Below are 72089 nucleotides of genomic sequence, written 5' to 3' on the forward strand. Positions count from 1 at the left end.
GTAAGATGTTAAAAAGATTATAAAACTTTTAATTATCCGGTCAATTAAATACCAACAGAATTTAATTAAGCCTTTAATCTGCACTAAGGCTAAGGATAATTAATGAAAAACCATAACTTGAATATCTAAGCGATAATTACGAACTAAGTTTGTATATGGTCTCCATCGATTGGTCCACAACTTATGAAGCTAATTTCTGAATCTTATCGCCACCCATGCTGTGGGGACAATAATCCTAAGAAATAGCGAGTTCATATAGGTGGACTTCTCAATTGTAAATAGTATGAACTAGAAAGTAGTTTCCAATATTATCGCCACACATGCTGTGGGGACAATAATCCTAAGAAATTACGAGTTTTAGAAGTTCAAACAGAATTTACGAGATAGCTTGATCTTGTTATCAACGCATGAGCATTGTTATGGGAGTGTGTTGTAGAAACGAGATTCTGTAATGCTAAATCTGATGGTCGTGCTTAGGCAACATTTGGCGGCCATGCCGTGCTGCGGTCTCTGGACTATTCGTTGGTGTTGTGACCAGTAAAAATTTTAATGCGTATTGACCTCTGCTTGAGGGTACAAAATTTTAATTTTACAGTTGTGAGAATTTGAAAAGTTTTATGGTTAATCTAATCAATTTCATCACATAAGTTTATGACAAATAGTAAATATTTTGTTTTGCAGTGCAAACTAAATCGTCAACATGTCACTCAATCCTCTATCTGCAATTCTTAAAGAAAACAAACTCGAGGGCCAAAATTACATAGAATGGAAACAAAATTTGGACATCCTTCTCACGGCTGATGAGTACAAGTTTGTGCTCACGACTCCGCGACCACCTGTGCCGGCGGCTAACGCCGCGCAGGCAGTGCGAGATAACCATAGATGGTGGCATAAGGCGAATGAGATGGCTAAGTGTTATATGTTGGCCTCCGTGTCAACAGTGCTTAGACATCAGCATGCCGCCATGGCGACTGCCACCGAGATTATGGAGAATCTCACAAATCTCTTTGGTACTCAGAATCGAACGGCTAAGTCTCAATCCTTTCGGAGTATCATGTGCAAGACTATGAAGGAAGGCTCGTCTGTGCGGGACCATGTCCTCGAGAGGACCTCAATCAAATTGAGGTTTTGGGAGGTGTCATTGATGCCGAGTCCCAAGTTACTATCATCCTTCAGAGTCTGCCCCCTAGCTTTCAGCAGTTCAAGCTCAATTTTGAGATGAACAAGAGAAGTTACACCTTGGCTGAGTTGTTGACTGAAATTCAGTCGGCAGAGGATCTCATGAACCAAGCTAAGGCTGCGATGGTTAGTTCGTCACATCGTTTCTCTGGCCTTAGGCATGGCGCAAGAAAGAAGAAAGTGACGAAAGCTAAGGGAAAGAAAAAGAGGAGGTCGGGAAAGAAGCAAGCAGGAAAGTGTTTCAAGTGTAGAGAGAAGGGGCATTGGAAGCCAGACTGCCCTAAGAAGGACAAGGCTACAGGTATGCACCAAGCTCTAGTTGTCGAGTCATGTTTGGCTTCGACTTCATCTCATACTTGGGTTATAGACACTGGAGCTACTGATCATATTTGTTTTGATCCGGACTTAATGCAGGTGACAAGACGGCTATATGATGAAGAGATCGAAGTCCAGCTGGGCGACGCTACTAAAGTGGCGGCCGTTGTAGTGGGAGATGTTTATTTGCGTTTTAGTAGTGATAGATTTTTTATTATGAAGAATGTTTTGTTGATACCTTCTTTTAGAAGAAATTTAATTTCAGTTTCTAAATTGGTTTATGATGGATATTCGAGTTCTTTTAATGACAGTTGTGTTATTAAGAAAGATGGTTCTTATATCTGTCGTGGTATCATGGAAAACAATCTGTACACAATTGTATCTACACAATTTAATAATCGCAAATTAGAACTCAATAATGCATCAAAAATTTCTAAGAAAAGAAAAGAACCTTCAAGTTCAATGAACGAAACGTACTTATGGCACCTAAAACTTGGTCATGCCAACCAAAAGAGGATTCAAGCTCTCGTGGATCAAGACCTTATTAAAGGACTTGATACAGAATCTTTCTCCACGTGTGAGTCCTGCTTGGAAGGCAAGATGACTAAGAGACCTTTTTGGGTGAAAGGAAATAGGGCCAAGGAAGTACTAGAACTCGTTCATACTGATGTGTGTGGACCAATGTCAACCGAAGCAAGAGGTGGTTTTCGATATTTCATTACTTTTATTGATGATTACTCGAAAATCGGATGCGTTTATTTGATGCGCTTTAAGTCTGAATCTTTTGACAAGTTCAAAGAGTTTAAGGCTTATGCTGAGACGCGTCATGGAAAACGTATCAAAAGCCTGCGATCTGATCGCGGAGGCGAATACCTTAGTGCCGAGTTTTTGGACTACTTATCGGTAGAGGGAATTGAATCCCAACTGACTGCGTCGGGCACACCCCAGCAGAATGGCGTAGCTGAAAGAAGGAATAGGACCTTGTTAAACATGGTTCGATCGATGATGAGTTATGCACAACTGTCTGTTTCGTTTTGGGGACATGCCTTGCTTTCCGCAAGCCATATATTAGACAACTTACCATCTAAATTTGTTCCTGCCACTCCATATGAGTTGTGGACTGGGCGCAAGCCCAATCTAGAACATCTCAAAGTATGGGGGTGTCCAGCTCATGTTTTGGAAAAGGATCCGACTAAGCTGGACTCAAGGACAGAGGTATGTTTGTTTATAGAATACCCCAAATGATCGAAAGCTTATGAATTCTATAGTCTCCGAGACAAGAAAGTCATTGTGAGTACTCACGCGACATTCTTAGAGGAAGACTTTGTTATGAATCATAAACCCAGCAGTGAGGTGGCTCTTGAAGAGCTCACTTCAGTCACAAGTTCCATTAACAAAGAACAAGTACCAAATGTACAACCAATTCCCGTACCTTCAACTTCTACACCTAATATTGTAGTGCCGCGCCGCAGTGGGAGGGTCTCTCATGAGCCCGAAAGGTATATTGGTCTAGGAGAATCTATGGATCACTCCTCGGACAGCAATGTACTAGATCCCTGGAATTTTGCAGAGGCGCAGGCGGATGTCGATCATCGCGAATGGGTAAAGGCGATGGATTCGGAACTACAATCTATAATAGACAAAGACGTCTACGATTTATATGTCCTACTCGAAGGCTGTACTGCCATTGGGAGCAAGTGGATATACAAATGTAAACGTGGACCCGATGGACGAGTTAAAGTCTTTAAAGCAAGACTAGTGGCTAAGGGGTACACCCAAAAGGAAGTGTCGATTACGGCGAGACCTTCTCCCCAGTAGCCATGCTCAAATCGATCCAGATACTATTGTCTACAGTAGCTTACATGAATTGGGATGTGTGGCAGATGGACGTTAAGACTGCGTTCTTGAACGGTAGTCTTAAGGAGACCATCTACATGGAACAACCCGAGGGTTATGCCGTCAAGGGCAAAGAGCACATGGTTTGGAAGCTTAAGAAGGCCATTTATGGCCTCAAGCAAGCATCTAGATCATGGAATCAGTGTTTCGATCAGATTGTTCACAAGTTTGGATTCGAAAAATGCCCTAACGAGAGCTGTGTGTACAAGAAGGTAGAGAAAGGGAATGTGGTGTTCTTAGTTTTATATGTAGATGACATTCTTCTAATTGGAAACAATAAAAAGATGTTGTCATTAGTACAAACATGGTTGTCAAACCAGTTCGAGATGAAGGATATGGGAGACGCGGGACACATTCTAGGCATCAAGGTCCTTCGAGACCGTGAGAAGAGAATGTTGTGCTTATCTCAAGAACCCTACATCGACACTGTACTTAGCCATTTTAGCATGCAAGATGCCAAGAAAGGTTTCTTACCTTTTAGACATGGCATCCATTTATCTCAAGAGATGTGTCCTAAGACAACATCTGAGATAGCTGAGATGAGAAGGATATCATACGCTTCGGCAGTTGGTAGTCTCATGTATGCTATGCTTTGTACTAGGCCTGATATTTGCTTTGTTGTTGGCATGGTAGCAAGATATCAATCCAATCCGGGCCAAGGACATTGGACTGCAGTAAAGAACATACTCAAGTACCTTAAACGGATTAAGGACTATGTTCTAGTTTACAAAGCAGGCGAGCTCTGTCCTTTGGGATATACTGATTCAGACTTTCAAGCTGATCAAGTGTTGGGGTTTGTATACTAAATGATGCTTCGAGCGTACATGCCTTTGTACAGTCAGCTTGTGCATGTATACGAGAAACGCCACGTCCACTTGTTTACCTAATCATGAGAATAAATAATATAATATAATGGTTTATTATTTAAATATAATAAACAAGTCTAAGGCTTTTTACTAAGAAGGTCAAGTAGGGAAATTCGATGAATCTCCTCATGAGTTTTCCAGTAGGGGACTTGGCCAGATCAACTAAGAAGAAAAACGTATTCACAACCTAGATAGGCTTTGGCTACCTATTGGTACGGTTGCGGTGTTTGTGATAATTCTCTCTTACCTAAGAAGAGATTAGTAACACCGGTGTGGTAAAGCACTGAAAGGATCTAATCCGAAATGTATTCTTTATTGCTATCTACTGAAAGAATATATTTCAGAAATTTTAGTATTTTCTAGTCTATGATATTAATATCAATATTGTTTATTCAATCAAACGCCACTTTGACTTATCAATATGTGAGAGTTTGTACGTAACTCAAGTTCATGATATCTTGGGTGGTAGTAATTGAATAACATGAAGGTATTGGAATATTATTTCATAGAATTCGCGTGCCCAATGTGGTATGATTAAATCCCTAAGGGGTGATCCCCAAGAGGTGTTTGAAAAAGGAATTTATTATTCAGAAAACTACGCAGTTGGAATTTATTCCACGAATAATAAATAAAGTTTCAAACTAGAAAAACTCTTTGGAGAATTAATTTAATTCTAGTCACATAGCACACAAAAGAATTAAATTGACGTGATGTGGATCCATGTATTTTGTGATCCATTTCCCAAGGATTTACCCAATTTGTAGGTGATTGATCTAATATTTTTGTGAAGTAGATTTTCTATTGTATCAATAATGGCAACCCAACAAGAATTTAGGAAACTAAGATGATCAAAGAAGGAAATAACATTGGATAGAGTGGAAATTGTGATACATAGTCATTGACACTTACAACATACTAACATGCATCCATGGCTAGATCTTCAAGGGAACCTCAAACCTCAAAGCATACCTCTACTTGATCCATGCTTGAACTAGAAATTGATGGAAATCCCATGCTTGAACTAGCAATTGATGGATTCAAGCAACCTAAATCTAGGAATTGGATAGAAACCCTCTCCAAGAGGAAACAAAGCTCTCAAGCATATAATTCAGCAAAAACCTCTGAAGAAAATGAGACCAAATTCTAGTTGAAGACCAAATTCCAAGAAAAAGGCCCAAAAATTCTAGTCTCTACGTGGGCCACCCGCCCGGGTGGATTTTGGTGTCCGAAAGCCACCCGTTCGGGTGGAACTTGCTGTTTCCGCCATGCCTTCGGGTAACCACCCGCCCGGGTGGAATTTGGTGGCCAAAAGCCACCCGCCCGGGTGGAACTTGCTGTTTCCGCCACGCCTTCGGGTAGCCACCCGCCCGGGTGGAATTTGGTGGCCAAAAGCCACCCGCCCGGGTGGGGCATTCTGCACTGCGCGGCTTCAGTAAAACAGCCATAACTCCCTCCTCCGGGCTCCGATTGAGGCGTGTAAGATACTCACGCGAAGCTCTCTCGAAGACGAAGACAATGAGGGCAGTTTGAAGGCTTTCGGACGTCATCTCGATGGGCAGAATACCGAATAACGCCAGCTGCGGGTACGCGGCTTCCATGGTCGTATCATCCTCCTCTTCTTGGAAAGGATTTGTCCTCAAATCCGAGCCTTCTCTATTCCTCACATCCTCGGAAATCCCTTTAGATTTTTTGGATTCTTGGCATGTCATCTTCCTCATCCTTGGGCCCCAATCAACCCATGGCTCATGCCGAAGTGAAGACCCTTGACGTCTAGCACTCGTGGTTATATCATCCTCCCCTTCTTGGAAAGGATTTGCCCTCAAATCCGGGTTCCGCACACCTATAAAATGGAACGAGAGCAAATCAAATATCAAAGTATGGTGACAAGGATTAAAACCACTAACGACTCTAATAGAAGTCACCATACCACGATGGTGCACACGCTCAAACAAGCTCAAAACTAATACATAAGCTATGTGGAAACAAATACCTAGGCAATCTTTCACATTGAATCCCAAACAAAACCATGTGATGCATAATCTTTGACAAAATGACAATAAAATATGCCAACTCCATTGAACGGCTTAATTGTATTGCAATGACAACAAGTATTATGCCACATCACACAAGCATCACACAATTTGACCATTTTTGTCTCAAGCATTCTCACACTACCTACTCCCATGTTCTTCAACATCTTCCCAAAAGATTTGGCATTCTTAACAAGACTAGGCATACACAAGAAAGGATCCTCATATGGTGCAAAATAGAAAGTTATCAAGAGAGACCTAAGCACAAAATTCTTATTCTCACACTCATGCAACAAATATTCATTCTCAATCATAAACACATCATTCTTGCTCAAACAAGGAATACCCTTCCACAAATTGACAAACTCAAGTTCAACATATAGGGTAGGTTCATCATAATTCACATCAAGTTTGCAAGAAAGTGTCTCAACCAACAATCCAAGTTTATTACAAGGGATCTCACTCAATTGTGTCAACAATTTCAAGAAATGATAAAAAATATATGAGCAATGCATCCATATACCTTCATGCACAACATGTAGAGTAAGATTAAGACCATGCATAGGAAACTTGTGTGAAGCAACATCAAGTATCAAGAGAAATGTTTCCAAATTACCCCCACACAATTGCTCCAACAATTTTAAAATGATACCACAAACATGAGAACGATGCAATTTTATGCCATTAATCACAACACCATCCACAAGAGACATATGAGCGGAAAATTCCTTCACAAAACGGCCATAGAACACTCCAATCCCATTGAAGGATTTAACCACTCTGCAATGAAGACATATCAAACACCAAGTTCTAAAGTCACTATCTATGTTACTCCTCTTGGTCCTACTATTCTCATCCACATACTCATGAAGCTCAAAATTGCTAACAAAAGAAATATTAGGCATCTTAGCATAAGAAGAAGTTACTCCAACATTCAATGTAGATTTCACAAGAGAAATTTCATGTCTATCAATGCTTGGATTTATCAAGAAAGGATTCACATATGATGCAAAGATAGATTTAGCATTCAAAGATTCAAGCTCATGAGACCATTTTTTACACAAATCATCAATAACAAATCTATCAACACAAATGGACTTCTCTAGTGTAATCCTATGCAAGGGAGCATCATAAGGAGACAAGGATAATGCACTTGAACCTTGGGCAAGGAGTTCATCCACTTGCCCTTGTTCCTCTTGGTCCTTCTCCGGGGGCATAATTTCCAAGCCATGTGCAATTTGATGCTTCACTTCTATGTCTTCAATTAAATTTCCTACAAATTCATCAACAAAAAAAGACATAGAAGAAGTGTTTGTGGCTAAGGGCTTATTTTCCTCACCAAGGGAAAGAGGCAAAGGGTCATTTGGTGCCCACCCAAGGTTGGCCTTAGAATCTAACAAGCACCCTTTACTCACTTGTGCTTGTGGATTTTCTCTCATTTGGTATTTTTCTTTTCTCTCACCCCCACCACTCTCTCTTGACTTTTGCACCTCACACTCTTGTCTTTTATCACGCTCTCTTGGCTTTTTAAACTCACGTTCACTCTCAAGCCTTTTCTCTCTTTCTCGTTCTTTTTCTCTACTAATTTAGTTTAAGCTCATCGGAGATGAGACATTTCCATATACATCAAGAGGCTTATGTGAGAAATGGAAAGAAGAGGATGTAGTCAAATGACTTGATGAGTTATTTGTAATTTGGTGATTTAAGTGGGAGTGCAATATTATTCTTTAGTGGAACAAAATAATATTCCATTGATAATATATTAAATCATGGGTCATTTGATTTAATTAGTAATTTATCTAATGGGTGAGCCCAACACTTAAGTCATTCCATGGATCCCCTTTCTAGCCCAATAAGGTCCACTATAAATAATGAATGAAAGGGAAACCCTAGCATACAATCCAAGACGACACAAAACCCTAACCCTTGCCTAGAAATCGGCGCCTCCTTCCTTCTCTCTCTTGGTCTCGATTTTCGTGCCTAGCACGAGAGAGAATTAGGGTTTTGATTATTGTTCTTGATCTATCCTAATTCATAGGATTAGATCTAGACAATTTCATGTTTGTATTGGTTTTTCCTAGATCCATTCAAAGTTATTTGTTGATTATCCAAGACCCGCCCACACGGATGGAGAATCAAGGACAAGGGAATAGTAAGGAAGATTCGTGGTCGATAAACCAAGGATCTCCGGATGGTGCAGCTAGCAACGTCAATCCAATGATGGATTATGAGGTAACAATCGAATCTACATCGAATATGCATAATTATGTGTTTATTTGATGTTATATCTATAGATCTATGTTTATTGCATGAAATTGTAGTTGAATGCATTATCACCTAAATAGATCCGTTAAGGACCTGTTTGTTTTCCGTGTCTTCCGCTGCGGTAGTTCCAACAATTGGTATCAGAGCCAATTTTTAGGCTCTGATTATGTATTTGATTAATTGAATTTTTTGAAAATTGTAGTGTAAAAACTTGGGATTTTCGAAAATAATGCAATATGTGTTGGATCTATGTTTTTCTTGATTTTATTTTCGGATCTATGATATGATGTTCTAGATCGATGATTGAATATTGAGATTATTGGATTTAAATCCTAAGATCTACAAAAATATTCTAGATCTATGATGAACATCATTAGATCTATATATTCTAAGTAATATGTACTAGATTATATGTTTGTTGATTACATATATGTATGTGTTTAAGTGAATATATGTTTTTGAATCAAGAAATAAAGTGGTCCATGATTGAATACTTGGATCGATGAAAGAATATTATGAATCTTGAATTTTGTTCGAGTTTTTTCACAAGAATATTCTAGATCTAAGCAAGTATTCATAGATCTATAGTTTTATGTTCTTAATATGCAAGAATAATTTAAATTGCTAAAATGCTAGATGTTTAAATATGCATATTTGATATGAACATAAAAGATTGTTACAAATTAAGAAACGATTAATTAAGATTTAAGATCGCGGTCAAGCGAAGCGACCGCGACAAATCAAGTTAATTAAAAATCAAAAAACAAAAAAAAAAAAATTTCTTTTTTGAAACTAGGGTTTCGGAAAACCCTAGCTTCTCGCCAACCGGAAAGATCGACGAAGAAGGAGCTCGGGGTGGCGGCCGGCGAGGGTCGTCGACCAGTGGGAGCTCCAGCCCAGTGGGAGCAGCGGCGGGCGAGCGGTAGAGCTGTCGGAGGCGCGTCGGATCAATCTTGATCAGACGGCGTGGGTCTCCGGTGGCGGCTGCAGCGGCTGACCGACGTCGACCGGTGCAGGCGATGGCTCGGCGAGGCAGCGGCAATGGAGGCGCGTCGGGTCTGCCTCAGCAGATCCGGCGACGTGGGCCTCCTACATCGCTGCAGTGGCTGATCGATGCTCGCAGCGGCCAAGCTCGGCGTTTCCAGACGATGGCGGCGGTGGCGTGCGGTGGCTCCAGATGCCGGTCGACGATGGAGCAATGCCCGGCATCCAGAGGCGGCGGCGGGTCAGGTGCGGCAGCAGCGGCTGCTGCAAGGCCCAATAGCGGCCTAAACCCTAATTAGGGTTTTGGTCGCGTCGTCTCGTTTTATTTTTCGTGTTTTCGTTTCGTTTCTTAACACACAAGTAATTTATAATTGTGGTTTAAAATCCTAAACCTAGAATAATTAAATATCTTGTGTAAATTAGAATGATTTTGCAATTAAATCAAGATTCTAATTTAAAAGAGAATAATTGCCTTCTTTAAGTTTTGCCAATTGGAATAATTAGGTCAAATAAATTGATTTAATTTGTTAATTAGTTGATTTTGATGGATTCGTTCCATCTAGATAATATCATGGTAATTAACATAAGGAAATTCAATATTTGATTGATCTAATTTTTGGCTTTTCCATAATCGGATGTAATTTTAAAGAATATTCTCACTATATGCTTTCATGTTTTATTTTAAGGTTTAATTGAAATTGTCTTTATTTTATTTGGTGTGTTGTGGAATTATTTCCTAGATATATACCTAAGTAAAAGATATAAGTTTTTCAATTGTTTAAAACCTTAAGATTTTCGAAAATTACATGTATAATAATTGGATGGATTTTAATTGGAATCTAATTCCTAGTTTGAATTTTGTCTTTAATATGATGTAGGTGAATTTTATTTCATCTAGATAACATCGGATTAATTAAAGAAGTGAAAAAATTCATTTGGCATTAACATGCTACTAAAATCCTAAATTATTAAAGTGTTAAATGATTAATTGGATTTTAATTGGAATTCAATTCCTAGTTTAATTTGAATTTTATCTTTAATTTTGATGAAGGTGAATTTGTTTCATCTAGATAACATCAAATGTGATTTAAAGGTATGAAAATTCATAAAGCATTAATTTTGCTATTAAAATCCTTAATTATTTATTTAAGTTGAATTTTGTCTTTAATTTTGATGAAGGTGGATTTTATTTCATCTAGAAAACATCATTTTGAATTAAAGATGTAATAATATTCTTCTTGTCATGTGATTTTATGAAAGCTATGAGAAATTTAGTTCTCAAATTTAATTGGTGTGTTTTAAATGGATTTAGTCTTAATTGGATAAATGCGGATTTATATATCCAAGTGGGCATTTTAAATTATGACTTAGCTAATCTTTTATGATGTACACCTAGACATTAATTTTAGGATAAGGATGGATTAATTCTATCCAAGTAAATCCTAATAGTATTAAAAGGTAGTTCTAATAATCAAGATACGTTATTTTAACTAATAATGTATGATTGTTTAAGATTGGACTTAATGTCTAGATAATCGTGTTTATGTGAAGATAGAAATTTAATTTCTATCTATTTATTTTAGATGCTTTATTAAATGATCAAGTTTCGTCATTATGTTTATGTGAACCTTTTGTAAATGCGTTTACATGTTTTGTTGATGAAAGATGGATATTTATTTTGAATTATGATTTTATTTGTTAAAATCTAGTTTAACTCATGCATCGACTATGTACTTATTGCCTTGCATGCATAGCTAGTACATGTTTAATTATTCTTTGAATGTGGATACCTGCCTTATCTGCTTAAGTTATAATTAAACTATTAAAACCACCAACAAGAAAATATGAAGCGATAATTACAACACGTTTATATATGGCCTCCATAAAATTAGTCTTAGTGCGAAGTAGTGACCGGCCTGTCTTTACGGGAGGAACATTACCAGTTCGTAAGTTTGGACTTCTCTAGATAAAAGGTTATTAAAATCGTAAAATTAGTTTTTCAGTAATATCGCGACTGGTCTTTACCGGAGCAATATTGCTGCGAAATTATAAGGATTGTATTTTAATAATGCTTAGAGGGAGCTATAGGAGGAGGTGCTTGTCCGGTTCGACCTTTCTTTAGAGGAGTTCACGCACAAGTAAAGAATCCTTAGTGCTCAATTTTATGGTTATACGCTTTAGCATTGTTAGTCAGCCATGCCATTCTTATGGTCTCTGGACTATCTGTCGACATTGTGGCAAGTAAAAATAATGAATTTCTTGCATGAATAAGACACGACTTCCTAGTAGAAGAATGTTTGTGCTTGATTTTTGTGGATGTAAAATTGATGAATTGTTTTGTGGTTATTTGCAATTCTTTGAAATTTTACATGTTTATATTATTGGTGTTTTGTTCTCAGCTTGAACAAAAGATGATTGATACTTGGGATATTTACTATGCCATACTTAGTTCGAAGAAGCGTGACTCTGAATTGTTTAAGGAATGGAAAAGTAAACTTGATGTTGATCGTTTGATCAATGACTTGAAATTGATTCTAAGCAAGAATCGTCCGCCCACATACCATCTACAAGGAGAGGACAAGGAGTTTCGTGATCAGTGGTATACCGCGGAATGTCATCTCAAGGGCTTCGTTTTGGCCAGTGTTGGCAATGCCCTTGAGAGGTTTGACAAACCCAAGAGGCCGTTGGTCAACAAGCCCACGTGGTTTGAAGAAAAGTCCTCTAAGGTAAGAGCTGGTATCGCTGTGAAGCATTTAAGGCATGATGTGTTTGAAGAGGGCCAAGACGTGGGGGTATATGCCCTAGTCATGCTTGGCTACTTCAATAAACTTCACTTGTCGGGGGGAAAAGTTGACCCAGAAACCCAACAGATAATGATCCTTGATGGGCTTCCAGATAGCTTTAATGAAGTCAGAAATGAAATTTTGTTTAGCGACAAAAAGCTTTCGTTTTTGGATCTTTATAACAAACTTCAAACAAAGATGAAAAGAAGGGGTGGACTTTTGAGATGACCATGTTCAAGTCAGAAGAGTTTATTTTTGCTTTATTTACATTGTTGAATTTTTGAGGATTTTTTTGATACTTGTACATTGTTTGGTTTTGATATCATATGGATTATTGATGTGGAATTTTATTCCTAAACTATCAATTGTGGTTTTGGATTATCGATGTCATTTTATAATGCTTGCATTATTAGATAAATGAATTCTTGATTATCCAATTATTTATGACATCAAATGTAACATGGTTAATATCAAAATGTTTAATTGTAATTAACTTTGTTGATTCAATTATTATGAAGTATTCTTCTAGAAATATTGATTATTAAGTTTCTTTAATCCTTAAGTCTTTTGAACCATTATTTTGTTGATGAGTCAATAGAACATTTATGTTCGACATGGATTCAATACAAAATAAAATGATCTTATGATCGCATTTGTTCAAATAAAGGTGTAAGAAAAATAATCACATTAATTGATTACAAGACAAGTAAATTAAATTCAACTAGAAACAAGATAAGTATTTGTTATAAATACTAGAAGTTCTTGTATAGTAAATATAGTATGCACATTAAATTTGTTTTAATGTTCCAAGCCTAGAGTTGACTATTTGATTAGTTATTGTTTTATTTATTTTGTTGTGAAAGTGATAATTAAAATAGTGGGAGTTTTTCTTAAATGAAAAATTAAATTCTAAGTGTTTAATAAGAACGTCATGGCTTGTTTTATTAAACTAGGATGAATTTAACTCCAGACACTGTTTAAATTGTTTTAATAGCCTTAAAGAATATTGAGACTAGTATTTTTCTACTTTAAAAGTGGGAGCTAAATTTTGTCTCATAGAATATTCATAGATGGAATTAAGGTAATGTTTGATAGAGTTAAAGGGGTTCACACCCTAGATTGAAAGAAGTGATGAATTGCACACTTTCTAAGACTCTAATAACATTAAAAGACATTTCCAAGTTAGCTATTAAAATTAGAATTACTTTTGGATTTCCAAAGAAAGTATTTCTAAGGATCACAACAAATGGTTAAATAAATGAACTCTTGGAATTTATGACTATAAAACAAAGAATGCAATCATTCGGTTTTATTTTGTCATAAGGACTAATTTCCAATTAGTCATTGTGATGAGGAATTATGTTCATACATAAATTTACATCACAAATAGTATAGCAAGGATAATACCAAGTTAGATTGGTATTATATAATTAAAGTTTTTGGGAATCATATTCGACATGATTAAAACTTTATATATTGCTATAAGTATTCTACTTTAATTAATAGAAATTCAGAAGGATCAAAATAATGGATTTTGATAGAGGAATATGTATAAGTGCACTTGAGAAAGGCACATAAAATTATTCCACTGGATCAAAGGGCCTAGAAATATTTTGATCAAATAATCGTGCTCCTTAGCAAGAATTAAGGTTATAAATTACAAGTATATTTTCGTTTTATGTACTCTAGCAAACTATGTTGGTAGATTCTTTTTAAGAATTATAGTTTTGAGTACATAGTGGCCAAAGCCTGCTTTGAGTATAAGTGGGAGAAAATGTGTGTGAATGTGTAGCACAAGGCCAATAAAGCGGTTGGTATACTCGAAAGCATTCTTTGAGTATAAGTGGGAGATTGTTGAGGTTTGTATACTAAAAGATGCTTCGAGCGTACATGCCTTTGTACAGTCAGCTTGTGCGTGTATACGAGAAACGCCACGTCCACTTGTTTACCTAATTATGAGAATAAATAATATAATATAATGGTTTATTATTGAAATATAATAAACAGGTCTAAGGCTTTTTACTAAGAAGGTCAAGTAGGAAAATTCGATGAATCTCCTCATGAGTTTTCCAGTAGGGGACTTGGCCAGATCTAGTAAGAAGAAAAACGTATTCACAACCTAGATAGGCTTTGGCTACCTATTGGTACGGTTGCGGTGTTTGTGATAATTCTCTCTTACCTAAGAAGAGATTAGTAACATCGGTGTGGTAAAGCACTGAAAGGATCTAATTCGAAATGTATTCTTTATTGCTATCTACTGAAAGAATATATTTCAGAAATTTTAGTATTTTCTAGTCTATGATATTAATATCAATATTGTTTATTCAATCAAACGCCACTTTGACTTATCAATATGTGAGAGTTTGTACGTAACTCAAGTTCATGATATCTTGGGTGGTAGTAATTGAATAACATGAAGGTATTGGAATATTATTTCATAGAATTCGCGTGCCCAGTGTGGTATGATTAAATCCCTAAGGGGTGATCCCCAAGAGGTGTTTGAAAAAGGAATTTATTATTCAGAAAACTGCGTAGTTGGAATTTATTCCACGAATAATAAATAAAGTTTCAAACTAGAAAAACTCTTTGGAGAATTAATTTAATTCTAGTCACATAGCACACAAAAGAATTAAATTGACGGATCAAGATAATCTTAAACGCGGGAAATATTATAAAATAAAATGGACCCAAGTTATTTGTAATTTGGTGATTTAAGTGGGAGTGCAATATTATTCTTTAGTGGAACAAAATAATATTCCATTGATAATATATTAAATCATGAGTCATTTGATTTAATTAGTAATTTATCTAATGGGTGAGCCCAACACTTAAGTCATTCCATGGATCCGCTTTCTAGCCCAATAAGGTCCTCTATAAATAATGAATGAAAGGGAAACCCTAGCATACAATCCAAGACGACACAAAACCCTAACCCTAGCCTAAAAATCGGCGCCTCCTTCCTTCTCTCTCTCGGTCTCGATTTTCATGCCTAGCACGAGAGAGAATTAGGGTTTTGATTATTGTTCTTGATCTATCCTAATTCATAGGATTAGATCTAGACAATTTCGTGTTTGTATTGGTTTTTCCTAGATCCATTCAAAGTTATTTGTTGATTATCCAAGATCCGCCCACACGGATGGAGAATCAAGGACAAGGGAATAGTAAGGAAGATTCGTGGTCGATAAACCAAGGATCTCCGGGTGGTGCAGCTAGCAATGTCAATCCAATGATGAATTATGAGGTAACAATCGAATCTACATCGAATATGCATAATTATGTGTTTATTTGATGTTATATCTATAGATCTATGTTTATTGCATGAAATTGGAGTTGAATGCATAATCACCTAAATAGATCCGTTAAGGACCTGTTTGTTTTCCGTGTCTTCCGCTGCGGTAGTTCCAACATCAAGAATCGAGGAAATCTACTTCTGGTTATGTGTTTACCTTAGGAGGTGGAGCCATGATTTGGAAGAGTGTAAAGCAGAAATGCATTGCAGACTCTACCATGGAAGCCGAATATGTGGCCGCCTCAGAGGCCGCAAAGGAGGCAGTATGGCTCAAGAACTTTCTTATGGACTTAGGTGTGGTTACGAATCTGCCCAAGAGCATCACCATTTATTGTGACAATTCTGGTGCTGTGGCGAATTCGAAGGAACCAAGAGCTCACAAGGCGAGCAAACACATTGAGAGGAAGTATCATATCATCAGAGATATAGTGCAAAGAGGAGACATACAAGTGGTCAAGATTGCGTCAGAGAACAACCTGGCAGATCCTTTTACAAAGGCATTGGCCGTTAAACCGTTCAAACGCCACGTAGAAGGAATGGGAGTTCGACTCGCTCGAGACCTCAACTCGCTTTCAGTATAAGTGGGAGAATTAGACGTAGTGCACATTTTATTTGTATACTCGAAAGCTGTTTTGAGTATAAGTGGGAGATTGTTAGAGTTTGTATACTAGAAATCACCTTTCGAGTGATTGAATACTGTTGAAACTCTTATTTTATTTTCCAAAGGAATAAACAAATTATTTTTGTCATAATGTTGTTATGTTTTACATTTAATGGATGTTTATTACATATTTAAATGTATAAGTAACTTAACACAGTCTAAGTCTTTGTTTTAGTAGACCGGTTGTGGGCGTCGTTCACTTTAAGGTAACACGGTCAGTTCTGAACAAAGAAAAAGAAGAATTTCACAACCTAGATAGGCTTAGACTACCTATCGTGAAAGGTTGCAATGTTAGTCCGATTATTTCTAAGCCTTATCGAAATAAGATGACGTTGGTGTGGTATAGCACTGAAAGGATCTAACAGCGAGACAGTTTTTATGCTATCTACTGAAAGACGAGGTCTCGTATATTATTTCTTAATCAATGTACGTTAGCATTGAGCATACGGTATTGATTATGCACTACTTTGACTTACCAAATGGTGCGGGTTTTTCGCAACCCAATAAGCCTGGTATATTGGGTAGTGGTGATTAATATCTAGCAGTGCTAGGATTGCTATTATATTGAATCGTGCGCGAGGTGAGTCTCGTTTGATAACATCCTCAAGAGAAGCTTGAAATGAGGTTTTATTATTCGGAACCTAGCTAGTTGGAGTTTAATTACTCTATGAATAATAAATAAGAATTTCTTGCTGAGTCATCTCTTGGAATAAATAAGATATTAATTAACTAAGTCCATAGCAGACAATAATTAATTAATGGATGTTTCTATCTAAAGCGCGGGAAATAAATATAAATATTAATTTTGGAAACCCGAAGTACTTGTAATTTCGGATTTGGATGGGGAGTGCAATATTACTTCTGTAGTGGCTGCTCGTAATATTCCAATTTTAAGCTTATATTAAATTGGGTTGATTTAACTAGTAAAAAGCTAATTGGAGGAGCCCATATCCAAAGCCTTCCATAGATCCCTGTCTGGGCCCAATATGTGACTTATTATAAATAGGAGAATAAAGGAGACAGAAAATACACTTATTTTCTTGCAAAAAATTTCGCCACCCCCCGTATAGGGAGTAGGCGATTTTTCCTCTCCTCGGAGGAAAAGGATTTCTGTCTTCTCTATTTAAGTCCTAGTGCACTGGTGAGATCAGCCCACTCCTAATATCAGTTCACAGTCCGGGAACCAGACAGAAGATCCGTGGTTTTGTACTAAAGATCTTCACGTGGAGAAGGCGCTAAATATCTTCGATTCTTCGGTGAATCATTAAGGTATAATGCCTAAACCCTAGAAAAGCATGTTTTAGGATTTAATTAATTTAAAGCATGTTTTTATTTGAGTTATGAGCATGATACATGTGATAATTACGCGAATAGATTTTATCTAAATAATCCGCTAAATAGATCGTATTATTATGTAATTGATTCATGTGAGCGCTTCCGCTGCCAACCCTTTCAATCTGATCATCTGAGACCCCATTAGCCTTAACTGTGTTGCTGATTTGTATGAACTTGGTCAAGTGCTTGTTGGCATCTTCTGAACCTGTTCCACCAAATGCATGTGCTTCTACCCTGTTTATCAATCTCGGCTTCAATTCAAAGTTGTTGGCTGCAATTCCCCCATTGTTGATCGGGGGGTTAGCCACTCGTCTGTATGCAAACAAATTCTGCACGGGTGCTGGTCTCACATTCTGTGCATCCAAACGCATTTGCATATCGGCCATTTGCTGAAGAAGTTGATGGACAACGGGATCGGGATGTTCCACATTGTTATTCTCCTCGTTGTTCTCATTGTTGTTTTCAAAATTGTTGTTCTCCTCGTCTGCCATTAGAATTGGAGACCGCGGCTCGTGCTGTATGGGAGATGGAAGTGGAGATGGACTGGGTGACGGAGTTCTCTGGATAGGAGAAGGTAGACGCCTATGCCCGGGTGAAGATACCCGAATCCTTTGGTTTAACCTCCTCTGTGCGTTCCTCTTCCTGTTGGATGCTTCGATCTTTAGATCGATTGGCTCTAAAGGTGGACCTTTAGAACGCGTGTGCATACAACTTGCCCAAGGAAACACAAAGATTAAAGAACTCAAAAATAAAAATAAAAATAAAGCAGATAAAATCTAGATTAGTAATCTCTATTATTATCACGATATTAAGCTATATTGACACAAAATTGTCCCCGGTAACGGCGCCAAAAACTTGACTCGACTTATTTTAACACAAATAATTCCCGCAAGTGTACGAGACTAGTGTAGCAATTAGTAAGCAAGAGTATCGTATCCCACAGAGACAAGATTGTATCAACTCAAGTACCACGAACAAATTTCGATTACTATCTAGACAATCCAAGAGAAATGGTTTTGTTCTAACACTACTATAAGCATATACAATGAAAAATAAATTAAGAGTGACAAGAGGAAATAAACACAAGTGAAAAGATACCACAAAGAGAAAGAGAAGAGTAGAGTTTTGGATCCAACTACAATGGAATTGTCTCGTGATTGATTCAACAACTTTGATTAACCATTTTATGTCTCTAGGATTACTAGGAAAGTCGCTAGTCTAGGTTGAGCCCCCTCGCGAGTGTACTCACCCCGTTGATTAACCCTTAATATTGAAGTCTCCTTCTAATATGTTTAGATTAACTCCGTAGAACAAAAGACCCAAGCCCTCACTAAGGTTCCCCTCTCTCGGGTGTAGATTATCAAAGTGATGTTCACTCTTTTATCAAACCTAGATAGGTATCTCTCGATTACAACTATAAAGGTAAATAAACCCATTTGGTAGCTAAGAAATTGAATTAAAAAGGCACAAGAATGAACAAAGAAATCACAAGAGCTAAGCAATCAAAAGAAGTCCTTGAATTAATCACAAACATCCATTGTAGTCTTCACCAAAACTCCATAATAAAATTAGCTACTCATGTTCATCATGAAAACCAAAACAATGGATTCAATCAAATACATCAAAGAAAGCAAATAAATACTCCTTTGGAATGATTCTATGGATTAGAGACTCCAATCTCTCGATTTGTAGTCTTCAATCTTCAAATCTCTCTTCAAGGTGTTCTTGGGGAAGTGTGGAGTGTGTGGTAGGCGGTGGAATGTTCAATGATGAAACCTATGCGTTCATCCTTTTAATCCCCATCAAAAATCACGTTTTTGGCATAAAAATCGGCCAAAATAGCGTACCCGGCCGGGTGGTCATTTTTGACCACATTCTGACTGTTTCCGCGCAGAACAACGTACCCGGCCGGGTGGTTAATTCACCCGGCAGCGTGAAATATTCTGGAACGCGCAGTGTTCTTGTAACGGCCATAACTTCTTCTACCGAACTCCGATTGAGGCGTGCAAAATACCCACGCGAAGCTCTTTCGAAGGTGAAGAGATTGATATACATTAGGGGCTGATTGGACTTCAAAATCTCCAGTTAATATTGTCTCAAACCAAGGCTGCTGCACATCCACATATTTTGTACCTTTTTCTACAAATTCTTAACAAAATGGTCAAATACCAAAATAATAGAGAAGTAATCATAATCATATCCGATAATAGACAAAATGTGATCAAAATCATACAAGATTACTTTCTAAAACCAAGCAAAATCCAAGTACGTCAACTGTAAATTGGGTATAAGGCATGGGTGAACCTATATGTAATGAGGTAGGGGCTTTAGCTCCTAATGAATCCAATTTTTTAATTTTTTTTCTATTATAAAATTTTAAAATCTATTCACATTTTTGTGCATATTAGTGTATAAAAGACCCTGATAATAATTTAAATTAGCTTAAAATATATTTTTTAATAAAATTTTGAAAATTTAGCCCCTATTTATGTTTATTTCAGTGTCTGCCCATGGTATTAGGTATTCCTATTCAAACTTCAAACTTATAGAAATGGACCTTTTAATTGGGCCTCTAATATATGAATTCAATTTTTGTTGAATGGTAGGTTAACAATTGTTGCATATTTTTAGTTTGAATGAAGCCAGAAATAGTCACGAAATGAAAAATTGAATAATTATGAGTGAAATGAGTTAGTAGAATATGAGGTCCACTTAGTAAATACAGTGAAAGTGAAATGTGATAATTAATTAGGACAAGATGACAATGACAAAATAAGACAATTAACTGGACTAGAGAGGGTACTAAATTTCATACAAATGATTTAGTAGTTTTTTTTTTTCTCAATCGTATATGAAATTTAGTAAATACAGTGAAAGTGAATTGTGATAATTAATTAGGACAAGATGACAATGACAAAATAAGACAATTAACTGGACTAGAGAGGGTATTAAATTTCATACAAATGATTTAGTAGTTTTTTTTTTCCTCAATCGTATATGAAATTTTAGCATCTATGCACTATTTATTTTTTCACTTTTTGTCATTCCAAGCTATATTTATGGCTCCGCCATTGCATGCAAGGGCTTAATCACACAATAGTAACAATCATTAATTCTTCTGAACAAGAGTAACCCAACATGGAAATACAATACTGTATATTTGTAAGATGTATTATATGCCAAACTTCATACTACATTAAATGCTCCCACCACGCTAGTGTTACAGATGAAACTCAAGAAAAGCACAATATTTGTCTTGAATCACCTTCTCCTTGTTGTTGCTTTTGCTCTATTTCTTCTCTTCATCTTACTATTATTATATCCAACGCCAAAAAAGAATTCCAATAACCATCTTGGCCTTCCGCTTCTTATAACCATGTAACCAATTCCAATTCCAACTACAAATCCACATCCATACCCTGTCACAACACTTTGCCAACCAAATCCATTTACGAATACATAAGCATCATCATCATCGCCTTCTTCTTGAGGAAACAGTTGTTTTTTGTCACCCCTCCCACAGTTTTGAGTCAATGGAAATCCACATAATCCTACATTTCCCACATATGATTCATTCCCAAATGTTGAGAGTTGAGTAGATAGTGGTATTTGTCCCTCGAGATTATTCATTGAAAGGTTTAACTTCGCAAGAAATGTCATACTCGCAAATTCCCTCGGAATTTTTCCATCCAATTTGTTTGAAGACAAGTCCAATGACTCAAGCTCACTCATGCCTCCAAGTGACGAGGGTATATGTCCAGTGAGGATATTGTGAGACAGATTCAAGTATTTAAGAGACTTAAGATCCCCTATAGAAGGTGGAATGCTCCCAGAGAAATTGTTGGAGGATAAGTCAATAGTTGTAAAGATATACAGTAGCCGCTTCAATAACTGATCTATTCCTTTCAAAGTTAGCGTCAACTCTATATATCTTAGAAAGAAATTTTCCTCACCGGTCTGCTTTTCATTGGCATCTATCATACCTCGAAAGTTTCTGAAATATCTATCGGGTAGAGTGCCGACAAATGCGTTATGTGATACGTCCAAGACTTGCAACTTTTGAAACGGATTCTCAATGTTTGAGTTTGCAGCCACCCACATTGTACCATTGAACTTATTTGACCTCAACACGAGGATTCGAAGTTGAGGGAGTGTTTCCATCCAGAAGGGAAATGATACGAGCATATTCATAATATCCCCATATCTTTATTAATTAGTATAGTGATTTTCCATATCTTTCTTATATAATTAGAATATCTATTTCTTGATCATTAAGTTTAGGTTATTCCTAGTATAAATAGGAGCTCTGTTATCTTTTGAATTATTCATTGAAGAAATATAATTTATCTTTTATTGTCTTTTACTTTTCTCTGCAATTTACATTATCAAAATCCTTAGTTGAACGATAGTTGGCTGCTCGACGGGAATCTTCCCGCGAACGAACCAATATCTTCTCTGCGATCTCTCGCAGTTATCCCTCGATACGAGTCCCCTCGTATCAACTGGTGCTTTCATCCAGTCCTCAACCTCTCTGTCTCTATTTACCACCGTCAATCATCTTCATCCTTCATCCATGAATTCCTACAACTACGCCGACTATCACCATCGCCAATTTGACAGACAGTTCCCCTTGCCGCTGCCCATGCCGAGCCCCACATCGTGTTGGTACCCCAGGAGACAAGACGTGCAATTTGGGTACTCCTATCCAGATATGGCGGCTGTCTCAAATCTGGAGACTCGGCTTGACAACACAGATCGGTTCGTTGAAATACTTCGACCTCCAGCACAGCCGCAACCGGATCCAGACCCCGCATATAATCAGTCGCACTATTCTGGTGCAGCGATGACAACTACTCCACACTACCCATGGACGCAGCCCTACCAGTACAACCTACCGACCATCGACTACTACCAACCATTGTCGTTATATTGGCATCCTCTCGATCCCCCAGTTTGGCAAGATCATTCAACGACCAATGATATCGGCCATATGGAGCCTCTCGGCATGCCACATGATCCGGTGACGCAGGAGTTGGAACCGAACCTATCGTTGGCTGCCTTGGTTTCACAGTTTGAGCGCTTGACCGCAGATGTCGAGCAATTGGTGTCACGGATGGATGCAAATGAACGTCTTTTAGGCGATCCATACGGACAGTCGCCGGGCGATCCACACGCTGCGAGGAGCCTTTGCCGCACAGCCGCCCCGTTTCCCGCTGCAGCTGCTGTCCTGCCCTTAAATCTGCCCCCACCAGTTCCTCCGTGCAGCTCCGACATCAATGGAGATGAGGGCGAATTGTTAGACGATGACCCGCCCCCACTAGCCGTGATCTCCCAGCCCGGTGGCCCCAATACCAGTCCAACATTGGTCCCTCATGTTGTACTTGTTGTTGTCCCCAGTTTAATAAACATGGAGATTTCAGAGAGTGTGAAATGCGACTGCTCTAGTTCTTCTTCCGGCAAGAGAATAGCTATGGAGGAATTTCACAATTCGGATGATATAAGTTTTAATGATAGAGTAAATCCAAATCATGGTGAGGATGCGTCTTTCAATTCATTTTTTATTCAGCGCTCGACGCCGATGCTAGGTTAATCCCTCCTCGCACCAATCAGTTTGGTATGCCTGGAATGGAGGACATAGAGCGCGATCCAATAATACTTGCGCGCGAGGATGCGCAGATGAACCTTACTGAAGCGAAAGTCAATCTGATAGCGACCATTGCTGAATTTGAGACACCTTTAGATGCCGCGGATCGCCAGGTCGACAATCTCCAACCTGATCCTGATCCACCGTACGACCTTCATGAGTATGACTTGACGGAATTGGCCTTGTTTTCGAGGGAGGATCTATTAACTGATGATGTTAAAGACTTCAGCCTTGATATTTCGTTGGAAATCTCGGGAGTTACTTATGTTGAAGATTCCAAGATCAACAAGGAGGAGCATGGTGACCTTCGGGAGGATGCTGCTGATGACCTACCTGGGGTGGATATCTCCAAAATTGAATTGGGTAACTTCATTGGCTCAGACGAGCAGATAGACGTTGATTTTTTTGATACAGCAAGTGACTATGTCAAATTGAGGAAGTCTATTTTAGATTTCCAGACTTTCAGGAAGCTATTTTCATATTTCAAATTAACTTTCTGCTGTTATGCACTTCATGGTGTTGCTGGAGCTTATGCTAAACGTATATTTGTGGAAGAGCTGGGTGCAAAGGAAAGCTCCTTGCTTAATTGTGCTCCCAAAGAAGATTTTGGCAAAAGACATCTGATATATGTAAGGGAACTAGTGGCTCGTGTGGGGTTGAGCAAGTCAGACAACAATCCGGACCTGCCAGAGTTTGGCGCGGCAGCAGATGGAGATGTTGACCACAATATGGATTTCGGAAAAGGGTTCTTTGTCTCCCCATCTGATTTTGTTGCTATTATAGTTGCATATGTTGTTCATGCTATATCCTATTTTCTCGGTGGACTTAAAGGAGTTGCACAGAGCATGCCCACATCAGCGGCTCTTGATGTCGTAGCTAAGAACACGAATCTGATATTTTTTGAGATGCCAACTGGATGGAAATTCTTTGGCATGACTACATACTGGGAGCCGGAACTTGCTCTTGCTCTTAGAATATCAATGGATGAGGAGATAGCTTTAGAGGCTTCAATTAAGCAAAACCGTCAAGAGTCTGCTCTTAAGTTATTAGATTTGCTCTTATGTGATGATATGGTGTCTGAGGATGATGATTCTGATGAATCTAATGAGTGCAACAAAGGGACTCCTAAGAAGGCAAAGGGAAATGGTAATGAGGAGATTTTGTTGCATAGATCAGGCAAAGAATCAATTATGAAGAATAAGAAAAAGAATCAGGATAAAGATGGGGTAGCTGGAAGGAAAGTTGCAGATGCACAAGAGAAGGTGATAGAAGGTAGTGGCATCGTGGTGAATGGGAGGACTAGAACCATTTCTTCTCTTATATACACATTTTTGAAGATGATGTGCAGGACTATGACAATTTCTCCAACAAATGTGGCCATTTTGGGAGTGTTTAAGGGGTTGATGAGTTGCCTAAGTGAGAAATTCGAGCACACGAAATATGGATTTAGAGATGTAATTTTACTGGGTCATGGTCAGAGAATGAAGATTGATGAGCGTAAGGAGTTTTATGTTGTGTTTCTTGATAGCCGAATTTCGGAGCCGAGATGCCTCATTGCTCATTGGTTTCCACCTTGAAGACAAGGTGAATTTTAACCGTGGGGGAGTTGATACGAGCATATTCATAATAGGGAAATTGGTCTCTAAAACCATGAACTTTGCTTAAAATTTGGTATTTCCCATGAACTTTGAAATTGGTATATAATATCACGAACTTTGCATTTTGTTTGGTATTTCCCACGGCATGTTTATTGCTATATTTGACTAACTTACGAGGCTTTTTTATCATACTTGACACAATTAAATCAACGTAGTTTTCAACGTGACTTTTTATGCTACGTGTTATGAACTTAAAAAGTGGTTTCAAATATTATAAAACATATCAAGGTTGCCTATATTAAATAAGATTTTGATGAAAATATCTTATTTGAGTGGGTTTGGGAAATACCAAACAAAATGCAAAGTTTGTGATATTATATACCAATTTCAAAGTTCATGGGAAATACCAAATTTTAGGCAAAGTTCATGATTTTAGAGACCAATTTCCCTTCATAATATCCCCATATCTTTATTAATTAGTATAGTGATTTTCCATATCTTTCTTATATAATTAGAATATCTATTTCTTGATCATTAAGTTTAGGTTATTCCTAGTATAAATAGGAGCTCTGTTATCTTTTGAATTATTCATTGAAGAAATATAATTTATCTTTTATCGTCTTTTACTTTTATCTGCAATTTACATTATCAAAATCCTTAGTTGAACGATAGTTGGCTGCTCGACGGGAATCTTCCCGCGAACGAACCAATATCTTCTCTGCGATCTCTCGCAGTTATCCCTCGATACGAGTCCCCTCGTATCAGGAAACTTACCTCGTATTTCATTATCACCAATGTCGAGGTCCCACAGACGATGGCAATTAACTAAGGTTTGGGGCAGTGTTCCATTCAATCTGTTTCCATTCAGATTAATTGGAAGACTGCAACCCTTTGTAAATGTTGATTGGATGAGACCACTAAGTTTATTTGCATTCAAATAAAGGATTAACAGAGATGTGCTCATGTTTCCAAGACAATCTGGGACTGCTCCTTCCAAACTATTGTTTGACAAATAGAGGATTTTGAGGGATCTCAAGTTGCAAATGGATGCTGGAATCTTTCCATTCAAGTTGTGGGAATGTAGTGCGAAATTAATCAGCCTTGATTCATTAACAGAGGTGGATGGTATTGGACCTGTAAGTTTACTATGTTTGTTAAGTCTCAGTTTTGAGAAATATGTAAATCTATGGTTCTCACAGAATCATGATTGATACACAAAGATGAGTATATTTGTACCAAGATTGAGCACAGTTTATCCAAAATGACTATTGTTGGGTCTCGGTGGCTTACACCCGAACTCCACATTAGTATGATATTATCCGCTTTGGGCAAAGCCCTCACGGTTTTGCTCTTGGAGTACTCCCCAAAAGGCCTCATACTAATGAAGTTGGGATAGCCCATTTATACACTTGCAACTCGACCACCAGTCCAAGACCACATGTGTGCCTCATGTTACAGGTCAACCGGTCACCACTGGTCTTGGTCGAGCTCACGCAGAGACATTGGAGAACTTGCAAGCGCAACCACCGAACCCCGAGCCACACAGGCCCAGCCCTGAACCAGGGGCTCTGATACCACTGTTGGGTCTCGGTGGCGCACACCCGAACTCCACATTAGTATGATATTGTCCGCTTTGGGCAAAGCACTCACGGTTTTGCTCTTGGGGTACTCCCCAAAAGGCCTCACACTAATGGAATTGGGATAGCCTATTTATACACTTGCAACTCTTGTTCATTCTCCAACGTGGGAATTGTTTGCCTCACAACTATTATTTCCACATTTCTTGCATTATTTTATGAAAAAGCAAACTGAGATAGGAAATCATATCATACCGCTTAGATTATTTTCGTAAATCCACATATTTTGAATGGTTGTGTTACCAATTTCTCTCGGCAGTGATCCACTAAGTCGATTGCTTCCAATGTTCAAATCCAATAAATTATTGAGAAGAAATATTTCATTTGGAATTTCACCTGTGAGATTACAAATCATCCAAACATAAATTTCTTTTGGAATGAATTAAAACATGTTACTCAACATTAGGAAAGAGAAAGTATCATACCGCTTAATTCATTACTAGAAAGCAATAAATAAGACAGGGATGTCATGTTCCCCATTTCCTTTGGTATTGATCCATTGACCAGAAAGTTGTAATTCAATTGGAGCTCCCACAAATTAACAAGACGACCCAACTCTTTTGGTATAGGACCTGCAATAAATTTACATCTTGTAAGATCAATGTAGTTATCAAATACTACCTCCGTGAGTCACATTTTGTCATTTTAGTCCGTCCCAATAATAAGAGTCACATTTAACTTTTTTCATAATTGGTAAGGAGACCCCACATTCCACCAACCAATTCAACTCACATTTTATTATAAAACTATTATATATAAGTGAGACTCATAGTTTACTAACTCATTCAACTCATTTTTTTTACATTTCTTAAAATCCGTGCCCACAATAAATGTGACCCTAATGTGGGACGGCGGCAGTAACAATGACATGTGATGTAGACGAATCATTCATGTTGAAAAAAAATTGATCTTCACAAATTTCAGTAGCGATAAACGCAATGAAATTTGATGGAACAGAGGAAGGGTTGGAATTGTACCACTTCAAGCATTATTGTGAAGGTATATACCAATCATGGCTGTCAAGTTCCCAAGTTCTCTTGGCACTGAACCATTAATTTTGTTGCAACACATGCTCAATCGCTCGAAATTAGTAAGAAGACCGATCTCTTTTGGAATTTCACCTATAGATTATGATAGAAATCATAAACTTTGCTCAAATTAAGCATCAACAAGTGATATGCTCATACCAATTAGATTATTTTCTTCAAGGCCTATTCTACGAAGGGATGTCATGTTTCCGGTATCTCTTGATAACGATCCACTCAAATGATTCGATGCAAGGTCACAATACTCCAACGAAGTCATGCTCTAAATAGTTACAGGTATAGGGCCTGAAAACTCATTGAAACCCATGCCCAATCCTTGTAACTTTGTAAGATGACCAATCTCTTTTGGAATATTACCTGTTAATTTGTAAAGTTGTCGGAAATTAAAACGCAGTCATATACTCCCTCCGTCCTGGCCTAAGCAGACACATTTCTATTTTGGCACAAAAATTTAGGTAATGGTGTTTTAGTGAATTAAAATATTAATAGTAAAGTAAGAGAGAGGATAAAGTAGAAGAGATAATAGAATAAAGTAGGAGAGAAAAATGAGTTGATTGTTGCCAAAAAGAGGAAATACGTCTCACTTAGGCTGAGACGGAAGGGGTATATAACTGTCCGAGTATAAATATAATTTGAAAAAGAAAACAAAAATTAGATGTAGAATATAATTAGACTAGCTAAACTTTTAACTAGTAAACTAAGAGCATGAGAAAATCTTACCGCTCAACTTGTTGGTCCTAAGGTCCAATGATTGAAGCATTGGCAAGTTCGCAATTTTTCTTGGCACGTGTCCGACAAAGTTGTTGATGCTCAGATCCAAACTTCCTAAATTAGTAAGAGTAGCGATCTCTTTTGGAATATTACCTGCGAGTAAATTACACCAAATAAATATCCAATTATATATGAGTTTGTACATATGTAATATGGAAGTCTTGAGATCATGAAGATAAGATCTTACCAATTAAATTGTTGGAACTCAAATATAACTCTTGAAGCAATGTCAAGTTCCCAATTTGTGTTGGCACGCGTCCACTAAAATTGTTGCTTGTTAAAGAAACATACTCAAGTTGTGAACACTGCTCCAAACTCGATGGTATTTCCCCAAACAACTTGTTGTAAGAAATATGAAGTCTCTTGAGCCTATGAAGATTGTCTTTGCACATATCAATTGATAGGCTACTAGACAAACTATTATTCCTCAATTTCAAAACTTCTAAACTTGACATGTTGAAAATAGATGAAGGAATAGGATCACGAAAAGAGTTCTCGCTCAAATCTAAAGAAACAAGAAAAAAAAGATTTCCGATTTCAGGTGGGATGGTTCCGACAAGGCCCATGGAAGATATATTCAACTGAGTCACCCTGTGATAGCGAGAATCACAAGTAACTCCGATCCAACTACAGATATTGCTTCCAGAGCTCCAATTTTTGGTTAATATATTATGGGGATCAAAAGATATTTGAGATTTGAAGGCAAGAAGTGAAGAACGATCAGTATTGATATCTGATTTGGCTGAGCTATAATCAATCAGCCATTGAAGAAGTAAGAGTGATGTAATAAGAAGGTAGAGATGGGAAGATCTATCCATTAGGCTTGATTTTCAAAGTGTTAATAGTGAACCAAGACAAGATTTAAGATACCTCTCTATATGGACACCAAACGTGTGTTATCCTTTTTCTTTGTTGGTAGCCTTGATTCGCTTTTGAAAAAAAAGTTATAGTAAATTTATTTACCTTAAATTGTTAATGAAATAATCCTAGCCCTCCATCTTCATCAAACGGCCGAGATTTAGTCTAGATTTTGGTACGTGGATATTGTCTCACCTAATGCAACCTTATTTAGTTATGTATGTATATATAAATCACTTGGGGTTTAAAATATAACCAAATATTAAAATTAAACAAGCCAACAATGTGAAAGTGGGAATAATATTCAAAATTGAGTACCACAATCGTAGTCATGACTTGTGAGGACATTCATTGCCGAAGACTTGGTGAAGTCTTCCCACTTGTGGTGTTATCATTCATAAATTGTGACATGAGAAAGTGATGGGACTTTAATATTATTTAATAAATTGTTTATTAATAATTTAACTATGCCATTCTAATTTATGTGATAATATACAATTTCGAGAATAAAATAAATTAATTTTCTATCTATTGAATGAGGTCAGGAATTTCATGGCGAAAATTAAACTGCATGAATTTTCTTGCGTGAATTAGCTGCAGAAAATTGTGGAAAATGTTAGTGGAAAAAAAATTAAATAATCATCATTTATAGAGAAGTATAGACATATTTTGACTAAGAGTTCCCAATTAAGTCTTCTTACAATATCAAGAAGACTTGGTCTTTTCTTTTTATATATTCATTTATGGAAAAAATAGAAGACCACTTCAATCAACGCCTTCTCCTTGTGTTCTTTAGCTCAAAATTCCGTTATAATTTGTTGTATTCAGTAAACATTATATACATTTCATTTCTTCCTAATTCATATATTTCTTCAAGTTCGATTTAAATGTCATGAATAGCCTTGTCAAAACGGATAGCAGATATCATGCAATTCCTGACCTGACCCAATACCCGTCAAGTATTGGATGCATGCGACGTGCAAAAATCGGGGTCAAGATCGGGATCGGGTACTGTATATTGGGTATAAGGCATGGGCGGACCTATATGTAATGAGGTAGGGGCTAAAGCCCCTAATGAATCCGATTTTTTAATTTTTTCTATAATAAAATCTTAAAATCTATTCACATTTTTTTACATATTAGTGTATAAAAGCCCCTGATAATAATTTAAATTAGCTGAAAATATATTTTTTAATAAAATTTTGAAAATTTAGCCCCTATTCATGTTTATTTCAGTGTCCACTCATGGTATTAGGTATTCCTATTCAAACTTCAAACTTATAGAAATGGGCCTTTAAATTGGGCCTCTAATATATGAATTCGATTTTTTGTTAAATGATATGTTAACAATTGAACAATTATGATTGAAATGAGTTAGTAGAATATGAGGTCCACTTAGTAAATATAGTGAAAGTGAAATGTGATAATTAACTAGGACAAGATGACAATGACAAAATAAGACAATTAACTGGACTAGAGAGAGGCTATTAAATTTCATACAAATGATTTAGTGGTTTTTTTTTTCTCAATCGTATATGAAATTTTAGCATCTATGCACTATTTATTTTTTCACTTTTTGTCATTCCAAGCTATATTTATGGCTCCGCCATTGCATGCAAGGGCTTAATCACACAATAGTAACAATCATTAATTCTTCTGAACAAGAGTAACCCAACATGGAAATACAATACTGTATATTTGTAAGATGTATTATATGCCAAACTTCATACTACATTAAATGCTCCCACCACGCTAGTGTTACAGATGAAACTCAAGAAAAGCACAATATTTGTCTTGAATCACCTTCTCCTTGTTGTTGCTTTTGCTCTATTTCTTCTCTTCATCTTACTATTATTATATCCAACGCCAAAAAAGAATTCCAATAACCATCTTGGCCTTCCGCTTCTTATAACCATGTAACCAATTCCAATTCCAATTCCAACCACAAATCCACATCCATACCCCGTCACCACACTTTGCCAACCAAATCCATTTACGAATACATAAGCATCATCATCATCGCCTTCTTCTTGAGGAAACAGTTGTTTTTTGTCACCCCTCCTACATTTTTGAGTCAATGGAAATCCACATAATCCTACATTTCCCACATATGATTCACTCCCAAATGTTGAGAGTTGAGTAGATAGTGGTATTTGTCCCTCGAGATTATTCATTGAAAGGTTTAACTTCGCAAGAAATGTCATACTCGCAAATTCACTCGGAATATTTCCATCCAATTTGTTTGAAGACAAGTCCAATGACTCGAGCTCACTCATGCCTCCAAGTGACGAGGGTATATGTCCAGTGAGAATATTGTGAGACAGATTCAAGTATTTAAGAGACTTAAGATCCCCTATAGAAGGTGGAATGCTCCCAGAGAAATTGTTGGAGGATAAGTCAATAGTTGTAAAGGTATACAGTAGTCGCTTCAATAACTGATCTATTCCTTTCAAAGTTAGCGTCAACTCTATATATCTTAGAAAGAAATTTTCCTCACCGGTCTGCTTTTCATTGGCATCTATCATACCTCGAAAGTTTCTGAAATATCTATCGGGTAGAGTGCCGACAAATGCGTTATGTGATACGTCCAAGACTTGCAACTTTGGAAACGGATTCTCAATGTTTGAGTTTGCAGCCACCCACATTGTACCATTGAACTTATTTGACCTCAACACGAGGATTCGAAGTTTGAGGGAGTGTTTCCATCCAGAAGGGAAACTTACCTCGTATTTCATTATCACCAATGACGAGGTGCCACAGACCATGACAATTAACTAAGGTTTGGGGCTGTGCTCCATTCAATCTGTTCCCATTCAGATTAATTGACCTAAGACTGCAATTCTTTGTAAATGTTGATGGGATGACACCACTAAGATTATTTGCATTCAAATAAAGGATTAACGGAGATGTGCTCATGTTTCCAAGACAATTTGGGATTGCTCCTTCCAAATGGTTGTTTGATAGAAAGAGGGTTTGGAGGGTTCCCAAGTTGCAAATGGATGGTGGAATCTTTCCACTTAAGTTGTTAGAATGTAGTGCGAAATTAACCACCCTTGATTTATTTACAAATGTTGGTGGTAATGAATCCGATTTTTTAATTTTTTTCTATTATAAAATCTTAAAATCTATTCACATTTTTTTACATATTAGTGTATAAAAGTCCCTGATAATAATTTAAATTAGCTAAAAATATATTTTTTAATAAAATTTTGAAAATTTAGCCCCTGTTCATGTTTATTTCAGTGTCCGCCCATGGTATTAAGTATTCCTATTCAAACTTCAAACTTATAGAAATGGGCCTTTTAATTGGGCCTCTAATATATGAATTCAATTTTTGTTGAATGTATGTGATCTCTCCATTGAATCAGTTAGAGCACATGACATGGGCTTGCGATGGAGACCAATGGGCCAACAAGACAAGAGGATGAGAGGATCAAACCGTGCCCCCTAGCATGAAAAGTACATGTGAGAATTCTTATTCCAAGTTTTTCTTAGATCGATATTCTTATTTATAATTCTTATAATTAATTTTTTACTAATATATTATTATATAATCGGTTAATAATTACTTAAGAAAATAGTTACTACAAAAAAAATAACAATTGTTTATTATAATTTATTAATATTGTTTTATCAATTAGCAATGATTATTATTACTAGTAATTAATTATTAATGACTTTTTCAATTAATAATTTATTAAAAACATCTTAATTCAAAATACCATGGATAATTTGATTAAATATATTATTATCACTATTATCTCATCGTTATTATGATTATTATTGTTGTTGATTTAAAGATATACTTTAAGGGTTGTAATCAAATGCTAACTAATTCTTATGTTGGAAATTTCTCAACATATATACTCCTTCCGTCCCAAGGAAGATGACTCCTTTCTTGGGCGGCACGGGATTTTATGCAACTTTATTTTGTGTGTTAAGTGGAGAGAGTAAAGTAAGAGAGAGAGATAAAGTAGAGATAAAGGGGATTCCATTTTTGGTAATGGGTCATCTTGGTTGGGACAAACTACAAAGGAAAGTGGGTCATCTTCAATGGGACGGAGGGAGTATATAATTTTATCAACATAACATGTAAATTTAAACCTCAACACAAAGACATAATTTTATCAACACAAATCTATTGAGAGAGTTTTGTCTTTGTGTTGATAATTTTAGTACATAATATTGAGATAGTTCTGAGTTCTGGATTAGAAGGTTGGTTTTATTTGAACGCGACCCTATACTTTAATTATATAAGGTAAATTAGTTAGTTGAATTTAACTAACGCAAGTAATCTTCCACCAAAGATAAACAATCTTCTTAGTTTTTCTTGATTACTTCACACAAAAGATAAGAAATATACAATGACCTAAATGTGTGTTTGTTTATCTTGACAAAAAAGATATGTATAAGACGAACAAGATAACTATTCCTAAACCCTAATCTTCTCTTGATATCTTAATTGAATTTCACAGAGTAAGCCATCTTCCTAACTTTTCTTGACACAAAAGATAAGTAATGTATAATTAATGACCTAAAACATGTGATATTCAAATAAACACGAACTAGATTAACTTTTTCGCAAACCCTAATCTTCTCTTGACTTCTCCTTCACCCCTTCAAACACATGGCAAGAGAAACTCATGCTGATGTTTCAAACACCAACTTTCAAGAAGATCTTGTGTTATCCATAAAATGTATATCTTCGGAACTTCGCTCCAACAGACGAGAATTTGTTGCCTTCTCACACCGAGCGGACCGGCTGTTTTCGATATTGGAGGCCAAGGCAAGGCGGCCAAATCTTCGCATCGATCCTCCAAAATTCAACGGAGACGACACATCGGGCTGGATTTACAAGGTGCAATCGTATTTCGACTATTTTCAGCTCTCAAAAGAGGACCGTCTGCGCTTAGTTGCGCTACTATTTGAACACCCGGCGTCCAATTGGCTCCAATACCAACATGATAACGATTTGCTGACGTCGTGGCCTAATTTCTTGGAGGACGTGAAGCAGAGATTCGACCCTCCCCGGGTGATGAAAGTGACAGGTACGGTTAAAAGCAATAAATTCTATCCCACGTCGAAGTATGCCTTAAATCTGTATTGCTTGCTGCCATCCTAATTGTTGTATTGGGCCTAGCCCGTCTGGTGTGCGTATTCATATAGAAGTAGGGTACATAAATCTATAATCTGAAAACACAATCTGAATCTAATCTGTTCTCCTGTCCGTGGAAACACAATCTGAATTTAATTTGTTCTCCCGCCCGTAGATGTAGCCAACACAACGTTGGTGAACCACATAAATCTGTGTCTCCTTACGTTTCTGTTTGTCTCAATTACACAATTACTCTATTTTATCACAACTCTTTTAGGGCGGCCCCAGTCGATGATAAATCTCTTTTATCTTTTCTTTATCTTTCCTCATGAGTGGAAATTCGAAGTTCATGTGTGTGGCCAATTTCTAACAGGTACGATTTCGGGGGAACATGTCCAAATCTTGATCAGTGGCGGCAGTACACATAATTTCATCCATCCGAATATTGTCCAGAAATTTCAGTTGCAGGTTACAACAATCAATCCTTTCTGTGTGCATGTGGCCAACCAATCCTTTCCGTGGGTATGTGGGCAAAAGTGTAAAAACACCAAGTTATCATTTCGAGGACATGAGATTGTTGTTGATTTATTTGTGTTCCACATTGATGGACCAGACGTGGTCCTAGGAGCTCCGTGGCTGAAGAGTTTGGGTGAGACTAACCGAAACTATGACGATCACACGATGGATTTTAGGCATAACGGTAAGGTCGTTACGTTGCGCGGCGTTTGGGAGAACGGACGGCAAATTATTTACAATGCAGTGAATGTTGCTAAGGGATATGAACTGTTGAAGATAATAGTGTGATTAGTATCAAGTCACTTTACCATGTTTATCAAAGCTGATTTAGAATTCTAATTGTTTTCTTTATTGATTTGTTATTTTATTCCAAGTTAGGATCCAATTTCCTTTTTATTTGTTTTATTTATTGAAATAGGACTCTTGATATATTATCTACATATTGTGGAATGCAGAGGCGTCAAAGGAATCAATTTCATATACTTCAACAACTCAAAATTTGAAATTGAGAAAACCACAGAACTAACAATTAAACAAGGTAAAAGAAATAGAAATACAACTCGAATACAAGCTCTCATGACGACATCCAAAAACGAAAAAAGTAAGTACGACAGAAAATTCGAAACAACTCAAGAAAGAGTTCAAAATTAAACACAAGAAGAGCACACAATCCTCCTTTTGTCTTCCAACCTAAGTTCTCCTTCGTGTTGGTGCAGCTCTGTTGCGTCTCTTCTTCGTCTTATATTTATAACCAACTCCAAAAAAGAATTCCACTAACCATCTTGGCCTTCCGCTTCTTATAACCATGTAACCAATTCCAATCCCAACTACAAATCCACATCCATACCCAAACACCACACTTCGCCACCCAAATCCATCTATAAATCCATACTCATCATCATCATCTTCTTCTTCTCCTTTAGGAATGAATGGTTTTCCATCACTCCCTGCACATTTTCTCGTCAATGGAAATCCACACAATCCTATATTTCCCACATATGATTCGTTACCAAATGTGGAAAGTTGAGTAGAGTGTGGTATTTTTCCCTCAAGATTATTCATTGAAAGGTTCAACTTTCCAATAAATGTCAACCTTGCCAATTCATTTGGAATATCTCCATCCAGTTTGTTTGAAGACAGGTCCAACGACTCGAGTAATCTCATATCTCCAAGAGATGGCGGTATATGTCCTATGAGGGTATTGTGAGACAAATTCAAGTATCTAAGAGAGTTAAGATCTCCCAGAGAAGGTGGAATGCTCCCAGAGAATCTATTGGAGGACAAGTCGATAGTTGTAAATGTTGTCAGCAGTTGCCCCAATAACTGATCCAATCCTTTCAATGTAAGCTTCAACTCCATAAATATTAAAAACCAATGTGCTGCTTCTTCATCAATCTGGTTTTCCGTGGCATTTATCATACCTCGAAAGTTCACTTAAATTATTGTTGTTGAGAGATAGGCGGAAAAGGAGTGTCATGTTTCCAATCTCTTTTGGAATAGGACCTGCATATAATCAACTTTTGACAAATCCAACTGGAATAATGATATACGTACTCTGCTTGCTTATTACTACTCCTCGTAAATAGTTAAAAATAAACTTCAATAAATAAAAAAAATTATTAAAAAGAATTAAAGATAAATGAAAGTGGTATGCAAGTTAGAACTAGATCCCCGCATAGTAAGATTGTGTAACGTCTCCTTTATATACAGATGATCAATAGGTGCACAATATTTAAACTCTACAATTTTATTTTATTTTTTTTTATGGTTAAATAACTGAAATTTAAAGGCCGCCCCATGAAGGACTCGAACCTGAGACCTTTGGCCTCAGACATTAACCCCACTACCACTTGGCCAACTCACACACACTCTACAAAATTTTATTAAATCTCATTGACATGTAACGATTATCTACATGGTCGGTAAAACTAAGTACAACCTCCGTCCATAATAGATAATACACTTAGGTAATGGCATGAGATTTTATGAGATGTTGTTTTATGTGTTAAATAAAGAGAAAAATTAGTACTATATTCTCTAAAAAAAATGCTAATTAGTGACAGAATTAGTGACGGCAACAGAAATTTCAGGGATTAGTGACGGATAAGCAACTGAAAATTTTAGTCCCTAATTTTAGCCGCCTTTGATTTCTGTCATAGTAAATTTAGTAACGGGACAATTCCGTCACTAATATTTTTTACTAACAAGCTTATTGTTAACGGATCCGTCTGTACTTGATCCGACACTAAATTGCGAGTTTTTTGTAGTGAAATATTATTGTGAGACGAAACTTTTCTAAGAAAATGAAATGTGACATCTTCTGAAGGACGAACTAAAAATGAAAGTGATAGGGACGAACTAAAAATGAAAGCGTGACATCTATTATGGGACAAAGGGAGTATTACACCACGCACGCTCACGTGCATGTAGCACTGAGAAAGAGAATATCATACCGGTTAATTCATTAGTGTAGAGCAATAAGTAGGTAAGTGAAGTCATGTTCCAAAATTCCTTTGGTATTGGTCCGTTGATGAAGTTTTCTTTCAATTGGAGTTCCCATAAATTCACAAGGCGACCCAACTCTTTTGGTATAGGACCTGCAACAATGACATGTGATGCAGAATAAGAATGCTGCTGTTCTAGCAGAGTTAGTTTTTTTTATTGTTTTTCCCAATTTATTTTTAATTTTCGTAGTTTAATTTTATTTACATTTAAGGTCTTAGGGTTTCCGAACCAATTATAAATAACGAGTTTCATTGTTAATGAAGTGAGATTCTATATTATCCCGAAAAAAAAATTGATTTCAAGAAACTAAGGTTCTAGTGTTTTTTCTCTAAATATCAATATAATCATTCTTATGGCACATTTACTTCAAGCTTCTTCGTAAAAACATAATTTTGATTGATTGAAAGGGATGCCAAATAAGAAGATTCTAAAAATTAGAAAATGTGAAAACCAATTGAATTAGATCCATGTATAAAGTACTTTTTCCGTCGCAAGGAAGATTGACCCGTGTTTTGGACAACATGAGATTTTAGGGCTAAAAATAAAATGGAGATAAAAGTGGTTTTATTTTTTAGAAACAAGTCATATTTATTGGAACCGACAAAAAAGAAAAATGAGACATTTTAATTGAACAAAATGAGTAGATGTTGTTATGATAATATTAAAATATATTAATATTATTGTAGCTAGTTCTTTCAATGCAAATATTTACACGTTAAGACGTTAAGTATATACTGTATTATTTAATCGTTTCAAAAAATCAATTAGGTTCATTAACCATCAGTTAAAGTGTGATGATTAAGGAAGAGAAGATTTAGAATCGTACCACTTAAAGCATTATAGCCAAGGTATATGCCAACCATGGCTGTCAAGTTCACAAGTTCTCTTGGCACTGACCACTAATTTTGTTGCAACACATGCTCAATCGCTCGAAATTAGTAAGACGGCCGATCTCTTTTGGAATTTCACCTATAGGGTTTGTGATTAAACCGTAAACTCAACAAGTGATTCACCATATAACAAACAGAAACCATATCTTGTTTTACACATTCTATATTAAAATGCATATACCAGTTAAATTATTGTCTTCAAGCCCTATTCTGCGAGGATGTCATATTTCCAATATCTCTTGACAATGATCCATTCAAATCATTCAATGCAAGGTCACAATACTCCAACGAAGTCATGCCATAAATAGTCGATGGTAAAGGGCCTGAGAACTTGTTTTCTCTCAAATTCAACGATTGTAATTGAGTAAGATGACCGATCTCTTCTGGAATATTACCTACCAATTTTTTAAATATAAATATGGATATGTAGGCATGTAGCTAGTATTCAAATGGAAAGCATAGAAATTAAAGAATTAAAGTCATTTTTAGACCAATATGGATATGTAGGCATGTTGCTAGTATTCAAATGGAAAACATAGAAATTAAGAGCTGTAGATAAATATATATTCGTATATATAGGCACAATTTTCTCAATACTCAATAAACTTATGACAATGCAATATTCAAGTTGAATCTAATTAAAATAGATCAGTATGTAAATTTTACCTGTAAAGTTGTTGGCACCAAAGCTTAGAAACTGAAGTAGTGTAATATTCCCGATTTGCGTTGGCACGTGTCCACTAAAACTGTTGTCAAAGAAAGAAAGATACTCAAGTTGTGAACATTGAGTTGAGTAGTGTAATATTCCCCAAACTCGATGGTATTTCCCCAAACAACTCGTTGTGAGACATAAGAAGTCTCTTGAGTCTATGCAAATTGTGTTTGCACATATCAAATGGTAGACTACTAAACAAACTATTATTCCTCAAATTCAAAACTTCCAAATTTGACATGTTGAAAATAGATGGAGGGATAGGACCATGAAACAAATTCCGGCTCATATCTAAAGAAACAAGAAAAGAAAGATACCCGATTTCAGGTGGGATGGTTCCAACAAGTCCCATTGAAGATATATTCAACTGAGTCACCCTATTATAACGAGAATCACAAGTGACTCCGACCCAACTACATACACCGGCTTCAGAGGTCCAATTTTTCATGATTATGTTATTAGGGTTGGGAGTTATGTGGGATTTCAAGGTAAGAAGAGAAGAAAGATCTGTGTTGATATTTGTATTTGCTGAAATGGAAAGTAAAGAGTTTTGTAGACAATGAAGAATCAGAAGGAGTGGAAGAAGGGTGTATTGGGAAGATCTCTCCATTAGGCTTGATTTTTATAAATGCTTATTCTGGAGTTCTGAAACTACCAGCTTTATATGTGTTTTTATAGTGGTGGAAATGAGTTGGAAAGAATTGGAAATATGGTTTGAAGTTTTCAAGTGGGATAAAGTCTTAATCATTTTGTATTTATGTTTGGGGTATTTTCATGTAATTAATAATATATAAATTTTTGTGAAATTCTGATTTTGCGTATCAACTTTACATTAGAAATCTCCTGCCACCTGTGGATGTGATTTTAATGTGTTAAGAAAATTGAGACTTTCATTAATGCTGCAAATGTTACCAGTGATAGCATGTACTTCTTCCGTCCTTCTTTAGCTGAGTTGTATTTCATTTTGGATTGTCATAGCTGAGTCATTATTTTTTTAAGCAAAAAGCAACAATCTATCTTCTCTCTTATTTACATCTCTTACTTTATTCTTTCTTCATCTATCTACCTTTTTCCTTTCCTACTTTATTATCCATTTATTTAACTCACGTAACACAATTTTTTTCTTAAAATCTGTGCTAAAAAGAAATGCCCCTACTACATAGGTAACTCACTTAACACCTATCACAGACACTGGACGAAGATTGACTTATAAATTATACTCCTCAAATTATAAAGTGACTTATAAATTATAAGTATTTAATTGACTTCATAACTCATTAAGTACTCAAGTCAATGTCCTTTTCCATGCTAAGAAAAGTTTTGGCAGGGAGAAAAATCAACTGTATATATTTCCAATCCAAGCTTTGAAATAATTCTCACATTCTCACTATATGAATACAAAATTGAATGTAAATATAAACGTATAGTAGGGAGCATTTTGACATGAAATACGAAACATTTGGATTTATATGGAAATATATTTTCCATAGAGGTATTTGCTAATAAATGTCTCTATCAATTGACTTGAGGTCAATATTTTATTGGCGAAAAGCTGCACCAATTTCTCTTACACAATGTAATATAGTGAAATTATTTGATCTTGTCTCGAATTAAATAAAATTTAGATAAAGTTTTTCTTAAATTAAATTAAGTTACGGCTCCACTAAAGTCTTATTTATTAATTTTAACTAAATATATATTTTTTGTTTCATATGCTTATTTTTACAAGTGGGTTACAGCTCCATAGCGGCGAATCCAATTGAATACGAATAATTAGTATCATTTCTCCAAGTAATTATACCTCAATCTAACATTTTGGACGTCACTGCAGCTCCACTAAATAGAACATGAGTCATGACTTCTAAAATAAGATTTTCATCTAATGTGTTGAAATGCGTTTAATTATGTAAATATGAGATTAATATATCATAGTTTAAACATGGTTTCATTCTCGAATCATTAAGGAGGAAGGATAAGTTCTAAAGTTATGGGGAAAACGTTGTGTATTTGCTTGAATATTTTAATTGTAGGGTTATTTGTGTGTAATTGGAATGCTTTAGCATGTTTACATACTAAAACATAAAGGGCCTATGGTTGCATAAAATAAAAGGAGAATTTTGATTTTTTTTTTATTCAAGTTAAATACTTGAATTGTTAACTGCTAATCTACGGAGTGAATGAAGGAAAAAAAAACCTTGAGATGACAACATTGAATGCTTCAAACCATAACATTTAAGGCATCCTATTACACAGTTGTCAACCCATGCAATCACTTATTTTTACGAGCATCATTAATAGTTTCCCATTTATTCACATCGAACCCCAATCTATTAGTTAGATGGGGAAACGTTTTACAAACTAAGTTACACTTCTGTACTACATGTGTTCACTTTCCTCGACAGAAAACTTCATACAAATAAGCGGCTTCACTCCCCCCACAGTTAGAAGTGTGTCGGCAGGGTCTATATTCCGTCCCGCAGATCAATCAAGAAGCCACCATGGGCGCGAATGTGTCTGCCTCCACTTTTTCATCGATCTTCTCTTATTTATTTTTTCATTTAAAGAAAGAAGAGAATAAAACTTCAATTAGTAGGTGTTTAGCTTAGTTTTTAAAAATACTTAAGAGTTTATAAACTTTTTGAAAAATGTTTGACAAAGTAAATTTCAAATAATTACTATAACATACAAATACAATAGTCAGTTTATAAATTATTCCATTATAGTATGGGCATAGTGATGGAGATCATTGGGCCAACACAAAGAGGATCGACACGGATGGCCCGATAGTGAATAAGGATGATCAGAACTAAGCCCACTAGCCGTGGACTAGGCCCAGAAATAAAGTTCTTGATTCGATTCTTGCTATGATTATTTGTAATATTTGTATTGAGCGAGGATTATAAATCGGGGGTGTAAATGCAGCCCAAAATAATTTGAGTAGGGCCAGCTCAAAACCCATCCTAAATTTCACATGCTTTGTTTGGCAAAAAAAATTCGATATTTTAATAATGATTTTGAAAAAAAAAAATTAATTACGCAAAAATTAAATAAAACATGCTTTTCAGTTTGATAAAAGTATTTAATTACTTCATTTGCTCCATTGAAGATGACTTACTTTCCTTTTTGGTTTGTCTCGATCAAGATAACCTATTATTAAAAATAGATATACCTATATTTATTCCTCTATCTTAAGTTATTGTCATCACTCAATACAAAAAAGTAATTTGTATAAAATCTTGTGTCGTCCCAAGAAAGGGTCATCTTGCTTGGGATAAAGGGAGTACACAAGAATAAAATAAAATAAGCTTTTCAATTTATACTCCCTTTGTATCACAAAAAGATTCTGTGCATTCCATTTTTAAAAAGTTATCCCAATTTATTATCTATATACATTAATTTATTTACAACTCATACCACCATTAAACACTACAAATAATATGAGTCATAGTATCTACTAACACTACTTTAACTATCATTCTTCTCATCTCTCTTACTTTATCAATTTCGTAAAAGACAACATCATTCTTCGTATTTGATGCCCAATTCTATTTCTACCATCAGCAATTGGGACGGGCAATTTGTTAGGGAAATTTATCTCATTACCCGATTCACTTCTTTCTTGCCCTAATCTTCTCTTGACTTCTTCTCTCCCTGACATTAAATCATGACAACTGAAACTTTAACTCATGCTGATAATTCAAACCCCATTTCGCAAGTAGAAACCCCTAATCTTCTCTTGACTTCGCCTTCACCCCTTCAATCATGGCAACTGAAACTCATGTTGATAATTCTCAAGAAGAGCTTCTATCCGCCATAAAATGTTTAAGGTTAGAGCTTCACAACCACAGAGAAGAATATACCGCCTTATCAGCCCAAGCCGACAGGCTGTTTTCGACATTGGAGGCCAAGCCAAGTTGGCCCAACCTCCTGATACGATCATCCTTTACATATTATTAGGGAATATCCATAAGATATTATTCTATTTAGTTAATTGTGATTCACCCTATCCTTCTCATATTAGATTTGAATATCTTTTCATATATTCGTTTCTTGTTCATTAAGTTAGGGTAGTAGTTCTATTATTATAAATAGGGATAGGTTGTTATCATTTTATTTATTCAATGAAGCCAATCAATTATCAATGAAATACTTTTCCTAAACTTGTTTTGAGCAACAAGAATATTATCTTTCGTCCCTAGTTGTTGTTCGTCGGAGAACGTCCGAAAATCAGCAATTCGTGGTCCATCTTTCGAGAACGTCGAAGGTTCGATCACCTTATCCCTCCGAGAAGTTAGTTAACCGGTTTCGTTACGGAGCACGTCTGTAACAACTGGTGCTTTCATCTCGTACTCACCCTCTATCTTCGTTCATCTTTATTTCAAAAAAAAAATTCCAGCCAACCGCAGCGCCATTATCACAGCCACGCCTAATCTTCCATATTTCCCCTTACAAAAAAATCCACCGAAGAGAAGCTACAAATCTCTATTTTATACCTTTCACCTTATTTCATCCATATCCATTTTTCACCAATCAACAAAAGAAAGAGACCTTCTTCACCAAAACAATAACACCAAACCCCTTCTTCGCATAGAAGGCACTCCAACTTCACTCTTTTTTCCTATTATTAGTTATGGCTATTTACCACCAATATCAGCCCCCGCACCAGATACACTCAATGTTTGCAAAATTTGATCGCCTATTGGACATGATGGAATCCCGTATGGACGTAGTAGATCGGCGCGTGGAAAATCTTCGTCGGAAACAATACCCCAGGCCACACCAACCTAGTCGGTCGCGCAACAATCCCGACGGCTTTTTCAGCCGCCATCCGGAGGATGCAGCCAATCTCTGCGTTGGCTACCCTCATGCACCTCCGCTGCCGGAGCCACCGCCACATCCGACTCCATCCCCGCCGTACGCGCAGCGAACCCGCCGCAGCTATCTGCCCCACAGTCAGCCGCCGCCCGCGCGTTCTAGTTCCAGCGGGTATACCGCCCGACAGAATGCCTCCACCTCTGGGGACCGGTTCGTGGAGCAGGAACAGCCACCCCGACAGCCGCATTGCGTGCGCAAAAGCCCTAACCCGAGTTGGTTTTTGCAAGAATCATACCAGCAGCAGCAGTTTCTGCCTCCAAAAAAGCAGACTTGCTGGGACCTGCCAGTCCCGAGACAGTATGTGGGGTCTCCGGTCTCTAACACTCCACTGGCGCACCCAACCAGGCGTTGGGATCAGCCTGAAACGCGCGTTCGGCAGCGAGTGTCGGATTACGAACCACCGCCCCCGACCGGCTGGTCTCCACGACCACAACCATTGTCCGTGCATCAGCTCACCTGCTGGGACCCACCGGAACAGCAGGGATATCCACCATGTGAACCGCCAACACTGGTGGAGCCCCTTGATCGTGAGTGTGCAAAATTCCGACGTTTGCCGCAGCAACTGCAACCACATCGCTACCGGAGGGAGGTTGATAAGGACAGATGTTATGGAGAGGTCATTACCCAAACACATTCCCCAACACTTGACATGAGTTTGGGTAGCTATGATGCAAATGAATTGACGGACCAAAAAGAAGTCGATGCTTATTCATCGAGTTTAGATGTTCAGATTGCATATTCATGTTCAGATTGCATTGTTGATCGTGGTAAGGGAGAAGAGGAGCTTTGTTCAAAGGATTCCATATTCGAGACAGCAGCCAAAGAAGCCATGGATCGTGGCTTGCCTAATGAGAATAAGGGATCATCTTTTGTGGAAATCTTCCTGTCTTGCAGCCCCGATAGGAGTACAGAAAAGGAAGAAAAGACGTTGTTGAACGATGCAGAGGAGGACGATTCCACTAATGAAGTGAAGAAGGTCATCGCCTCACTGAGTGTTGTTCAAGTTCCGTCAAAAAATGTTGCTGGAAATTATTGGCGCACGAAAGGAGATGGTGCGTACACCGGTTTGCCCGTAATTGTTTGTGTCTGTGTGGATGTGAATGGATGTGTGGCAGAGCTCCCCATTTTAGCATTGAATTTGGACGACCACATCAGTCCACCTTTGTTGATTTTTTACGGAGGTGATGAAGGGAGACGCTCAGTTGTTCGGTGTGTGTTTGATCCAGGAGGAGATGTCTCGCCAAAGTCTGCTTTCAACTCTCTTTATAGCTTCGTGGTTCCCACCTTGAGGACAAGGTGAATTTCAACCGTGGGGGAGTTGATACGATCATCCTTTACATATTATTAGGGAATATCCATAAGATATTATTCTATTTAGTTAATTGTGATTCACCCTATCCTTCTCATATTAGTTTAGATATTATTAGATTTGAATATCTTTTCATATATTTGTTTCTTGTTCATTAAGTTAGGGTAGTAGTTCCATTATTATAAATAGGGATAGGTTGTTATCATTTTATTTATTCAATGAAGCCAATCAATTATCAATGAAATACTTTTCCTAAACTTGTTTTGAGCAACAAGAATATTATCTTTCGTCCCTAGTTGTTGTTCGTCGGAGAACGTCCGAAAATCAGCAATTCGTGGTCCATCTTTCGAGAACGTCGAAGGTTCGATCACCTTATCCCTCCGAGAAGTTAGTTAACCGGTCTCGTTACGGAGCACGTCTGTAACACCTCCACATCGATCCCCCAAAATTTACCGGAGACGACCCATCAGTCTGGATTCACAAGGTCCAATCCTATTTCGACTACTTCGAAACGTCGGAAAAGGACCGTTTACGCTTAGTCGGCCTACTGTTTGAACACCGCACGTACAATTGGTTCCTCCACCAACATGATCACAATTTGTTGAAAACATGGCCTGAATTCTTGGAGGCCGTGAAATGTAGATTCGAGCCTCTCCGGGCGTTGAGACTGGCAGGTGTGATTTCGGGGGAATATGTCGACACCTTAATCAGTGGCGGCAATACACATAACTTCATCCATTCCGACGTAGTAAAGAAATTGCAATTGCAGGTTACGCCAACCAGTCCTTTTCGTGTTTATGTGGGAAATATCTATGGGGAGTCGTTATTTTGTAAGCAAAGTGTAACAATGTCAAGTTTTCACTTCAAGGACATGAGTTTGTTGCTGATATATTTGTGATCCCCATTCATGATACAAAGATGGTCTTGGAGCTCCATGGCTGAAGAGTTTCAGTGAGATTTACCGAAACTATGATGAACGCACGATGGAATTTATGCATAACGTAAGATGGTTACATTACGGGGCGGTTGGGCGAAGGGAAGAGATATATTTTACAACACAAAGAAGGGCTAGGTATGTTCTATGGAATGTGATTAGTGTTGATCAAGTCACTTTTCCAAGTTTATCATGGTTGGTTTATTTGAGATTGTCTTTTCAGAAGGACTAACTAATCATTTTAAGTCACTAATCATTGTGATTTCGGTTTTTTTTATCATTGTTTCGATTTATATATTTAGCTTGATTCTAATATATCAAAACCAATTATTGAAATTTTTAATTTCACGAAAAAATCATAAAAATCAAAGTTCAGTTTGCTCGTTTTCTCTATAATTTCAAAAGATGACGGCACATGCCCTCCAATGATAAGATAACAAATACACTGATAATGAACCTTACAAAACATTGGATAATTAAAGCAAACATATTCATACTATTACCAACACATTCTTGGATAACTAAACTTCATCACCACTATTGTCTCTTCTAACCTCATTCCTCACAACTCCGTCTATCTCCTATTTCCGGCGTTGGCAACACTCAAACATCTTCTCGAAAACATCCTCAAGTTTCTCAAAGTACTTATACCTAAAACTTCGACAAAGTAAAAGCACCCAAGAGAAGCCTCCTAATCCCACAACATATCCAGCCGCAACAAACACATAATCCCACTCAATCTCCCTATCCGATTCCACTTCCACAAACCGCAGTGATGGATTCGTGCAGCTAATGTGCAGAGGGAGACCGCACAATCCTGTGTTCCCTTCAAATGAATCAGCAGAAAATGTTTGCAACTGATTCCCTATTGGAATCTCTCCAACTAGCTTGTTGTGAGATACATTCATCACACCGAGGAATGTGAGCGACGCGATCTCCTTTGGTATCTCCCCTGTGAGCTGGTTCATTGAGAGGTCAAGTGATCCAAGTTGCCTCAACTTGCCAAATGACTTTGGGATTCGACCGCTGAGAGCATTGTGAGATAAGTTGAGAAGATAGAGTGAGTTGAGCTCACCAATTTCCATGGGGATTTCGCCATGAAAATTATTGCAAGAGAAGTCAATAGAGATAAACTCTGGCCAAATCTTGACAAGCTCGAGCTCTAGCCCTTTAATGGTTAATGTCACCTCGTTCCCTTTGTAGAATCCCATGTACGAAGCCATGAAACCTAAGTTGATACGGTCCAACTCTGCATCACGATCCAACACCATTCCTCTCCAATTTGTGAAGTTGAAAGGATATAGATTGCCATTGAAATTATTGGAAGCTATGTCAATGATTTGAAGACTTGGCCAACTCTTTTGACATGTGATCTCCCCGTGGAATCTGTTCGAGCGCAACACAAGCAACCGCAAGCTAGATGGGAGCATACATGGGAAATTACCAACTATTTGATTGTTTCTCACATTCATAACTTCTAAGGAAGTGCAATTCTCTAGAGAAAGTGGAACACCACCTACCAAATTGTTGTGACTCACATCTAAAGTCTTTAGGCTACAATTGGGAGAAATATTATCAGGGATCCAACCAGTCATGTTGTTTCTACCCAGATTAAGAACTTGAAGATTCTTCAAATTTTCAAATAGACAGAGAGGTATACTTCCACTCAAGTTATTGTTTGAAAAATCAAGAAATTCAAGACTTGTATTGTTGCAAATGAAGGGTGGAAGTGGTCCCCATAGATTGTTATTTACAATGGATAAAAACTTAATGTCGGGGGAGCGAAAAATGAACGGTGTAATCTTTCCACTTAAGTTGTTCGAATCGAGCACTAAACTAAGCAGTCTTGATTGATTCACAATGGTGGATGGTATCGGACCTGCAAGTTCATTTTGAGTATGTCAAGCTTGAAATTCATCAAAACAATAGATGATCTTAAAATGTACTACTAGAGGTAGCACCCTATAAAGTATAAAGGGTGAAAGATGAAAATGGGCATGGATCCCTTGTTGTCCTTCCTCCACATGAGGAGTGTTGTGCTGTCACAGCATGTTATTTTATCCATAAAATAAATATTAAAATATTAATTTTTATTAAAAAATATCATGTCGTGGGAGCACATCACTTCCTGCTGTGGAAGAAGTATAGCAGGGAACCACGCCCGTTGAAAATACAGTTTGACCTTAAAATGTATTGTACTAGAGATAGCACTGTATAGTATAGCTAGTGACATATAGTAATAGGAAATTTTTATTTCTTAATCTTTGTATATAACATTAAGCATACAATAGCAACTGTACACAACCCTATAATACAAATATATGAGTTAAACGAGTGGGTTTCATTGTTTCCTTTTAATTAGTTCCTTTGGTTTCCTAAATTATTATAAAAAGTGGGTTTCATTAATATTTTGAAGTTGAAGTTCGATTATTAAGAATGTTTTCATTTCCAAAAGGTTAAGAGGTCATTCCATACATGTGTTTTGCATCATCAAGAATATCATGTAATAGGGGATTGTGTCATGTGTATGTGTGAGAGAGAATATGATACCATTTAAATTGTTATTGTTGAGCCATAAGTAGCGAAGGTATGTCATGTTTCCAATCTCTTCTGGCAATGGTCCATTGAAATTGTTTACTTCCAATTGCAACTCTATCAAATTAACAAGGTGACCAATCTCTATTGGAATGTGACCTGGACAACATGAATTTTGAAAATCTAATTTGTTTAATTCTACTATGGTAGATCTTCCTAAAGTTCAAGACTTGTAAATAAAATGACAAGATCTTACCACTTAAAGCATTGGTGTGAAGGAACAATCCATACATGGTTGTTAAGTTCCCAATTTCTCTTGGCAACGATCCACTAAACATATTTCGAGACATGCTTAAGCGCTCGAAATTCCTAAGATGACCAATCTCCTTTGGAATATTGCCTATTGTAGCAAAATTATCAGCTAGTTTTTAGTTATAAACTGATAGCTAATTACAAAATGTTTGAGTAGTTTAAGTTCCTGCAGAATCATACCAGTGAAATTGTTGAATTCAAGGCCAATTCTGAGAAGAGATGTCATGTTTCCAATATCTCTTGACAATGACCCACTTAATTCATTGAAGGCAAAGTCAGCATATTCCAAAGATGGCATGCTAAATATAGTTGATGGCAATGGGCCTTTTAACCTGTTGTAACTCAGGCCCAAACCTTGTAAATTAGTTAGACGACCAATCTCTTCTGGTATATTACCTAACAAGTTGAAAATTTATGAAATGACATCAAAAACATAATTTCAAACCAATCAAGTCAAATGTAAATTGCATCACATCTACATCGAATTATATATGAGTCTATACATGCAAGGGAAATATTAAAATTATTTCATAAAGGAATAAAGTAAAATTGATAAAGTATGAAAAAGAGAAATGATTAGATTATTGTTAGTGGAAAATGGATCTCACCTTATTAGAAAGAACAACATATAAAAAATGGAGGTTGACTAATTTTGTAACAGGGAGGTCTAGGGTCTAAAGTGTATTTCTAATAAGCATTTTTGTGCATTTTATTCGGATCATACGTTTCTAACCATTTTTTTGTAAAAATCTATCTAGTTCCAAAGTATAGGGAATGTTAGAGCATGAAATAAGATCTTACCATTTAACGTATTGTTATCAAGGTTCAAAATTTGAAGCATTGTCAAATTCCCAATCTCACTTGGCACGGGGCCAATAAAGTTGTTTGTCCTCATATCCAAAAATTGTAATCTAGTAAGAGCACCAATATCTTTTGGAATACTTCCTGTGAGTAAATTATATATTAGATCAAATCATTAACCAATTATAAACATAAGTTTATACATGTAATATGAAGTTGATCAGATCTTACCACTTAAATTGTTGGCACCCAAATATAACTGTTGAAGCAATCTCAAGTTCCCAATTTGTGTTGGCATGTGTCCACTGAAGTAGTTGCTGTGCAAAGAAAGATACTCAAGTTGTGAACACTGCTCCAAACTTGATGGTATTTCCCCATACAACTTGTTGAAAGAAATGCGAAGTCTCTTGAGCCTATGAAGATTATGTTTGCACATATCAAGAGGTAGGCTACTAGACAAATTGTTATTCCTCAAATTCAAAACTTCTAAAAATGACATGTTGAAAATAGAATGGGGAATAGGACCATGAAAAGAGTTATTGCTCATATCTAAAGAAACGAGAAAAGAAAGATTTCCAATTTCTGGAGAAATGGTTCCTGCAAGACCCATGAATGACATATTCAACTGAGTCACCCTTTGATAGTGAGAATCACAAGTAACTCCGACCCAACTACAAATACTGCTCTCACTACTCCAATTTTTGGCTAATATATTGTGGGGATCGAAAGAGATTTGAGTTTTGAAGGCAATAAGTGAAGAACGATCATTATTGATATATGAGTTGGCTAAGATATAACCAATCAACCATTGAAGTAGTAAGAATGATGTTGCAAGGAGGTAGAGATGGGAAGATGTATCCATTAGCTAGGCTTGATATTAAAAGTAGTAGTGTGTGGTGTATAAAAGATTTGAACTACCACTATATATATATATATATAGGGGTGCATTATAATGATAACCCCAATTTGTGTGATAACCCTATAACTAAATCTCCACCACACATTTTTAAAATATATGGTCTAGATTTAATCTAACAAAAACTATCATTTTATCAAATAAAACTATCATTTTCGGATATATTAAGGGCAAAATTGTCATTTCATTTTAGAATTTGGTGGGAAAGAAGAAACTTGACTCAGACGTTAACATTCGATTTCTCACAACTCAAACCCTCCATCAATATCTCCCACAATCAAACCCTCTGAATCCCGTTTCAAACGCTAAGAATCGAAGGAAAAATCATCACAATTCTGGAATATGTCGAAGGAAAACGCTGAAGCTTCACCGAAGAAAGGTTGGATGAAGTTTATTACTTATTTCACTTTTGATTTTGCTCGATTTATCATTTTGCTGAAGATTTTCTCGATTTTTTTTAGATTCTGTAGTTTTTTAGTGTAGATATTTCTTACATTTATACAATATCGTTCATGCATAACAATATTGAGAACAATCTACATATTTAGATTTACATTTTACCGTGCATGCTGCTGGTGTGTGTTTTTCTGTGTTTGTGTGTGTATTTTGCTTTGTTTACGTGTGTTTTTGTTGTGTGTGTGTTGCTATGTGTTTGGTTGATCTGTTTAAATGTAGAAATTGTGATTTTGCTTGATAAAATGATACTTTGTGAATAGTGTTTTGTTTTACTTAAGTGACAAGTTATGCCCTCTCTACTTTTTTGAACTCATTGAAATTCAGAAAATGATAGTTTCAGATTATAAAATGATAGTTTCATGGGATATGGGATAAAATGATAGTTTCATGGGATAAAATGATAGTTTACATTATAAAATGATAGTTTCATGGGATAAAATGTTACTTTATGTTTGTTTGTGTGTGTGTCCTGATGCTAATGCTGCTGTGTTTGTGTGTGTGTTGTTGTGTGTGTCTCTGTGTTTTTGTATGTGTGTGTGTGTTGCTATGTGTTTGGTTGATCTGTTTAAATGTAGAAATTGTGCCTTTACTTGATAAAATGATACTTTGGGTGCATAAAATGATAGTTTCTGAAAATGATAAAATGATACTTTGTGGATAGTGTTTTGTTCTACTTAAGTGACAAGTTATGCCCTCTCTACTTTTTTGAACTTATTGAAATTTAGAAAATGATAGTTTCAGAAGATAAAATGATAATTGCACTTGATAAAATGATAGTTTCAGATAATAAAATGATAGTTTTATGGGATATGGGATAAAATGATAGTTTCATGGGATATAATGATAGTTTACATTATAAAATGATAGTTTCATAGGATAAAATGATACTTTATGTTTGTTTGTGTGTGTGTGTCCTGATGCTAATGCTGCTGTGTTTGTGTGTGTGTTGCTATGTGTTTGGTTGATCTGTTTAAATGTAGAAATTGTGCCTTTACTTGATAAAATGATACTTTGGGTGCATAAAATGATAGTTTCCGAAAATGATAAAATGATACTTTGTGGATAGTGTTTTGTTCTACTTAAGTGACAAGTTATGCCCTCTCTACTTTTTTGAACTTATTGAAATTTAGAAAATGATAGTTTCAGAAGATAAAATGATAATTGCACTTGATAAAATGATAGTTTCATGGGATATGGGATAAAATGATAGTTTCATGGGATAAAATGATAGTTTACATTATAAAATGATAGTTTCATGGGATAAAATGATACTTTATGTTTGTTTGTGTGTGTGTCCTGATGCTAATGCTGCTGTGTTTGTGTGTGTGTTGTTGTGTGTGTCTCTGTGTTTTTGTATGTGTGTGTGTGTTGCTATGTGTTTGGTTGATCTGTTTAAATGTAGAAATTGTGCCTTTGCTTGATAAAATGATACTTTGGGTGCATAAAATGATAGTTTCTGAAAATGATAAAATGATACTTTGTGAATAGTGTTTTGTTCTACTTAAGTGACAAGTTATGCCCTCTCTGCTTTTTTGAACTCATTGAAATTTAGAAAATGATAGTTTCAGAAGATAAAATGATAATTGCCCTTGATAAAATGATAAAATGATACTTTGACTTTATATAATGACATAAACTGTTTAACACACTAAAATCTTTTGTTTATTAGGAAAGAACATTCGTGATGATGATGATTATGAACATAGAACATTAGCAGAAGAAGTAGAACATATAAGAAATAAGAAGAAAAGAAAGAATGATGATGCAACTGATGGTAAGACAACATCAAAGAAGGGTAAGAAAAAAGTTGTTGAAGATATTACAGTCATTAAGATAGCAACTTTGGCAGGAAGAAGGAATATTGACTTCTTCGTTGACATGCTTGAATCTCTTAACGAGAATCAAAGAAGAGCTGTTAGAGAGATTGGGTTTGGCGCACTCCTAAACTTCAATATAAGAAGTTTCCCAAGAGCATTAGCGTATTATCTGATCTACAACTTTAACCGTAAAAGTTCATCAATTGAGTTGAACAGTGGGGAATCACTGTTTTTAGACGATGAAGATGTTCACATAACTCTTGGGTTCCCGATTGGATCTTTACCTATCAATAAGAGCAAATTTCAGAAAAATACCCACATCAAAACTGAAATTGCTAAATTCTGTAAAGGTGGAGAGAAAAAAATGGTGCCAAAGTATGTTGTAGAGCAGATGGAGAGAGACAAAGAAGGTGGTGAGTTGTTTAAATGGACTTTTATGGTTCTCATGGAGTATGCCTTGATTAACACTCCTGCTGATGGAAATTTGAGGCCAAAAATTTTAGATTACATAGCTGATGTTGAGAAGATCAAAGAATACAATTGGTGTGGCTATGTCATATCTAGATTGCATGAAACACAAAAGAGGTGGAAAAAAAACACAGCAAAGATATTTACCGGGCCAGTTATCTTTGTAGTGGTAAGAATATATTTGTTTTCCATTGTCTATGAATCTATTTACAGAAAAACTAATATTTAGTTTTTGTTTAATGTAGGCTTGTTACGTGGACAGGATTCTTTTTGAAAAAAAAATGGTGCCAAGATGTTATCCAACAGTGAAAGGATGGACTGCCGAACTGTTGAAAGAAAGACAAAGAGCAGAAATGGAGAATTCAACATTTGGTATGGGTCATATGTATGACAGATATAAAAAGCAGCCACATGAAGAAAATGATGAAGATGACGAAGAAGAAGAATCTCAAGATGTAGAAGTGGGGACAACTAATGAATGGGAGAATTTCTTACATGAATGGAAGGAAGCTGCCAAAAATGTTAAAGCGTCAATGGAGAAGATTGTTGATGTCCTTGAAGCAGCGCCGGAAAAACTCAGGAATCTAAATAGCTTTAAGATAATCTGTGATACAACAAGAAATGCAGTGGGATTGAGAGAGGAAGGTGTGCAACATGTTATAGAAAGTCAGAATACAATGACACAGGCTATAAACAATGATGAAACTGATGATCCTGAATGGATTGATATCATGATTGAGTTAACTAAAGCTGCTGAGAGGACATATATATTGAAAAATAGGAATGAGTTCCCTACCTTCACTCTGATACCTGAATGTGACGACAGTCCTAATGAGAATCAAGAATTTAATCGGGAAAAGGATGTAGAGAAGGAAAAAGATGATGAGGTGGAAAACGAGCAAGAGAAACAGAATGAAAGCGAAAAGGAAATGGTTAATAAAGCAGCTGGAAAAGAAGAGGAAAAAGTTTCAGGGAAAGAAGTTCAGAATGAAGAATATGAGGTAACTTTTAAAAATGATAGTTTAAGTATATAAAATGATTGTTTATATGGTTAAAATGATATAGGTTTGATGATGTTTTTTGGTGGTTCTGTTTTATTTGAAAACTGATACTTTCGCATCATAAAATGATAGTTTAATCGGATAAAATGATACTTTTGCATGATAAAATGATAAAATGATAGTTTCGGGGAATAAAATGATAAGTTCTGTGAATAAAATGATAGTTTTGTTTCATAATGATACTTTTAGATTTTTGGCTATGAGTATTATTTTATCAGCTATGAGTATCATTTTATCAGCCAAAAGTATCATTTTATCTACTGCAAGTATCATTTTGTCATTATATTTTCAATGAATTATATTTTCATGCATATAGAAAAGTATCATTTTATCAGCTATAACTATCATTTTATCAGCCAAAAGTATCATTTTATTAGTAAGAAGTATCATTTTGTCATTATATAATTCAGAAGTATCATTTTATAACATAAAAAGTATCATTTTATCAGCTATGACTATCATTTTATCAGCAAAAAGTATCATTTTATCAACTGAAATATAATTTAATCAGCAAAAAGTATCATTTTATGTATATTAGCAACAAAAGTAATATACCTGTTAGTGTTGTATGTTGAATCAAATGAAATTACATCTCCAAACATATGATAATTTCATCTTGAAATAGCATCATCCCAGAACTGATACTTTTATTTGAAAACTGATACTTTTGCATCATAAAATGATAGTTTAAGCGGATAAAATGATACTTTTGCATGATAAAATGATAAAATGATAGTTTCAGGGAATAAAATGATAGATTCTGTGAATAAAATGATACTTTTGTTTCATAATGATAGTTTTAGATTTTTGGCTGATAATGTGATAGTTCCTGTGGATAAAATAGTATACCTTCTGTCAATAACAATTTATATTTTTTTTTAATGAAAGCATGACAGAGTTGATACCATAATAACCACTGTCATGGAGGATATCCACAGAGATGATGAAGTTTTAAAACAGAGAGAAGAAAATTTGAATAAGGAGAAAGTGGTTTCTCAAGAAGATGATGAAGTTTTAAAACAAAGAGAAGAAAATTTGAATAAGGACAAAGGGAAGAAGATGGTTTCTCAAGATCCTCCAATGGAAAAGGAGAAAGTGGTCAGAACAACAAAGAAAATTGTTGAAGCAATGTGCTCTCCCTACAATGTCAGAGCAGTGAATCTGAAAGGAAAGCTGAATAAAGAAGAGAGAGAAATAATGTACTGGTTGATGGCAGATGAAGAAAGTGAACAGTAAGTTTTGAATTACATAATTATATTCTTATTCAGTTCTTTTAACTAACATTAAATATGAATTTGAAATCAGTTATGAGGTAGTTTATGAGAACGACAAGATCACATTGTTCAAGATTGACTTCCACAGCCTTGCTCCACGTACATACGTCAGGATCAACATCATAGATGCATGGGTTGTGTTCCTCAACCACAATGAAAAATTCAAATCAAAGGCATCACCGAGTCGTCTTTTCATCAACACCACACCTACGGTACAGTAAACGATTAAATAAATAATAGTATTACATTAAAAGTTAAAATATATTTACAAAAATGTAAACATGACAGATTTACAACATTACTGCAAGGAGATCTGGTTGGACTGAAGCAGAGAGTCGAGAAAGATTTTGCTCAAACTTGAATGAATTTGTGTCAAAGATTGAAAATTTCAAATGGGAAAATTATGACCTGGTAAGTAATAATTAGATATACATTACAGAACAGAGGTGCGTTATAATGATAACCCATATTTATGTGATAAGCTAATAACCCTATCATTTTATGGGTCAAAAGTATCATTTTTACTAAAAATGATATTTATACATGATAAAATGATATTTTTCGTCCATAAAATGATATTCTGTTCTATAAAATGATACTTTTCTTCCATAAAACAAGGGTTATTAGGTTATCATCATAAATATGCGTTATGATATGATGACATCCCTTACAGAACAACATACCTATATTTTTGAAAATGACATTTATATATAATGTTTTGAAAATTAGATATTCTTTCCGATCTGGGCGTATGAACATTATTATATCATCTGCTTCAATCTCAAAATGCAAATGATGGATGTGATTGACAATTCTCTGGTTAGTGAAGATTTACTTGAGAAGAAATATGAAGATGCACCAAGTACTCTGGTATGTTTAGTTAAATGCATTCAATATTTATTAGTTAAAATGCATTGAATATAATTCAGTATGGAACATAATATAATTTTTAATCAACCTCATGTATGTTTTGTGTTATTTGAATAGAGAAATTTCTTCCGAACTTATCTTGGAAATGGAGTCAATCCATCAATGGGAAGAACTGTCAAACTGTCAAAAACCAGATACATGAATATGCCATGGCAGAACGATACAAATAAAGTTGACTGTGGAATTTATGTGATGCGCCATTTGGAGACTTACATGGGTGGTCCTGTTCGTAACTGGAATTCAGGTTTAACGAAGAAGGGAACAGAGTCTTTCATAAAACTCCGTGCCAGATATACTGAAGCATTGCTTATTGGAGATACTAACAAGAAGGCTTTTGAGACACTTACAATGATAAAGAAGAAGTTTGAGAATGACAGCAAAAAAGAAGAAATTGATGTTGAAAAGATGATCAGAGAATTTGAACCCCTTGTATACTAACTTATATGACTTGATAATAGCGTTTTGTAATAGTGGTTTCGAATATAATCACCCAAAATTATCATTTTATCTGCTGCAAGTATGTCATTTTATCAGTCAGAAGTATCATTTTATCATTTTATCTGCTCCAAGTATCATTTTTTCAGGTTAAAGTATCATTTTATCAGTTTATAAACAAAAGAATGATGTTATAAGCCAAAATGTCATTTTATAAGCCCAAAGTATCATTTTATCTACTGCAAGTATCATTTTATCATTTTATAAGCCCAAAGTATCATTTTATTAAACAAAAATGTCATTTTATCAGAAGTATCATTTTATCATTTTATCTGCTGAAAGTATCATTTTATCAACTGCGAGTATCATTTTATAATTTTATAAGTCAGAAGTATCATTTTATCAGCTTATATATCATTTTGTCAGATTAAAATATCATTTTATCTGTTGAGAGTATCATTTTATCAGCTTATATGTCATTTTTTCCAGCTTATACATGATTTTATAAGGTTATTGTCATTTTATTTGCTGCGAGTATCATTTTTTCAGGTTAAAGTATCATTTTATCAGTTTATAAACAAAAGAATGATGTTATCAGCCAAAATGTCATTTTATACACCAAAAATACCTAAACTATATCAAATGGCTTCAATCTGTCTTCTCATTGACTCTACCACAATTTCTTGAATCATGACGACCCATCTCATGACATTTACCACACCGTCGTAGAGGCTTATTTGCTTTCCTTATTGCACTCTGCCTCTTTGCTACTTTGCCACTAGCTGATCCTTTGGTACTAACAACGTCTGGAGGATGTACATCAATTACATCAGGTACTGCCATTCCATAAAAATCCTCAACCATCTTCTTCTTTTCAATGACTGAAGGTGCTGCACAATTTCCAAATATATGCTGTTCCAAATCATCAAGACCAGCACTTAACAAAGACAAATGATCATTACTTCCTTCAGACTTTTGGACTAATCGATAAAAGTTGGAGAACAAGTTTTTCTTAACTTCCTGCTTTTCATCCAAATCTGCAAGATAAAAGATAACATTATTACAATAAGTACTATCATTTCTCTGACTGAAAAATAGAATTTTTACAAATAAGGTTAAAAATGGAACACACGTTCAAATGGTTGTTGTTCCTCAAATGGTAGACCATGTGCTGCCTTTAGTAAAGAGCTCTTCAACCACCTTCGACCAAAATATTTCTCAGGAATGAGATTAGCAGACTTATTCTTCAACAAACAAAATATATGACAGCATAACAAACCAATTCTGGAAAACTTCTTGCAACTACAGTCGAATGTGTCTTTCTTACAATCATACTTAGCATCCAATGTTCTACCATATTGGTCCTTGACCTGATGCATCTTGATGTTATCCTCAACAGTAGTTATAGAAACAATCTCACATACCATACTTATTTCCTGTTGTACATGTTTGAAAATAGAATCAGTGTAGATTGTAGATGCATGCTTCTCAATAGGCAATTGGGTTGACAAATCAGGAATGGTTGAGTAATCCAAGTAGTTCAATCGTGAATTGGCATTCCTTTGATCTCCCACAGCATAATTAAAGAAATTGATGAACTGTACAAGATTTGCACGTGGCTTTGTGTAGTTTTAAAAAAAGCTATTCTCCGATTCAGAGATCGATGTAGTCCTAAGAAGCGACCCCATGGGAAAATCTCGAAAATAAGCAGGAACCCAGAATTCTCTATCTTCAAACATTGATCCAAACCAGTGCACGTCTTCTAATCCATACCGTTCCATTATATCATTCCATATTATATCAAACTCATCAGGCTCTAACAAATCAGACCAAACACATGCATTCAACTCTTTTTTGAAATCTTCATTACCAAGTAAAGATTTGGGCAACTTATCTGACACCTTAACCATGATATGCCACATACACCATCGGTGCCTTGTTTGTAAAAGTACTTGTTGAACAGCAAGTTTGATCCCCCAATCTTGATCAGTGATAATTAATTTGGGTGCTACCCCCATGCATCGAACAAAACAGCCAAACAACCAAGAATAGGATTCTCTACCTTCACTTGATAACAAGCCAGCTCCAAATGTAACTGGTCTAGAATGATTATCTTTTCCAGTGAATGGAGCAAAAATCATGCAATACCTTCAGAATATAGCATAAAAATGAATTATATTTATCATAAAATGGTTAAAATGATATAGGTTTGATGATGTTTTTTGGTGGTTCTGTTTTATTTGAAAACTGATACTTTTGCATCATAAAATGATAGTTTGAGCGGATAAAATGATACTTTTGCATGATAAAATGATAAAATGATAGTTTCGGGGAATAAAATGATAGGTTCTGTGAATAAAATGAGTATATTCTGAGTATCATTTTATCAGCCAAAAGTATCATTTTATTAGTAAGAAGTATCATTTTATCTACTACAAGTATCATTTTGTCATTATATAATTCAGAAGTACCATTTTATAACATAAAAATGAATTATATTTTCATGCATATAGAAAAGTATCATTTTATCAGCTATAACTATCATTTTATCAGCAAAAGTATCATTTTATTAGTAAGAAATATCATTTTATCTACTGCAAGTATCATTTTGTCATTATATAATTCAGAAGTATCATTTTATCAGCTATGACTATCATTTTATCAGCAAAAAGTATCATTTTATCAACTGAAATATAATTTAATCAGCAAAAAGTATCATTTTATGTCTATTAGCAACAAAAGTAATATACATGTTAGTGTTGTATGTTGAATCAAATGAAATTACATCTCCAAACATATGATAATTTCGTCTTGAAATAGCATCAGCCCAGAAGAGTCTAGTTAACTTTCCATGAGATCCTATCTCAATTTCATAATAGAAGGCATCAGATGATTCCTTTTGAGAGCGCATATAATCAAAAATCATTTGAGCATCTGAACCATCAATATTGGACATAATATCATGATAACCATTTCTAATATCAATAATATCACATCCAACATTTTCAGGTCCACCCATTATCTCCTTCAAAAGTTTGAATGTGAGAGTGGGACCAATATTACACCTGCCACAATCCTCCATAAACCTTCGATGGATAGGATCCAGATTGCGATTGGCCATCATAAAATGCCTATGCTCATCCGCAACCATTAAGTGATTATGATACTCAACAAACTGATAAACCTCATATCCTCTGCTCTTGCCATCTGAATAATATCTCAAATTGAGCTTAGCAAGACATTCACACCTAAATGACCGACACCTACGCTTTTTAAAAGACACTTCAGTTGATTGGGATGCATGACCAGGTATAAAATTCTTAGAGCCTTGTCTGCTGCAAGCTAAATACTGCCACTTAGTAATACCTTGAACTGATTTGTTACCCATTTTACGAATGCCAAAACCAACTGAATGAGCATAATGTTCATAGAAACCAACTGCTTCTACTAATGTATTGAATTTCATACCAATCATTGGCTTCAAAGCATCATCACAAACAGGAATGTACATACCTACAAATCAGTAAAAGTATCATTTTATCATAGTATCATTTTATCATAATATCATTTTATGCAGTAAAAGTATCATTTTATGCAGTAAAAATATCATGTTATGCAATAAACCTATCATCACAAACAGGAATGTAAATACCTACAAATCAATAATAGCATCATTTTATCATAGTATCATTTTATCATAGTATCATTTTATCCGACAAAACTATCATGTTATGCAGTAAACCTATCATCACAAACAGGAATGTACATACCTACAAATCAGTAATAGTATCATTTTATCATAATATCATTTTATCCGACAAAACTATCATATTATGCAGTAAACCTAACATTTATAAGCCAAAAGTATCATTTTAACACATAATCGACAATACATAATATAATCAAATAAGAATTTCAGTACATCAGAAACATAAACCAATCAACAACTAATATTAATCTAAAATCAAATTCAATACATGAATATGAACACAATCAATAAGCTAAGTAATAGATAATGATTGTTACCTTCGTTATTTGCTACAGATTCCATCGAAGCAAATTTTCACAGCAATTGAAGAGGTAATCAATGAAAATAAGAACGCAAAATTGAAAACATCTTCCCGATCACAATTATGGAAACAAAATCTGGAGAATACGGAATAATGAAACAAATCGAAGAAAATCTGGAGATGTTGAAATAAAATAGGCGAGAAATATGGAAGATGAAGATGAGAGAATCGATCTTAATTGTGAAGATGAAGATGAAGGAGAGAATTGAGTTCAAAGAGAATGAAAGCGTGATTCGCGCGTTTGGAGTAGAATTCAGAAATTAAATGAGGAAATTACATTTTTACCCCTCTGCGCCTTTTTTATAAGTAAATCTAAGTTTGAATCTCAACCACAAGATTATCAAATATGTGTGGTCCAGATTTGGTTATAGAGTTATTATGTGATTTGGGGGTTATGATATGATCACATATATATATATATATATATAATATATATATATATATATATATAACATATATATATATATATATATATATATATATATATATATAACATATATATATATATATATTTATCTTTTGTTTTTGAAATAAATGATACTCCAAAAGTCGTCTATTGTCATAAACATAATAGTGATGATTTTTCATTTACTTTAAAATTATATTCCTATACACCAAAATTATTTACTTAGAAAAAGAGAAAATGGTTTATGAATACAAAAAGAACTCTACATTAAGGAATATCATGTTGACTGTAGATCTAATCTTGAAGTTGTGCTACGAAAATTGAGGCTTTCATTAAACAGTGATAGCATGTCATTTAAAGATTTCCATGACGTCAAGTAAAAATTACTGGTAATTAAATTATATTCCAATACCCGGAAACTGAAATATTTACAATATTCAATTTGTTAATTACATTTTAAGAGGAAAACGATACTACATCGATCAATTCATCCCCATTGTCATGTGATTAAAGATTGATAGTTCCTTTTGTCTTAAATTCGACTGCTCTGCATGACTTATTATTTACACTAGACGAAGACTTCTTAAGTCAAGTCAATGTCCTTATTCATAATTTTTCTCTCCATTTAATATTAATGTTAACATTTTTTTTTCAATTAAATACATTAACAATCAATTTTTAAATCTTGTACTAACTAAAAAATGTGTCATTTGAGTTGCGACAAAGGTAGTATATCATTACAAATGTTAATCAATATTTGGTTACATTTCGATTTTATTTTCAAGAATAGTTTAGTACTCCTACTCCCTCTATCCCACAATAGGAGTCACATTTGGTGTGAGGACGGTTTTAAGAAATGTAAAGAACAGTGGGTTGAAAAACTTAGTGGAATATGTAACTCACTCTTTTATATACTCCCTCCGTCCCCCATTAAGAGTCACACTTTGACCGGGCACGGGTTTTAAGAAATGTAAAGAAAATTTGGTTGAAAAAGTTAGTGGAATGTGGGATCCACTTTTTTATATTGATTTTATAATAAAATGTGAGTGAAGTGAGTTAGTAGAATGTGAGACCTATTAACCATTTATGGTAAAAATGAAGTGTGACTCTTAATTGGGGACGGACCGAAATGGAAAAGTGTGACTCTTAATCGGAGACGGAGGGAGTATGTTTTATAATAAAATGCAAGTGAAGTGAGTTAATGGAATGTGAGACCTACCTACCATTTATGGTCAAAGTGCAATGTGACTCTTACTATGGGACGGAACAAAATGACAAAATGTGACTCTTATTGTGGGCTGAAGGGAGTAATTTAATATCTATTTTTATAGTATATTGCATATAAACTCAAATCCTTTAGCCTATGAAATTGATATAAAATGTTTTTGATATAAAACTCATTCACTGTATGCATTATATATTTGTTGTTTATATTTATTACTTTTAGCTATTAATCAAATTTTGTACCCGTAATTTACGTGATTCGTTGAGAATAAAACACAACTATATAAATACTTGGGAAGTGTTATATTGCTAACTCATAATTTAATTGTTAACCGCAACTAAATAATAGTCATTAGATATTCAAATTAAGAGCTTGGATCATTAATCCCTAAATGTAATACGATCAACGAAAAACGTCAATAAGGTCATAAGATTAATTCCAAAAAATATCAATAGGGGTATTAATGTCAATTAACTATATATTTAGTTATAACTAACTTTTAAAAGAAATCCCAAAACTTTAAATTCATATAACGTATATTAAATTAAAGATAATTTCATAAGGATTCCAACGATATCCTACATGCATATGTTCCGACGTCAAAATTTGAAAAAAAAATTCAAAATTTTTTTAATTTTTTCTTACAAGCAGAAATGTCAACATACTATATAAAATATGTCAATATAAGCAATGAGTTAACATTCTTAAACATTGTGTTGATATTTTCGAAACACTATATTGACATTTTCATCCAAAACCCTAATTTGAAGTTTATTTTATCTTTTTTTATTTAATTAATAAAAACGAAAATTACACGTGGCAAATTGTAGACCACACGTTTTCTAAAATCCTATGACCTTAAATTAGTTGTAGTTAGCAATTAAATGATGAGTTAGCAATTGATCCCTCCATGTAAATACTGAGATTGAATAATAGAAGAAAGATGTGTTTATGGTTCAAATCGTCTCACGAAAGACCTTTAAAACACGGCATGCCTTTAATATATAGTCCACATTTATTGGTCTCAAGTCAAGTCTATGTTTATCACTAATAAATAGTCGCTTTCTGAATAGACAATTGGACATATATATAGGGCATATATATCAACGTATAGCTGTGGTGAATTTTGACATAAAGTATGTCGTATTGGAATTATGCATCATATCAATGAGAAAAGTATTAATCCCTCCGAAGATGACTCATTCCTTGGGTAGCACGGAATTTTGTGCAATTTTATATTACAGTATATGTTAAGTAGAGCGCGCACCGCACACAAGAGATTGAATAAAGTAGGATGGAGAGAATACTTAAAATCATATATTAAATAAAGTAGGATTGAACAAAGTTCAACGGAGACGAACCATCAGGATGGATTCACAAGGTCCAATCCTATTTCGACTACTTTGAAATGTCGGAAAAGGACCGTCTACGCTTAGTTGGACTACTTTTTGAACACCGGGCGTCCAATTGGCTCCTTCACTACTTTGATATAGTCATACAGGCTCAGCCCTTGACACTAACGATTCAAGCCCGATACTGCGTGCCCCTCATATTTTCTTACAGACATAAATATTAACAATCGTAAATTTTATTTCTTTTAATATTTCACTAAATGCCCCTCACCCAATTCTTAAAATTCCTTCATGTATATAAATTAATACTTCATCCGTTTTCTCATAGTTGAGTCATTTTTGTTTTTCGGAAAGTTCCCTCGTAGTTGAGTTATATCCATATATAGTAACATCTCTCTTTCTTACTTTACTCTCTTTTTCTTTATTCTCTCTACTTTATTCACTTTCTACTTTATTCTCTCTACCTTTTCCTCTCTCTTACTTTTTTTATCTATTTATTTAACACACCCAACATTCCTTTATAAAACTCCGGGTCGAAAAGTTTCGTCTCTACTATGAAGAAACGGAGGGAGTACATAAAAATAAAAACTCACTTTCATAAAGATGTATTAGAGTACTACTGCCTCCTTAGTGTTAAGCATCGAACATATCACAATCGTTGGATCCTTGGATTAGATGGTTGTGATAAACTACATTATTAGACTAAGATATACATTATTAACCAAACTATATTATTTTACTAAAATAGTACATTATTAGCTAAGTTATATTATTAGACTAATGATTTATATTATTAAATGACATGTGACATTAATCTAATCGTTAGATCACAAGATATAATGAATAACAAGCGTTTTGATTTCGAAGCAAGTTGAAAATAATACATTTCACTGTCATATAGTATAATTCATAAAATATGTGTTAATTTAAAATAGAAATAGAGTAACTTAAACCTGAAGTGTGATTGGAGCTAAGAAGACAGTTTGTATTAAAAGCTAAAATAATTGCAGTGAAGGTAGAATTTTGGAGAAAACTTTTCCAAGTCAAGTCAACTACAAAGAGATAATTTCCAAAATTGTACTGTCCCACTGGAAGTATAAATACGCATTTGGTGTCCCACTTTAACATTTTTTATTGACTTGTCGGTTCAAGTCATTATTTTGGGTCTTGATAAAATATTTGGTTATGAAAATAAAAGTTACTTTTGGCAAATTACTACCTAATAATGTTTTTGGAAAATAAGAGTGGTCACGGAAAATATATGTGAGACCAAGTTTGTATTATAATCACAAGGCTTTGTCAAATTATTTAGTAAAGAAAATAAAATTTTATTTTGGGTCAAATTATGTGTTAATCTTTTGTACTTTCGTGATATTAGAGTGGTATTCTACGTCATTCGTCCATATTAAATATCTCATATGCAATTTTTAAATATCCACATTTAAATGTCTTATTTCAATTTTATTATATTTAACATTAGACTTTACATTCCACTAAGCCATCCCACCCTTATTTTATTAGGAGTATAAAACTATTATTTCTTTCGTTCTATCTAAAGTGATGTATTCCTTTTTGGACATGAATTATAAGAAAATGATATTTAGAGAATCGACGAAATAAAAACAAATCATAGAAGATGAATAGAGAATAAATTTATCATTTTTCGCTAAAGATGGAAATGACGGAATCCCAAAAAGGAATACTAATCATTTATAAATTATAATGGAACGAAGGAAGTATATAAAAGTAGTATTTACAATAAACTAACTTTAATTTCCTATACATTTTCATTTATTAAAATCCATGTTGTATAAAAAAGAGACATTAATTCATCAACCAAGAGAAAAAACTTAAGTGATTAAGAAGATAAAACCGGCAACTTTATATATATTCCAAGCAAAAATGCAAAATCTTTCACGAGTCGAGTCAAATGCAACGTGACAATTTTCAATGTGTTGTCTTATCTGACTCTGTAGAGTCACATGCTATAAATCTAGTACTATCTCATAAATGAAAATGAGGGTAGCTTCTTAATATCCATCTCAGCTTAATTGTCACACTTAGAGTGGGCACGAGTATTAAGAAATATAAAGAAAAATTGATTAAAAAAGTTAGTGGAATGTTGGACTTACTTATCATTTATGATAAAAATGAAGTGTGACAATTTAGTTGGGACATACTGAAATGGAAAAGAGTGACAATTAAGTTGGGACTGAGGGAGTAATGAATACAATGTCTCCTATTTATAGAACGTTCAAGTCTTTTTTCCATTTCGGGAAAGAATTGAAAAAAAAAATAACACAGAGTATAGCTGATAATTACGCATTACTAAAAATAAAGAAAAAAGAAATTCAACTATCGGTAAACTCTTGATAACGATCGGGACAATGGGTCTTAAACAGCCGCTTGACCGGGGCTGCTTTCCAAATGTGACAACTGGAAAGTGACAATTTTCCACATAGTTCTCACTCTGTAAGGTAACATGTTAATGGAAAATGAGTGAAGCTTTTTTAATGAATTCTTACCCTACTTTGTTGACATGTCTGTGCAAGTCATTATTATGTAACGTAGAGTAAGTTTCAAATGAATTTTGTATAGTTTGGGGTTGATTTCAGCTGCAGTAATTTTGAGATTTAGCTATGATATATAGGGCCGCACTAAAATAAAACTATTCTTATTTGAATTATAAAGATGGATATAATTCAAATTTCTTTATTAAAATCTAAAAATGCAAATGCATAAACATGTTGGCATCATGGACTATTTTACTGAATATAGGTACAGGGGTGCGTTATAATGCTAACTTTTTAAGTTGCTAACTCTGCTAACTCATCAACGTAATATATTAAAAATGTCAATATGACATTATGTGTTGATATTTTAATGTCATCTTGTTAACATTTTTAATACACGGCGTTGATGAGTAAGGAGAGTTGCAACTTATGAAAGTTAGCCATTGATCACACCCCATGCGAGACTGCCGAATTAAGCTCAAGAAAATTAACAACAATGCTTATCTTAAATAATAGGAGTAGTAAAGATTCTAGATTTCAAAACAACAACAAAATAATATATCCAAAATAATTAATTTTGAAGCTATCCGTCATTTATTTTCTTGCCTTGCTCCACCAAAGCCCGAATTCAATTTCCTCACTCATTGGAATAGCAAGTAGATGGGGATCTCAATAAAACAAATTATTTATGTGAAAATAATATCTTTACCGCTTTCACAAAATCTCTAAGCAAAGATCCATTTTAAAGATCAAACCCCCACAAAATTCCTTTCAAAAGATTATTAAAAGTTAATTAGCTAAAGCACATTCATGAAGAATGATATGCAATGAGCCTAATGAGGTTATGCTTCCTATATTCGTATTTAGCTCAGAGGACTTCAATTCTTCATTTTTCCATTTTTGTCATAGTTGATTTATTATTCCATTTTCTATCTTTCTTTGATATTGGACAAATCATTGACTTGTTATTTTATTCGAAGTGCGTTTGGATTTGATTTCGTTTTTATTTGTTTTAGAGTTATTGAAATTGGATTAATCCCGATGTATTATCTACTTATGGATCAGTTTTAAATATATCATTGCCTCAGTCAGTGAAAAAATGTTTTAGGTACGTGGATCACACTCAACCAAATAATTACTCATGTCTTATTGTAAAATCAGTATATAAAATTTGAGCCCACATTTCATTAACTCATTTCTCCATTTTACTTTATAAAGTTAAACAATTTTTTAAAATTCATGTCAAGTCAAAATGGAACTATAAATGGCGAACGGAAGGAAGAATTGTGATTGAATATTTTCCATTGTACACCTATATTGTGGAAAGTAAATGTTTGAAGGTAATGTTTTCTTGACATTAAACGGCCAAGGTTTACAAATGGGAAACGATCAATATATACAATTTGACTTATACATGGGACTCCATTTTTTAAAGGTAAATAGCCATATCAAAATCTGGTCTGTTCCATAAAATTTGAAATCCACTAATTAAATAACAAAATTTCAATTTTTCTACTCTATTCCATATTGAAATCTCAATTTACATCGACAAAATTGTCCAAGCAAAGATACACTCCAAAGATTACAAAAAAGGGCCATAATCTCAAAAGGGATCTCAAATAAAATAAAAAGGCCCAAAACTTCTTTCTTCTTCTTAACAAAATAGGCCCAACTGAATTATTTAAACAAAACAAACTGGCCCAAAAGTGAGCCCAACTCCAGAGAATAAGATTGTGCCTTAACACACACAAATCAGAAAAGCTGTGACCTCCTCTGCGCCACCAAACCGCCGTCGCCGGTCACCAACTCCATGTACGGTAGTTCCCTTTTAACATTTGTGCTTTAATATATCTTTATTATAATTTTTATTTGATCATAACATGTCACCATTTCATTATTTATCATTTTTCACATGACATCATAAGAGGCACTCCAACCGTTTGCCAAAATGCCCGACAAAGTCTGGTGTAGTCTAAGTGTTCTTCATACCATCAATGACAAAGATTACTCCATATTTTTTAAAACCTAATCTTCTCCTTCATCAAAAATTGTTCAGCCATGGCTCATGCTGATAATTCAAAGTCCAACAATTCGGAGCAGCGACCCTATCTTCGGCTCGATCCCCCGAAATTCAACGGAGACGACCCATGAGGATGGACTTTCAAGGTTGACATGTATTTCGACTATTACGGAATGTCGGAAGAGCATCGTCTACACTTTGCCGGACTACTCTTCGAGCAGCCGGCGCTGGATTGGCTCATTTACCGAAAAAAACACAATTTGCTGAAATCATGGCCTGGTTTCATGGAGGCGGTGAAAGAGAGGTTTGATCCAACATATCATGACAATCACATAGGGAAACTCTGCAAGCTGCAGCAACTCAACACGGTGATGGAATATCAGGACGAGTTCGAGAGGCTTTTGGTCAAGATTAAGGGTGCGTCGCTATCGGAGAGTCACATTGTCTCCATATGTGAATCGGGCTTCAAAGATGCTATTCGATGGGAACTACACTTGCGAAAGCCGTCGTCCTTGTGTGAAATGTTTGCGCTTGCGCGCGAATTCGAGAAGATGTACGATGAAGGCTTCAAGTGAGAGAGGTATGTTTTGGTTGTTTTATTTGTTTTGAGTTGAATTTTGTGGGGATTGAATATATTTGCAGTTGTTTCCAATTATAATTAGAAGTTGAAGTTGGATATAATTCTTATAAGTTAGAAAACAATTTTGAGCATTGAAATATTTGATTTTTATGAACAAAAGTAGCCTAACTTAGAAATACAACATTGCACAATTTAAGATGCATTATTTGCAAAACATCATACACACAACAAGCTAGTGTTCCAAATGAAACTCAAGAAAAGCACAATTGTTTGTCTTGAATCACCTTCTCCTTGTTGTTGCTTTTGCTCTATTTCTTCTCTTCATCTTACTATTACTATATCCAGCCCCAAAAAAGAAGTCCACTAACCATCTTGGCCTTCCGCTTCTTATAATCATGTAACCAACTCCAATTCCAACCACAAATCCACATCCATACCCTAACACGACACATCGCCAACCAAATCCATCTATAAATCCTGACTCATCATCATCATCTTCTTGTGGAGGAAACACTGATTTTCCATCAGTTGTTTCACATTGCTTTGCCAATGGAACTCCACACAATCCCAAGTTTCCTATGTATGAATCATTCTGAAACGTAGAAAACTGCTTAGATTGTGGTATTGGCCCCACAAAATTATTCATTGATAGGTTTAATTTCGAAAGAAACGTCAAACCTGTCAGATCACTTGGAATTTTTCCACTCAATCTGTTCCATGACAAATCCAGTGACTCAAGAATACTTATATTCCCAAGAGACACAGGAATCTCTCCCGTGAGAGTATTACTGGACAAATTCAAGTATCTAAGAGAATTAAGATTGCCGATGGAAACTGGAATATTCCCGGAAAATCTATTGGAAGATAAGTCAATCATTGTAAACGTATCTAACAATCTTTTCATTTCCTGACCCAAACCCTTCAAAGTGACACCTAAGTCTAAATATCTTTGGAGCCTATCCTTCTCAACGCGTGTCAGATTATCCTTGGCATCTATCATACCTTCAAAATTCTTGAAATATCTATCAGGTAAAGAGCCAACAAATGCATTTCTTGATATATCCAAGACTTGCAACTTTGGAAACGGATGCTCGGTCTTTGAATCCTCCAACATGGTACCATTTAACTTGTTAGACCTCAGGATGAGGACGCGAAGTTGAGGGAATGCTTCCATCCAGAAGGGAAATGCACCTCGTATTTCATTATCACCAAAATCAATGCTCTCCAAGCGTTGGCAGTTGATTAGGGACTGTGTTATTCCTTCCAACTTATTGCCATACAGAATAAGGGCCTGAAGACTGCAACCTTTTACAAATGTGGATTGAAGGGCTGTGATTTGGTTTCCACCCGAATTAAGAGCCAGCAATGAACTATTGAAGTTTCCCAAGCACTTTGGAATATGTCCTTCCAAATGATTGTCTGCTAAATGGAGGAGTGTCAGTAATCTCAAGTCGCAAATGGACGATGGAATCTCTCCAATTAGTTTGTTATGAGGGAGTACTAAATAATCCAGCTCTGACATATTCCCAATGGCGGAAGGTATTGGACCTGAAAATTGATTTTGAACAAGGATCAAGAATGACATATTGACATATGAGAGAGAGAGAGAGAGAGAGAGACTATGATACCATTTAAATTATTGTCGTGAAGCCATAACTCAATGAGGTGTTTCAGGTTTGCAATTTCTTTTGGAATAGTACCTACTCGTACAAATTTTGAAAATGACAATCATAACATCCAATGAGTTAATAAATACAGTACAACTTTGTATCCAATAATACATAAAGAGACATGAAATCATGCTACTTAAAATATGAAGTTGTGACACTAATATATATATGTTTAGGGTTCAGTAAAACATGTACACAATGTATTACTTCTTCCGCCCACAATAAGAGTCCTGTTTTGTCATTTCAGTTCATCCCACAATAAGAGTCCTGTTTTGTCATTTCAGTTCATCCCACAATAAGAGTCTTATTTCACTTTTACCATAAATGGTAAGTAGGCCTCGCATTCCACCACTTATTTCACCCACATTTTATTATAAAACTACTACAAAAAAGACGACAATTAGTACGGAAAAATCCGTGACTAATCAGTGAAATATCTTCACTACACAGATTAGTGACAGATCAAGTTTGGGCAGATCCGTCATTAATAAACTTGTCGGTAAAAAGTTTTAGTGACGGTTTTTCCGTCACTAAATTTACTATGATGTAAACTATAGGCGCTACTTAGCATTAGTGACGGAGTAATCTGTCATTAATTAGTAACAATGAAAGAGAAAATATCATACCGCTTAATGTATTATTGGAAAGCAATAAGTAGGAAAGAGATGTCATGTTCCCAATTTCCTTCGGTATAGATCCATTTATTAGAATATTTTCTTTCAAACTGCAGCTCCCATAAATTAACAAGGCGACCTAGCTCTTTTGGTATAGGACCTGCAAGAATATACAACAAACATTGTGCAAGCTTTATAAACATAGGAATGGCCACTTGAGACAAGAAAATGATTAGTTATAACCAATACTCTAAATTTTAATTTTCATTAATACTGAGTTAACATCAATATACCCGATTGATCCGATGGATGACATATAGTAGTAGTTACTCCCTCCGTTCCATATGAATTGAGTAATTTTTCTATCTTAAGAAGTGCAATTCCAAGATAATTGAGTTTCTCTTTTTGGAAAAAAGTAACAATTCTCTTTAACTTTATTCTCTCTTACTTTATTAACCATCCACTTAACACACTATTGTTAAACTATGTGCCAAAAAAAAAAGTGCCTCTATTAATAAGGAACGAGGGTAGTATCATATTATGGGAAAATGTTACGCATTCATGTTGACACAAAATTGAACGACTTAAACTAATTTTAGTAGCAATAAATGCAATAGAACGTTACAATAAAGTATGTTATG

The 72089-nt window shown here is 35.3% G+C and overlaps 2 protein-coding genes, 1 long non-coding RNA gene and 2 pseudogenes across 4 annotated transcripts; 1 reads left to right on the forward strand and 4 right to left on the reverse strand.

Annotated features, from left to right (window-relative positions):
- Nucleotides 1-20688: 20688 nt before the first annotated feature.
- LOC125190900 (receptor-like protein Cf-9 homolog) lies at nucleotides 20689-29223 on the reverse strand. Its single transcript, XM_089065410.1, has 6 exons — nucleotides 28487-29223; nucleotides 28249-28392; nucleotides 26908-27054; nucleotides 26678-26818; nucleotides 25616-25979; nucleotides 20689-21777 (listed from the first exon to the last, which is right to left on the reverse strand). The coding sequence occupies exons 1-6, from the start codon at nucleotides 29115-29117 to the stop codon at nucleotides 20865-20867; spliced, it is 2340 nt and encodes a 779-aa protein (XP_088921536.1). The 5' UTR covers nucleotides 29118-29223; the 3' UTR covers nucleotides 20689-20864.
- Nucleotides 29224-30780: 1557 nt separating this feature from the next.
- On the reverse strand, nucleotides 30781-39487 carry LOC125189869 (uncharacterized; annotated as a pseudogene). Its single transcript, XR_016135335.1, has 8 exons — nucleotides 39193-39487; nucleotides 38830-38909; nucleotides 38345-38558; nucleotides 38100-38242; nucleotides 37222-37365; nucleotides 36252-36271; nucleotides 35748-36082; nucleotides 30781-32209 (listed from the first exon to the last, which is right to left on the reverse strand). The product of XR_016135335.1 is annotated as an uncharacterized LOC125189869 (transcript).
- Nucleotides 39488-46574: 7087 nt separating this feature from the next.
- On the reverse strand, nucleotides 46575-50503 carry LOC125198312 (uncharacterized). The gene is made up of 6 exons (XM_089064963.1): nucleotides 49873-50503; nucleotides 49642-49785; nucleotides 49021-49236; nucleotides 48785-48928; nucleotides 48544-48687; nucleotides 46575-47872 (listed from the first exon to the last, which is right to left on the reverse strand). Exons 1-6 carry the CDS (start codon nucleotides 50501-50503, stop codon nucleotides 46575-46577), a joined length of 2577 nt encoding a protein of 858 aa, XP_088921089.1.
- A 17762-nt stretch (nucleotides 50504-68265) lies between these two features.
- Nucleotides 68266-69301, forward strand: LOC148931948 (uncharacterized). The gene is made up of 2 exons (XR_016135419.1): nucleotides 68266-68376; nucleotides 68621-69301. It is a non-coding gene; the product is annotated as an uncharacterized LOC148931948 (long non-coding RNA).
- A 99-nt stretch (nucleotides 69302-69400) lies between these two features.
- Nucleotides 69401-72089, reverse strand: part of LOC148931949 (uncharacterized) — a 4850-nt pseudogene continuing 2161 nt past the window's right edge.

The sequence above is a fragment of the Salvia hispanica genome, chromosome 2 (assembly GCF_029641045.1).
Source record: "Salvia hispanica isolate PSC_SH4W2 chromosome 2, Shi_PSC_v1, whole genome shotgun sequence".
NCBI classification, from domain to species: Eukaryota; Viridiplantae; Streptophyta; class Magnoliopsida; order Lamiales; family Lamiaceae; genus Salvia; species Salvia hispanica.

What these genes read in the sequence shown, in the direction of transcription:
- LOC125190900 (XM_089065410.1), bottom strand. Translation starts at nt 29,117, where the DNA reads ATGGATAGATCTTCCCATCTCTACCTTCTTATTACATCACTCTTACTT. An exon ending in TTCTAGTAATGAATTAAGCG is followed by an intron (nt 26,819 to 26,907) that starts GTATGATACTTT and finishes GTAATCTCACAG; the next exon opens with GTGAAATTCCAAATGAAATA. An exon ending in GATAATGAAATACGAGGTAA is followed by an intron (nt 21,778 to 25,615) that starts GTTTCCTGATAC and finishes TATGCTCGTATC; the next exon opens with ATTTCCCTTCTGGATGGAAA.
- LOC125198312 (XM_089064963.1), bottom strand. Translation starts at nt 50,503, where the DNA reads ATGGATACATCTTCCCATCTCTACCTCCTTGCAACATCATTCTTACTA. An exon ending in GGGTGCCAACAATTTAAGTG is followed by an intron (nt 49,786 to 49,872) that starts GTAAGATCTGAT and finishes ATTTACTCACAG; the next exon opens with GAAGTATTCCAAAAGATATT. An exon ending in TGAATTCAACAATTTCACTG is followed by an intron (nt 48,929 to 49,020) that starts GTATGATTCTGC and finishes TTGCTACAATAG; the next exon opens with GCAATATTCCAAAGGAGATT.